At 36.3% G+C, this 72,089-nt stretch overlaps 1 pseudogene; it reads right to left on the bottom strand.

The window, feature by feature from the left end:
- Nucleotides 1–18,797: 18,797 nt before the first annotated feature.
- Nucleotides 18,798–39,105, bottom strand: LOC143410893 (high affinity choline transporter 1-like; annotated as a pseudogene).
- Between the last annotated feature and the right edge of the window lie 32,984 nt (nucleotides 39,106–72,089).

The following is a 72,089-nucleotide window of genomic DNA, read 5'->3' on the forward strand; positions in this document are numbered from 1 at the left end:
ATATCAAAAAGATTGTGCACCATGATCAAGTAGGATTCATCCCTGGGATGCAAGGCTGGTTCAATATACGGAAATCAATAAACGATATTCACCACATCAATAGACTTAAAGATAAGAACCATATGATCATCTCGGTGGATGCAGAAAAAGCATTCGACAAAGTACAGCATCCCTTTATGTTCAAAACATTAGAAAAACTAGGGATAACAGGAACTTACCTCAAAATTATAAAAGCTATATATGCTAAGCCTCAGGCTAGCATCATTCTAAATGGAAAAAAACTGAAGGCATTCCCTCTAAAATCTGGAACAAGACAGGGATGCCCTCTCTCACCACTTCTATTCAATATAGTGCTCGAAACACTGGCCAGAGCAATTAGACAGACGAAAGAAATTAAAGGCATAAAAATAGGAAAAGAAGAACTTAAATTATCACTATTTGCGGATGATATGATCCTATACCTAGAAGACACAAAAGGGTCTACAAAGAAACTACTAGAGCTAATAAATGAATTCACCAAAGTGGCTGGATATAAAATCAACACGCATAAATCAAAGGCATTCCTGTATATCAGCGACAAATCTTCAGAACTGGAAATGAGGACATCCACCCCATTCACAATATCCTCAAAAAAAATAAAATACTTGGGAATCAACCTAACAAAAGAGGTGAAAGATTTATACAATGAAAACTACAGAACCCTAAAGAGAGAAATAGAAGAAGAACTCAGAAGATGGAAAAATATACCCTGTTCATGGATAGGCAGAACTAACATCATCAAAATGGCAATATTACCAAAAGTTCTCTATAGGTTCAATGCAATGCCAATCAAAATCCCAAAGGCATTTCTTGAAAAAAATAGATAAAGCAATCATGAAATTCATATGGAAAAATAAAAGACCCAGAATAGCAAAAGCAATTCTAAGCAGGAAGTGTGAATCAGGAGGTGTAGCGATACCAGATTTCAAACTGTACTACAAAGCAATAGTAACAAAAACAGCATGGTACTGGTACCAAAACAGGCGGGTGGACCAATGGTATAGAATAGAGGACACAGAAACCAATCCACAAAATTACAACTATCTTATATTCGATAAAGGGGCTAAAAGCATGCAATGGAGGAAGGATAGCATCTTCAACAAATGGTGCTGGGAAAACTGGAAATCCATATGCAATAAAATGAAACTGAATCCCCTCCTCTCGCCATGCACAAAAGTTAACTCAAAATGGATCAAGGACCTTGATATCAAATCAGAGACTATGCGTCTGATAGATGAAAAGGTTGGCTCCGATCTACATATTGTGGGGTCGGGCTCCAAATTCCTTAATAGGACACCCATAGCACAAGAGTTAAAAACAAGAATCAACAAATGGGACTTACTTAAACTAAAAAGTTTTTTCTCAGCAAGAGAAACAATAAGAGAGGTAAATAGGGAGCCTACATCATGGGAACAAATTTTTACTCCTCACACTTCAGATAGAGCCCTAATATCCAGAATATACAAAGAACTCAAAAAATTAAACAATAAGAAAACAAATAACCCAATCAACAAATGGGCCAAAGACCTGAACAGACACTTCTCAGAGGAGGACATACAATCAATCAACAAGTACATGAAAAAATGCTCACCATCTCTAGCAGTCAGAGAAATGCAAATCAAAACCACCCTAAGATACCATCTCACTCCAGTAAGATTGGCAGCCATTATGAAGTCGAACAATAACAAGTGCTGGCGAGGATGTGGGGAAAAGGGTACTCTTATACATTGCTGGTGGGACTGCAAAATGGTGAGGCCAATATGGAAAGCAGTATGGAGATTCCTGGGAAAGCTGGGAATGGAACCACCATTTGACCCAGCTATTGCCCTTCTCGGACTATTCCCTGAAGACCTCAAAAGAGCGTACTACAGGGATACTGCCACATCGATGTTCATAGCAGCACAATCCACAATAGCTAGACTGTGGAACCAACACCGATGCCCCTCAATAGATGAATGGATAAAAAAAATGTGGCATTTATACACAATGGAGTACTACGCAGCACTAAGAAATGACAAAATCATGGAATTTGCAGGGAAATGGATGGCACTAGAGCAGATTATGCTAAGTGAAACTAGCCAATCCCTAAAAAAAAATGCCAAATGTCTTCTTTGATATAATGAGAGCAACCAAGAACAGAGCAGGGAGGAAGAGCAGGAGGAAAAGATTAACATTAAGCAGAGTCATGAAGTGGGAGGGAAAGGGAGAGAAAAGGGAAATTGCTTGGAAATGGAAGGAGACCCTCATTGTTAAACAAAATTACATATAAGAGTTTGTGAGGGGAATGGGAAAAAAATAAGGAGAGAAATGAATTACAGTAGATGGGGTAGAGAGAGGAGATGGGAGGGGAGGGGAGGGGGGATAGTAGAGGATAGGAAAGGTAGCAGAACAACAGTTACTAGTATGGTATTATGTAAAAATGTGGATGTGTAACCGATGTGATTCTGAAATCTTTGTAATGTTTTGAATAACCAATAAAAACATAAAATTAACAACAAAAAAAAAAATAAACCCAGGATTAAGAACCAGTGTTCTAGGTAAAAGACTCATTCATTCCATAAGCCTAGAATCTAAACTTTTAATCTTTATTAAATTATTTATTCATATTTTTTTGTCTTTAGTAAATTATTTATTCATTCTAATTTGTTATACATGGTGGCAGGATGCAATTCATTTCATATTAAACATATAGAGCACAATTTTTCACGACACTGGTTGTAGACAAAGTATGTTCACGCCATTCGTGTCTTCATACATGTACTTACCCCTTGCCCTCTCCCTGTGTCTCCCTCCCTTTTGCCCTATTTGAGTTCCTCCATTTCTCCCATGCTCCCTCTGCCTATCACCATTATGCCATTATGAGTCAGCATCCTCATATCAAAGAGTCCATTCAGCCTTTGGTTTAGGGGGATTGGCTGACTTCACTTAGCATTATATTCTCCAACTCCATCCACTTACCTGCAAATGCCACGATTTTATTCTCTTTTAAGGCTGAGTAATGTTCCCTTGTGTATATATACCAAAGTTTCCCTATCTATTCATCTATTGAAGGGCATCTGGGTTGGTTCCACAATTTAGCTATTGTGAACTGTGCTGCTATAAACATTGATATGGCTGTGTCCCTGTAATGTTCTGTTTTTAAGTCCTTTGTGTATATTCCATTACGCAGAATTTGTATAAACAGCCGAAATTGAATACAGTTAGCTGTCCTATCTGCCAATTCCACAAGCATGAATTCAACCAACTATGCAGAAAAAATTGTGTCTGTGCTAAACATGTACAGAATTTTTCATGTTATTATTCCATAAACAACACAGTATAACAACTATTTCCACAGCAATTACATTGCAACTAAGCAGGAAATGATTTAAATCATAAGGGAGGATGTGTGTATGTGTATGCTATATGTAAATACCATGCCATTATATATAAAGAACTGGAGCATCATGGTCTTGGTATGCATAGGGTAGTGGGGGAGGGGGTGCTGGAACCAATCCCCACATGGATACTGAGGCAAAACTGTATGTAGGGAAGTAATTAATCACTCTCCCATACAAGCTCCTCCTGGCTTTCTCTTACACATTATTGTGCTCACACCCTAATAGGTTTAAATCTTTGGAGTTTGCCTGCTGAAGCTTCTAGAGAATCTGTTGCTTCTCTCTCCAATTCATTCTATCCTGTACATGCTGATGGCCACTGCCCTAGTTCAGTCCTTGTTCTGTCCTTTAGTCTATTTTTATAGTTGTTTCCCAACCAGTATCCTGCTTTCATTTTCTTGCTCTTTACTCAGTTCTGTATTTCCATACATTCAATTTCATACATTTTCTCAACTTTCTCCACCTGGTGTTTGAAACATCCAAGACTAAGATGTCAGTATGACAGAAGAAAAGGGAAGATAAAGAAAATCTTGGGAGGATGCTATATGTTGATTATAATCAGAGGTTCAATTTAGAAAGATTGGGATAAGGTATGGGACTCAAACTACAGTAAGAAGCTTGTCAGAATATACATGTATTCAGAATCCAGGGATCCACCCCCAGATGGCAGCACACTGGTAAAGAGGAACAATAGTTTGGAATGACTTTCCATTTTCCCTCTGAGGGATGGTCCTCTTCCTATTCTCCCACCTGATCCATCCTTCTCTACACTTGCAGACTGTCTCTGTTCATTCAAATTTCATTGTAAGCCAGTTCTTTCTGAGGTCTACTATGCTTGCACGATTTAAAGTGCCCTTCCTCCTCCATCTCTCCAGCCATTACACCCTATTTGTTCTCTTCATTTGTGAGTTACCTTGTTACTCTTTCTCCCCTTAGAACTCATTCCCGCTCCAAAGTGTAATGCAAACTGCTTAAACAAAAGGACCTTGACATTTTTACTGATATGTGTATCTTCAAGTTCTAAAACAGCATATGGCAGGAGTACAATAAAAAATTGTTGAATAATAAACAAATGGAGGAAACACATATAGAAAATAACACAGTATTTCAAGGGTTTATGGATTTTAGACAATTCAACATAGGCTGAGAGGCAGATGTTCTAGAGTGGGCTCAGATAGGTCAAAAGTGTCAAGGGGGGGCTGGGGATGTGGCTCAAGTGGTACCTCGCTCGCCTGGCATGTATGCGGCCCGGGTTCAATCCTCAGCACCACATACAAAACAAAGATGTTGTGTCTGCCGAAAACTAAAAAATAAATATTAAAAATATTCTCTCTCTCTCTCTCTCTCTCTCTCTCTCTCTCTCTCTCACTCTCTCACTCTCTCTTTAAAAAAAAAAAGTTTCAAGGGGCACTTGTTGGGGATTTTGGATTTGTCCCATGCCTGATATTTTTGCCAAGTAGCTAGATAAGGTGAGAAGTTTATTTATAGCAAGTCTTAACTGTATATTGTTATCATCACGAGATAGTCTGAACACACAAATACAGGTAAATTATCCATCTCAGATGATAAGAAAGTGGGATTTGGAGCGGGTGGATGACTTGTTATTTATCTAATTATAAAAATGCATCCCAATTTATCTCTTAGGAGGAGAAAGTGGATAGTTACCTAAGGGAGGTGGTATCAGTACTCACCTGGGAATGCCAATGGTATGAGTGTGGGAATACTTCAAGTTGCAATGAGCACTAAATTTGAGACCTTGAAATAATTCAATTTGTTCTGGTAGGAGTAATGAAATGTGTCTGGAGTGACCTGGAGGGCAGATGTGAGCAATGCAGGTGTTAAGTTTCAAACCAGAGAGCTGCCTTAAAGATCATTTACAGAAGTTTGTATAATTTACAGAGAATGATTTGAGACCAAGAAACATTCATTAACTCACTCAAGATCGAACAAGAGAGAGAAACCAGGACTGAATGCAGCATCTTCCCAAACCTAAGGAGTAAGCCAGGGGACTCTCCACAGTTCACTCTGAAGGGACATCAGTGTGAATGCTGAAAACTTGCTATTACCTAAGATTTCATTTTGTAAAACTTTTAAAATTTTGTTTATTTTCAGTGTTGTTTTTCTATTTTTAGCCACACTTCTAAGAAACTAATATCAGAATGTTTATATATAAGAGGTCTAAAAAATTAGGAGGTGGAAAAGTGTTTTTATTTATGTTACATTTTATATCTTAATTTCAAAAACCTACTTTCTAGGTATTTGCGGTTTTCTCTGAAAAAAATGAAATATGGAAAGTATTTGCTAAATATATTTTTATTTAATGGAAATTTTGTTGTCTAAAATGAAATGAAAAGGGAATTGGTATAAAATAGAAGCCCATGTAGGTTAGATTTTTTTTTAAGGGCTAAATTTGGACTTGATGTTGACTCACAAAAAGCAGATCATTCAATGTCCATTGTGTGTGTTTGAGCTCTGTGAACACAAACAAATGTGTTTGGTGGTGCAGTGGCTTTTCATGGTTCATTCCACATTGTTCCCTGCACTTAAGTAATAGCTTACGTTCTATGCCGATGGCCATCAATGCCTGGGACATTTTAACCTATATAGAGTAATATGGTTTGCAATACTTCTTGACCTTCGTGTTTTGAATTTCATATAAATCTTGATTGGCTCAGTACTGATTTCCCACCCAACCCAGAACACACAGCTTTATGAACTTTAAAGGACCATTTGGCTAGTTTTCAAATTTAGAAAATTACTCTTGCAATCTCTTGTTATTTTTATACCTTTTTAAAAATTTTTTTGAATTATTTTATGTTTTTTAAGGAAAAGATCAGAAATACACATGACAACTAAAGAAATTTTCACTGACTTTTCTAAACTTGCAAATCTCCAATGGATTTCCTCTATTTCTCACTCTTATCCCAAAGAACTCTTAGAAGGTGGTATTGCTCTAAAATCCAATGTAAATTAAGATGTAAACTTTGCCTAAGTCACTATGGAACACAAATTGGGTGCACATATAGCATGAGAATTCTGTTAAATCATGTCCTAAAAAAAAACAATTAAAGGGCTAGGATTGTGGCTCAGTGATATAACATTTGCCTAGCATATGTGAGGCACTGGGTTCGATCCTCAGGACCACATACCAAGAAATAAAATAAAATAATTTATTAACAACTAATAAAAATGTTTAAAAAAACAAGTAAAACAAATATGATCTCTCCATTAATTTGCTTTAAAAAGTTACTCCATTTTCTTCCTGTTTAATGTAAATCTAGGCTGATAAATAGTTGGATAAAAGACAAGGATCAAAGTCAAAATGATTTCCCAAATAGCTACATATGTTTTTTTCCACAATTTTCCCAGTTGGAGAGCTGTATTTATTATTCCACATCCCTACACATTTTAAGCGTTTTCTACCACATTACTTTGAATGCCTCATATAACTTAACTAATGACAGGTACTTGCCCTTCCTGTATGGTCATGTGACTTAGCTAAGAGCATACATCTATGGAGGCCATATGTGTCTTTCTTTATAGCTCTATTCTTGACTACTGTTATAAAATTGTGCTGCAATTCTTTGAATGGCTTCCAAATAAGAAGATAATCAAAATCTGAAAATATGAGAGACTTTGACAGTCTAATCAGAAGCCTTAAAGATAAAAGTGGTATCCTGAGTATTTCAATTATTCTCCCAGGAACCTCCCTCCATATTAAGGCTCAGATTCCTTGGTCATCTTTTGGTGTTTGCCTGCTCCAGATGCCTTCACAGGGCATTGGGGGCTGTTCACCATGATCCCTTTCAAGACCACCTACTGTTCTTCCATTAGATTTAAATTCTACCTGGCTTGTGTGCTCCGTTTAACTGCTTCTAAATCATAAATTGATAAGTCAACACTGTTTTGCTTCCAAAAATACATCATGCAGTACCTCTTCCAAAAATTTGACTATAATTTACCAACCAAAATTCAAAACAAAATTACCTTATACTCCTTGATTTTAGAGAACTTAAATAATCCAACATGACTATTTTCAGTGTTTGGGGGTTTTCCCTCAGATAGTTGTATTTTAAATGCTATAAATCATCATTGTTTTTCATCATAATTTTAATGGAAAAATCATCATCATTTATCTGGGGCTCCCTGGGTCTCTTTCAAGAACGTCTATCTTAGGAAAGTGCTAATGATCAAATTCAAACTCTCTCCCATGATGTTTAACATACACTATCTCTAGTGTTGATACTGATACTTTCTCTTTCCTGTGTCCTAATAATTCCCCCTATAGCATAGATTTGTGATAAAGCAAAAATGCATGCTTGGGATCCAACATGGCGGCCGGCGAGGAAGCTGCACTTACAATATCTCCACATTAACGGGATCAGAAACACCAATTAAAACAGCTACATTCTACCTACTGAGGATCTTCTAGCAAAATTCCGTTGAAAGGAGACCTGCCGAGAATTAGTAAGTTTATTAGACGTGACAGTTTGCCCCAGACAAGTGAAACTTGACCGGCAGCGCGGGCTCAGAGTCCAATCCCGCGGCCACCCGCCGCTTCTGCAAGCGGCAGGCGGCCCAGAGCAGCGCGGCAGAAGGGTCCCTGCCCAGCCAGCAGACAGCTCCCGCCATCCCGATTACCCTGGTGGCCCTGCTTTCGCTCGGCGAACAGCCACCCCACCCGGCTAGTTCTTAGCCACGCCGCTGCAGTCACCCGGCTTTACAAGCGCCCCCGGCGACCCTGCTCGGCGAGAAGGGTCCCCGCCCTGCCGGCAGACAGCTCCCGCCATTCCGCTCTTGTTCTGCAAACAGCCACCCCACCCGCTTGGTTATTAGCCACGAGGCTGCAGCCACCCGGCTTTACAAGCGCCCCCGGCGACCCTGCTCGGCGAGAAGGGTCCCCGCCCTGCCGGCAGACAGCTCCCGCCATTCCGCTCTTGTTCTGCAAACAGCCACCCCGCCTGCTTGGTTCTTAGCCACGAGGCTGCAGCTGCCCGGCTTTACAAGCGCCCCCGGCGACCCTGCTCGGAGAGAAGGGTCCCCGCCCTGCCTGCAGACAGCTCCCGCCATTCCGCTCTTGTTCTGCAAACAGCCACCCCGCCCGCTTGGTTCTTAGCCACGAGGCTGCAGCCGCCCGGCTTTACAAGCGCCCCCGGCGGCCCTGCTCGGCGAGAAGGGTCCCCGCCCTGCCGGCAGACAGCTCCCGCCATTCCGCTCTCGTTCTGCAAACAGCCACCCCGCCCGCCTGGGTCTTAGCCACGAGGCTGCAGCCGCCCGGCTTTACAAGCGCCCCCGGCGACCCTGCTCGGCGAGAAGGGTCCCTGCCCGGCCGACACACAGCTTCCGCCATACCGGCTACCCTGGCGGTCCCGCTCTTGCCCTGCAAACAGCCACCCCGCCCGCCTGGGTCTTAGCCACGCGGCTGCAGCCACCCGGCTTTAAACAGCTGCTCCACGCGTGTGCAAGGTAGACGGAACCGTGACCACCGACAAAACAGGCCCAGTGGCCCGCCAGATACATCGCCACGGTCGGGGGAGGGGCAGAGCCGCCACCAGCGCCTTTTAGGTAGACAGATCTGCAACCGACAGACAGAACAGGCCTAGTGGCCAGCGGAGGGGCAAAGCCGCTGCTCACGCCTGCAAGGAAGGCGGACCTGTGACCACCGAAAGAACAGGCCCATCGAAAGTACAGGTACAGCGGCCTCCTGGCGTGGAAGGCACATTGCCTCAATTGGAGGAGGGGCAGAGCCACCGCCAAAGCCTGCGAGGGAGACTTTGCAGCTATACAAGAGCAATATAAATATATAGGGGGAAAAATCAATAACACAACAGTTTCACCAAGCAGAAAGAAACGCGATCAGTATGAAAAGACAAGGAAAGAAAGGACCACAAGCAATGCAGGTCAACTCAACTTTAGAAGAGGTAATATCTGCAGCAGATGGAATGTCAGATAAAGAATTCAGGATATACATGCTTCAGATGATCTGGAGTCTCAAGGAAGACATTAGACAGCAAAATCAGACAGTGAAAGACCACTTCGACCACTTCGACAATAAATTACACAAACAAATCCAAGAAGCAAAAGATCAATTATACAGGGAGATAGAGGTTATAAAAAACAAACAAACAGAAATACTGGAAATGCAGGAAACAATAAACCAACTTAAAAACTCAATTGAGAATACTACCAGCAGAGTAGAACACTTAGAAGATAGAACATCAGACAATGAAGACAAAGTATTTCAACTGGAGAAGAACATAGACAGCTCAGCAAAGCTGTTAAGAAACCATGAGCAGAACATTCAAGAAATATGGGATAACATAAAGAGACCCAACTTAAGGGTCATGGGGATACAGGAAGGTATTGAGGTCCAAACCAAAGGAATGAGCAATCTATTCAACGAAATAATACGAGAAAACTTCCCAGACTTGAAGAATGAGACAGAATCCCAAATCCTAGAAGCCTACAGGACGCCGAATGTGCAAAATCATAAGAGAGCCACACCTAGACACATTATAATGAAGATGCCCAACATACAGAATAAGGAGAGAATTTTAAAAGCTACAAGAGAAAGGAAGCAGATTACATTTAGGGGTAAACCAATCAGGATAACAGCTGATCTTTCAACACAGACTCTGAAAGCTAGAAGATCCTGGAATAACATATTTCAAACACTGAAAGAAAAGGGGTTCCAACCAAGAATTGTGTATCCCGCGAAATTAAGCTTCAGGATGGAAGATGAAATTAAAACCTTCCATGATAAACAAAAGTTAAAAGAATTTGCAGCTAGAAAACCAGCTCTTCAAAACATCCTCGGCAAAATATTACAGGAAGAGGAAATGGAAAATATCAATGAAAACCAACAGCGGGAGGTAGTACAGTAAAGGTGGGGGGGAATAATCAAAGAGGAAAACAAACCATGTTTAGTAACATAAATAAACAAATATGGCTGGAAGAACAAACCATATCTCAATAATAACTCTAAATGTTAATGGCTTAAACTCACCAATTAAGAGACACAGGCTAGCAGAATGGATCACTAAACAAGACCCAACAATATGCTGCCTTCAGGAGACGCATCTGATAGGAAAAGACATACATAGACTGAAGGTGAAAGGTTGGGAAAAATCATATCACTCATATGGACTTCGCAAACAAGCAGGAGTGTCCATACTCATTTCAAATAAAATAGATTTCAAGCCAAAGTTAATCAAAAGGGATGAAGAGGGACACTACATACTTCTCAAGGGAACCATACACCAACAAGACATAACAATCATAAATATATATGCCCCAAACAATGGTGCAGCTATGTTCATCAAACAAACTCTTCTCAAGTTCAAGAGTCTAATAGACCACCATACAATAATCATGGGAGACTTCAACACACCTCTCTCACCACTGGACAGATCTTCCAAACAAAAGTTGAATAAGGAAACTATAGAGCTCAATAACACAATTAATAACCTAGACTTAATTGACATATATAGAATATACCACCCAACATCAAGCAGTTACACTTTTTTCTCAGCAGCACATGGATCCTTCTCAAAAATAGATCATATATTATGTCACAGGGCAACTACTAGACAATATAAAGGAGTAGAGATAATACCATGCATATTATCTGATCATAATGGAATGAAATTGAAAATCAACAATAAAAGAAGTAAGGAAAAATCATGCATCACTTGGAGAATGAACAATAGGTTACTGAATGATCAATGGGTTATAGAAGACATCAAGGAGGAAATTAAAAAATTCTTAGAGATAAATGAAAACACAGACACAACATATCGGAATCTATGGGACACATTGAAAGCAGTTCTAAGAGGAAAATTTATTGCTTGGAGTTCATTCCTTAAAAAAAGAAAAAACCAACAAATAAATGATCTAATACTTCAACTCAAAATCCTAGAAAAAGAAGAGCAAAACAACAGCAAAAGAAGTAGAAGACAAGAAATAATTAAAATCAGAGCTGAAATTAATGAAATCGAAACGAAAGAAACAATTGAAAAAATTGACAAAACTAAAAGTTGGTTCTTTGAAAAAATAAATAAAATCGACAGACCCTTAGCCACGCTAACAAAGAGAAGAAGAGAGAGAACTCAAATTACCAGCATACAGGATGAAAAAGGCAATATCACAACAGACACTTCAGAAATACAGACGATTATCAGAAATTATTTTGAATCCTTATACTCCAATAAAATAGAAGATAGTGAAGGCATCGATAAATTTCTTAAGTCATATGATTTGCCCAGATTGAGTCAGGAGGATATTGACAACCTAAACAGACCAATATCAATTGAGGAAATAGAAGATACCATCAAAAGACTACCAACTAAGAAAAGCCCAGGACCGGATGGGTATACAGCAGAGTTTTTCAAAACCTTTAAAGAGGAATTAACACCAATACTTTTCAAGCTATTTCAGGAAATAGAAAAAGAGGGAGAACTTCCAAATTCATTCTATGAGGCCAACATCACTCTGATTCCTAAACCAGACAAAGACACTTCAAAGAAAGAAAACTACAGACCAATATCTCTAATGAACCTAGATGCAAAAATCCTCAATAAACTTCTGGCGAACCGGATACAAAAACATATCAAAAAAATTGTGCACCATGATCAGGTAGGATTTATCCCTGGGATGCAAGGTTGGTTCAATATACGGAAATCAATAAATGTTATTCACCACATCAACAGGCTTAAAAATAAGAACCATATGGTCATCTCGATAGATGCGGAAAAAGCATTCGACAAAGTACAGCATCCCTTTATGTTCAAAACTCTAGAAAAACTAGGGATAACAGGAACATACCTCAACATTGTAAAAGCAATCTATGCTAAGCCTCAGGCTAGCATCATTCTGAATGGAGAAAAACTGAAGGCGTTCCCTCTAAAATCTGGAACAAGACAGGGATGCCCTCTCTCACCACTTCTGTTCAACATAGTTCTCGAATCACTGGCCAGAGCAATTAGACAGACGAAAGAAATTAAAGGCATAAAAATAGGAAAAGAAGAACTCAAATTATCACTATTTGCAGATGACATGATTCTATACCTAGCAGACCCAAAAGGGTCTACAAAGAAACTATTAGAGCTAATAAATGAATTCAGCAAAGTGGCATGCTATAAAATCAACACGCATAAATCAAAGGCATTCCTGTATATCAGCAACAAATCCCCTGAAATGGAAATGAGGACAACCACCCCATTCACAATATCCTCAAAGAAAATAAAATACTTGGGAATCAACCTAACAAAAGAGGTGAAAGACTTATACAATGAAAACTACAGAACCCTAAAGAGAGAAATAGAAGAAGATCTTAGAAGATGGAAAAATATACCCTGTTCATGGATAGGTAGAAGTAACATCATCAAAATGGCGATATTACCAAAAGTTCTCTATAGGTTTAATGCAATGCCAATCAAAATCCCAACGGCATTTCTTGTAGAAATAGAGAAAGCAATCATGAAATTCATATGGAAAAATAAAAGACCCAGAATAGCAAAAACAATTCTAAGCAGGAAATGTGAATCAGGCGGTATAGCTATACCAGACTTCAAACTATACTACAGAGCAATAGTAACAAAAACAGCATGGTACTGGTACCAAAACAGGCAGGTGGACCAATGGTACAGAATAGAGGACACAGAAACCAATCCACAAAACTACAACTATCTTATATTTGATAAAGGGGCTAAAAGCATGAAATGGAAGAAGGATAGCATCTTCAACAAATAGTGTTGGGAAAACTGGAAATCCATATGCAACAAAATGAAACTGAATCCCTTTCTCTCGCCATGCACAAAAGTTAACTCAAAATGGATCAAGGAACTTGATATCAAATCAGAGACATGGCGTCTGATAGAAGAAAAAGTTGGCTATGATCTACATACTGTAGGGTCAGGCTCCAAATTCCTCAATAGGACACCCATAGCACAACAGTTAATAACTAGAATCAACAAATGGGACTTACTAAAACTAAAAAGTTTTTTCTCAGCAAAAGAAACAATAAGAGAGGTGAATAGGGAGCCTACGTCCTGGGAACAAATCTTTACTCCTCACACTTCAGACAGAGCCCTAATATCCAGAATATACAAAGAACTAAAAAAATTAGACAATGAGATAACGAATAACCCAATCAACAAATGGGCCAAGGACCTGAACAGAAATTTCTCAGAGGAGGACATACAATCAATCAACAAGTATATGAAAAAATGCTCACCATCTCTAGCAGTCAGAGAAATGCAAATCAAAACCACCCTAAGATACCATCTCACTCCAGTAAGATTGGCAGCCATTAGGAAGTCAAACAGCAACAAGTGCTGGCGAGGATGTGGAGAAAAGGGTACTCTTGTACATTGCTGGTGGGACTGCAAATTGGTGCGGCCAATTTGGAAAGCAGTATGGAGATTTCTTGGAAAGCTCGGAATGGAACCACCATTTGATCCAGCTATTCCACTACTCGGTCTATTCCCTAAAGACCTAAAAAGAGCACACTATAGGGACACTGCTACATCCATGTTCATAGCAGCACAATTCACAATAGCAAGACTGTGGAACCAACCTAGATGCCCTTCAATAGACGAATGGATAAAAAAAATGTGGCATTTATACACAATGGAATATTACTCGGCATTAAGAAATGACAAAATCATAGAATTTGGAGGGAAATGGATGGCATTAGAGCAGATTATGCTAAGTGAAGCTAGCCAATCCCTTAAAAACAAATGCCAAATGTCTTCTTTGATATAAGGAGAGTTACTAAGAACAGAGTAGGGAAGAAGAGCATGAGAAGAAGATTAACATTAAATAGGGATGAGAGGTGGGAGGGAAAGGGAGAGAGAAGGGAAATTGCATGTAAATGGAAGGAGACCCTCAGGGGTATACAAAATTACATACAAGAGGAAGTGAGGGGAAAGGAGAGAAAATATAAGGGGGAGAAATGAATTACAGTAGAGGGGGTAGAGAGAGAAGAGGGGAGGGGAGGGGGGAGGGGGGATAGTGGAGGATGGGAAAGGCAGCAGAATACAACAGACTCCAGAATGGCAATATGTAAATCAATGTGCAACTGATGTGATTCTGCAATCTGTATATGGGGTAAAAATGGGAGTTCATATCCCACTTGAATCAAAGTGTGAATTATGATATATCAAGAACTATGTAATGTTTTGAACAACCTACAATAAAAATTAATTAAAAAAAATGCATGCTTACTCTGGACACCTGGAAGAATGTCCACAATGACAGACAAGTGAGTGTGATGTTTCCCTCCTGTAACTACTTATTCTTTCCTTTGGTCCTCCTTAAGCTTATTCTGGTCCTTCCACCCAAAGACACTAATGGTTTTGATAAAGGCATAAGACTTTGAAGTTCTCTTGAGAGTATATATGATTTCATTTTTAAAGACCCCCTTGAAGTTTTATATAAGAGATATGCAATGCATATTTATAGCATAATTAGGAACAGTTCATCACTTTATGTACTATATCCACAACTATCAGACAGCTATTTGGTTTTTAAGATTTACATCTTCTTTTTGTTAATACAATAGTTATTTTGTGTGCCAATTTCTTTGATTCAAAGAAAGTTGTGCATAGTGGTAGAACAGCTTTTGAAAGAAAGAAAATTTACATCTTGTTAGGAGATATGATACTGTATGTTGCCTAAGATCTATGCAAGGTGTGCTATTTCCATTTAGCATTTGCTTATCCTCAGAAATGAGGTGGTTCATTTCAATTTCATTACATGACTATCTTCAAGCACCATTTATATTTATTTTAAGAGAGGTCCCCAAAAAGTCAAAATTGGACAAGGATATTCTGAATTGCACCAGCACAATTTAATACAATACGTTTACATTTAAAACTTTTACATGTATAGTTCTAAATCTTATTTCAAGCATAACTTGATATAATATTTTGACAGACAAAAATATATGATTTAGGACCATTATATGCATCTGTCTGTTCAGTAGCAAACTTATAATAAATTATACATTATAGCAAACATAATAAATTATATATTATACCAGAGTAAATATTTTGAAAGCTAAAAAGGAAAAATTCATAATTCATGTTTAAAATATATTGCTAATTCATTATGTTCAAATAAAAAAGCCAATAGACATTACATCAAATTTAATTATTTCAAGCTTACATTCATTTGATATTCACATAAAATTCATGACTTGTAAGTGTACCAATGAAGTTTAATTTTTGACACTGAGTATTTGAATGCTTGTTTTTTATATATCAGTCCAGCAACAAGCTTGATGTTTTGAATGTGGGTTGGGGAAAAAAAAGCATTAAAATTACCCAAGAAACATGTTACAATCAGTGCAAAATATGAAAATGTGTTTTATTCTAATGCTTTAGCCACAGGTATTGCCTCCAAAGGTTAATATAGTCAGTGTCTAAAATGTTCTGGGTAATTTATTTTCATTGAGGATGAAGTTTGAAGGTACATTGAATGAGGCTGGAAAAATTCAACACCATCTACATTACCCATGATGACAAAACAGAGCCGGTCTCCTCCATCTTCCTTGGAAATTGAAGGGGAGTTTATGCCTGAATGTGAAGATAAATAAAGATCTTGAGATTGTTTCATTCCTTTTGACATTTTGGCACTTTAAAAATCACTTGCTAATATTTAGTGCATTTATAAATCTGAAAATACATTAGTTTTTTATATACCTAGGTTGAGAACAGATGAGAAATAATGGATTAAATGAAAGTCCATTATCTTTTAACTTAAATTATTTAACTGGTTTTAATAGTTGGATAGGTTAAACCTTGTATTTCCCTGTTCCTTTCTATTTTTACAAAATGAATTAAATGGGAAGAAATTTTACTATCAATATTAATTATTTTTTCACAGAATTTTAATAAGGTTGTTAGAACAATTGTTACTCAAGAAAATTGTTAAAAGCAATGTCTGTGGAGAGTATGCCCCACTGTTGAAGGCTACAGTGTAGATGATGTGCTTCCTGATGCTAATAGTGTATACCTGTGCCTCAATGAGATGAGACGAATATTACAGGATGGAATGGACAGAGTTGCTATTTGGTTGCATGGTACATGTGGAATATCAGTTTTCCAGGAACTGTAGTCCCCATTAGTCAATAATTTTACATGTCATATGTTTTTATCTGTTTTTTTTTTCTAATCAACTTCCTTTCCCTGGCTCTCTTCTCAATCATGTCTCAGTATCTTGGATTCCTGTACTCAGTTTCCAAAAGCATACCCCTCACAAGTACTCCACAGTACTAAGTAGATCCTCAAAAAATATATGAATAAAAAATTATCTTCATTTAGGTATATATGGTTTTCAATAAAAATTTTTAACGCATTGTCATATTTATCATCATGTTTCAATAAAGCACTGTAAATATATAGGACATGACAATATGTAAAATGATTTCATTTCACATTTAACAAACTACTTTGGGAATTTAATTTATTTTTATAATGAAGAAAATATTTGTTTTGAGATAATTCTAGTTGAAACCTAAAAAAAAAAAAAATTCTATTCTATTCATTGTATAGACTAATGCCAGACATGGAGTTAACAGCATTTTGCTTATGAATCACAAAAAGGAATATTTTTTGAAAAAAGTGCTTCTGTTTCAAAATTCAGACTAGCTTTCTTTATTGAATAGAATTCCCAGAATATTTTTCAGCTCATAAATTTACTCTGATTTTGTCAATACAGCTCCAGTTATTTCAATAATGTATGATTGGTGGTCAAAGAATTTATAATTCTATAATGGATAAAACCCATTATATATATATATATATATATATATATATATATATATATATATATATATATATAGATAGATAGATATAGATAGATAGATAGATATAGATAGATAGATAGATAGATAGATAGATAGATAGATATAGATATAGATATAGATATAGATATATATGTATTTTAACTCCAGACAAGGAGTAAAATAATAATGACTGACCTCATGAAAACTATGTACACTTCAAGTGTTAAAATTGATGGCTTCTTCCTTTTAGAACTTATTTTTACTTTCCAGTTTTGGTCACATTTTAAAATTCAATATAAAATTTCTGTCCAATATCTAAACCTGGTTTATGCAAAAAAGTGCCACAGAGCAGATCCCTTAATACTAGGTCACTTCATTAATGAATATAAAACAATAAGTGTGATTTGTTTTTCCAATTTTACTATTAGGAGGTGCTTTGGGAACTTCTGTTAATACATGTTAATCTAGTAGTCTGTCTCTCATCAACCATAATGGTATTGCATAGCTACTGCTCCTTACCCATGGCCCATCTTCACTTCCAATCCGGATTTGAATAGTTACCCAAAATACTATTTCTTTTATCATGCAACAAAACTGTATATACTTCAGTTGAAGATAAAAATGTGTCTTTTATCTCTTCATATCACTTTTTGTTTAATGTCCTTCTTGATTTATTGCTGTAAAAACGCCTAATAATTTTGCTATGCTCCAGGTATTATTATCTACACACATGTTAGTTATGGATGTACTCAAAGGATCCCAGTGTTCTTTTTCCAAAATTATCTCTCTTTTCCATCATCTTGCACATAAAAAAAGTGCCACTATGAAATAATTTTTGTGTGTTTGCTTAGCCTGTGCTAAGAAAAATACATGCCATTACTCAAAGAATGACAGATTACAGGGCTGGGTGTGTAGTTTAGCAGCAGAGAACTTGTCTAGATGCTCAAGACATTGGGTTGGATCCCCTGCGCTAGAGGTGGGGAGTGGAGATTGCATATTCAGCAAATGTTTCAGTTCAGACCACGAAAGAAGGGGTTAATCATCATATCAAGAAAAATCAACTGATTAACTCATTACATCATTCATCAGAGTAGCTGTGAGTTATTCTCAGAGCCTCAGTCTGACAATCTGACTCACCAGTGCATTAACACTGGTAATTAAAAAGTGCATTAACAAAGTTTGGATCAAAATCATCCAATTTCCTTTCTTAGGCTCTTTCATCTGCACACTATTTTTCCATAAAAATGATAAATAATTGGGCCATCTTTTCTTTGGGGTATTTTTATTTTTATATTCCTAACAAAACTATCTAGTGTCAAAATAGAAACTACTATGGATAAGAAATAAAATGAAATCAAAAAATAGAATAAAATTCATAGCTGCTTCCTTCTAGTTTAGTCTGTATTTGTGCAATTGCACATTACTTTTCCTGAATCCCTCCTTTAGTACATATTCATATTTTTTGCAAGGATTTTGTTCTCTTAAACGTTGTTTATAATTTTAATATGTATTATATGTGCCATGAACCATCTTTCCAGGAGTATCCTACTATAGTGCTCTGTTTGCAAAAGCAGCATTTTATTTAGATGGTGTCATTGTAAATTATCTTCAGTCCCAGAGCCTTCTGGACTGGAATTGATGTCAAGAAGGGCCTCTTTATTGGTGAAAGTTGAGCTGAGAGTTATGCTCTGTCGAGGCTTCACAGGTGCAAGTTCATTTAATTTAATATTTTCATTTTTGACCAGAATTGTCTTATCCATGTTTTCTTCATTGTGCCTTGCAACAACAGCATCAAATACATCTAATTTGGGTGGCAAGGTTCCACTTTCAAATAGGTATTTGGTTAGATAAGAGATACCAAGGTTAGCTAGGAATGAGGTGACCATGGCAAGTGTTTTAAATGGGAATCTCTGGTTATAGGTACCGTTCTTATCAGAGTAATAACCAGGGTAGAAGATCAAGGGCTGTAGGTACAAGTACGGCTCCCCCCAAGTGATTCTCAGGAAAAGCCCAGAAATGTAACCTGCCCCGGCCCCGTACGTGTTGGTCCCCTTGACAAAGAGAACACAGAGCAGCTGTGGGAAGATGATGATGTAGACAAGGTTGGAGCTCAGGTACCAGAGCCCATACACGGTCTTCATCAGCAAGGCCATGGCTGTTGCAGATGCTCCAAACACAAACACGGTGATCTGCATGACCCAGACAATTTCTTTGTCTGATGCCTGTAAGAAATTGATGAGGGTCAGCATTGCACCAATATGTGGACTCATGTGGGTGAAGACCAGGATGCATCTTTTTTACCCTTTACAACTTGTCTAAGGAATCCCCCAGGGTAAATGATCTCTGTGGGCAAACCCAACCTAACCTACAACACCTGAAGCTACAATCTTGATGACCTCCCAGGTGGTTGGTGGAGTGGGGCTTCTGAGTGCCATATGCATGAAGCTAGATCACCACATCCTTTGCCTGAAGGCACAGGGGAAGAAGATGAGCTAATGTGGTATCATCCAGGGACCATGGGGCAAGGGAGAATTTTGCTTATATATATTCATGAATAGTCTTCATGTGGCACGGAGAGAGCTGTGACTGTCCTCACTTCCTCTCTTTGTAGGAGTACTACTGTCTTTAAGACTGACCACCTCTGGTGCCACACAAAAGGGCTTTTCCATGACTTTTCCTTGTTAAAACCACTGGGACTACTCTGTAACATGACCTAAAAACACAGAGACCAAGCTCAGTAGGGAAGAAAGGCTCTCCAGAGGTGTTCTGGGTCCCTCCGGACTACAAAAGCCTTGTCTTCTGCAACCACTTGATTCAGTAAAGAAAATTAAATCAAGGGGATATTTCATGACAAAGGTAGACTTGGGAGTCTGAATGAAGAGCAGTTCAGAGTTTACACAAATATGCATAACATAACCTAGAGTGTCCTGCTTCTGCCAGTGTTTCCTGTCTCCCACTGGGCTTAATCAGACCAGATTAAGATATTGCTAAGATATTTTAAGATGCAGTAATCTTTTGTAAAAAGACAAGAAATTTAATTACGGCAACATGATGAAATATCTTGGAAAATAGTTGTATTGATTTGTTCCTTTAAGTATAACATGAATGATAGGGCTGGGGTTGTGGCTCAGCGGTAGAGCACTCGTCTAGCACATGTGAAGCCCTGGGCTCGATCCTCAGCACCACATAAAAATAAATAAACAAAATAAAGGTGTTTTGTACAACTAAGAAATAAATATTTAGAAAAAACATGAATGATAAAATGTATTGTTAATATGCATTTTCAGCACATGTAAACTGAGTGTCATTTAAACTAGTATGCCTAATCAAAGTTTACAGAATATAGAATTACAGAAAATGGAATTAATATAGGATATGAACACATATATACAGATTAAACATTCCTTAGCTAAAATGCCTAGTATTAGCAATGGATTTCATATATTTTTGGATTTTGGAATATCCACTTATATAATGAAAGATCTTTGGGATGGGGTCCAAGTTTAAAAAAGAAATTAATTTAGGTTTCATATACACCTTATGTACATAGACTGACATGCAGAATTTTTAATAATTTTGTGTATAAAAGTTTCATAGTGTGAAATTCCTGCTTGTAACAACATATTAGTTATCAAAATGTTTCGGATTCTGGAGCATTTCAAATTTCACATTTTGGATTAGGGATGCTGAATCTGAACTTGATAGGGTAAGATAAGTTGAAGTTCAGGTTTGTCTTAGAATATGTAGCTTTTTTACTGCTTGGTTACAGCACAGGGTGAATATAAGGAATCTATAAGCATACATATTCTACAAACATTAAGTACAATGACATCAGAAATAGCAACAATAATCGTAAATTACAAATTAAAAAAAAAAAAAAAGCGTTCTTACATTTTGTCTGAAGGAAAGCTGGTAGATGTTCCGAGCAAACATTGAACTTGCTGACAAGGTGGAAGAATCAGCTGAAGACATAACAGCAGCAGACACAGCACCAAGGCCAAAGAAAGAAATGTACACAGGGCAGAGGTACTGCAGAACAATTGGTAAAATCATGTCTGCTTCTTCATTCGCCTTGGGATCTGGAAGCCCATATGCAGTCTGGTTCCAGTCTGTTGAGTAGAAACCACAAGCGTAACAACCAGGAGGCATATCTTCTCTACCCATCTGGGTCATGCTGTTTACTAGGTAGTTTTGAAACCAACTGAGCATCACATACGTTAGCCTGCTTAAGTGGAAAGTTCATGTGATGGCCATGTGGAAATGTCTCACATCTTCTGACCTCCAAAGGGTATTGATTACCATCAGTCTCATTCATGACATCTGCTTAGAATATGATGATGACATACATACTCCTTTTCTGCCTTATATTACATAGAATCATAGAAAACAAATGCTCTTAGACTGAACCACAGAATTTTCTCTGGACCACTTCCTTAGGCCTAGTTATCTGTGTGCAAGAGACTACAGCATGGCTGTTGTTACCTCTCATTTTTCCTGTTTATAAGCTTGATTTAGGAGCTATCTTGGCATAATTTTTCTAATTTCATTTAATCTTGTGTAGAATTTTACTTACAAGAAGCAGGAGACTTGCTAGATTAAGAACTGAACCATCTTTACTGAATAAAAATTATACTCATAAAACTGAGATTTTTCAGAAGGATTTTGATTAAAGGTTTTTGAATTAAGGTAAGAGGACTGAAGCATATGTTTATCTTAGAATATGTAGCTTCTTTATTGCTTCCTGTGTTGAAGAACACAAGGAACCTGTAAACACATATTAAAATAATTCCTTTTATTTGCTGAACTTCCTTAATGTCAGAATGATAGGGTGGTTTCCTTTGGATTCTGCTACTTTTCCTTTCCCCATTTTCCATTATGATCAACATTAAAGCCATGCTGCAACATTGCCAACTCTTAAGCCTTAACAGAGATGACATGATACCAGAAATAACTGCTAAGTTACACTCAGTCCAGAAAAAAAAATGCCTTTATGCTGTTTTAATCAGTCTGTTTTCCTACCACCCTCCAAATAATCTCCAGATCTGTCTTCTGCTTGTGAAATAAAACTTGTATTTTTTTAAAATTTTCACCCCCCAAAAGGCAGACACTGCACATCTTTTTTATCTTTTTGAATGTTCATTTATGTCATGAACCAACAACTGGAATGAAAAGAGTATTCTCTGAACCATGACTGCTCTTTCAAAAACTAAAAGATCCAATAAATAGCTCCTGAGTTAAATGTCAGAACCACCATGTGAGCATCACCCTGGGTCATCTTTAAAAAGTACAATGAGGTAAAAGAAAAATTGTTTTTTAACTGTTTTATTTTTCTCTACTTAGGTTACTCTTTTGAATTTCGTTAATGTGATGTGTTTTAAATGCTCTTAAGAGTTGCATTGCAATCACATTTAGAATAGTCAGAAGTCTGACTCTAAAAAATGGAAAACACTGAACATGCCAAAAATTTCCATCACCATCATTATGTTAGTCAAGGTCTGAAGTTTATGCCCTCCTAGTTTATTTCATTTCTAATCCCAAAGAGTTGAGATTAGGTATTACAGGACCTTGACCGAAGACTGGGTCATGAAGGCAGAGCCTTCCTGCATGTGATCAATGTGCTTACGAAAGAGGCCCAAAGGAGCTTGTTTTTCTCTTCCACCATATAGGGAACATAGGATGAGGAGCGATTAAGTTCAAATTAAAGGTGAGAGTCTAAAGTGTTTCACATAAAGGATAACAGGGAAAAAAAAAACATTTCTCATTGTGTTCTATCGCTTTCTCTCTCCCTTTCTCTTTTACCATTTAGTTTCGTAGCTTATCTTAATCCATACACATACTCACTTATTTCTCCAAGGGGGAAATAAAAACCTTGAACAAACTATTGAAATCATAGAGGTAGACTCTGAAGTTCAGAGTGGTCTGTGGGTAGTCATGATGAAGACAGGTGAATTTTTCTTAAGCTGGTGCCTCTCAACTTTGGCTTAGCTTTGACTCACGGGGGGGGAGCTGTTAAACACACACACACAGACACACACACACACACACAGACACACAGACACACACACACTAGTGTTTGGCTCTATCTTTGATTATTAAACACCCTGTGGAGTAGGCCAGGGGTAGATGTTTTGTAGAAAGTCCCTCTCCACTCCTCAGGTGGGGTCACTGTGCACCATGGTTGAGAACCACTGGGGATGGAAGTGGATACAATTGATAATATAGCAAAATTGTGGAGGAGGTGTACTTATGAATGTTTGTCAATGGAGTAAGCAATCAAAAAACGTGGAGATCGCTGAACTGCAATGCAATTTGCTGAATGCTATACGAGGCACATAAGGAACCATGAATGAAGAGGCATTCACTATGTGGGGGTAAGAGGGCAGAAAAACAGGGAAGGCAACCGGTGGTGGAACTGGCAAATTAAGTGACGACTATGGTGAAGCTCCCAGAGATTTATTTACCTGTTGATGCGCCAATGGCCCCAATGAGTATGGCTGGCACAGTCATCACCAGGCACTCAAAAGCTGCCAAGAAGGACAGCACTTGAGCGTAGGTGGCTGAGGATGAAGAGAGAACTCTCTGGAAGTATGCCTGCCACGAAATTCCACCCAGAATCTGCATGAGAACCCCAAAGATTCAGAGTGAATTGAAGGAATTTCACATTTATTAATATTTTTAAACAAGACATTTATAACAATTGCATCTAGAATAGTCAGAAGTAGGGCCAGAAATCTCAGCTGCTGTGATTATGTTTGTTGTGATATGAAGTTTGTTATTGTCCATGTGTCTATTGAAATTCTAATCTCCAAGGTGATGAAATCAGGTTTTAGACAGGGATTTAGTCATAGGTAAAGCCTTGGGAATTGAATAGATCATAGGTAAAGCCCTCATGAATTTCTTCTACTATGTGAGAACACAACAACAAGTTTTCTGAAAGTACGGTCTTCATCAGACACTAAATTGGCCAGCCCTTTGATCTTGCAATTGCCAGCCTCCAGAACTTTGAGAAACACATTTCTGTTGTTTCTAAGCCACTCACTTTATGATAATTGATCATAGTAGCCCAAGAGAACCAAGACAACATTATTGCGTATTTTTCATTGAGGAAAATTTCTTTAATTTGTTTTTCTTAGTAACTAGACAAGACGATTCTTTAATTTGTTTTCCTTAGTAACTAGACAAGACGATCCTTGTTTTCCCTAAATTTTTAAGTTGCCTTAAAACTATGCAGAAGACCTCAGCTGGTTCTCACCCCAAATTTGAACCATAAAAAATTCTATCAAAAAATGATTGAGATTCTGAAAGTATGAAATGAAATCTGAATCAATACAACCCAATAAATATTATAGACTCTGACCCTGCACCAGACATGTAGTGGTCGTATGACACAAACTTGAAAAGGGTATGGTTCCTGCTTCGTAATTTCAATCCTACTGGAAGAGTCAATGCATTGCATTGTTTTGCAAAGTGCCCAAGAACATGAAGAATATAGCGGAATGTCAGAGAGAATGTCAGAATTTTGTTTATACTCGTTTTTACCTGACAGCTAAATGTGATATTGGGCTTTAATTAAATGGCATAACACATCTTTGCTTATGGTGTGTATGAGCAATCTGTGAATGCACTTTGGAGATGAGCTCAGAAATGGCCATGATGGAGCTTTAGTGGTAAAATCAGTATGTGGTACTTATACAGAAAAGGCCATGAGCCAGCAGGTAAATATTTAAGGATAAATATGAAAATCTTGAAAATGCCTTTGATTGACAATTAGACGACCTTCCTCAGGTCACAGCATCACTTACCAACAACAGAAAACTATCAAGCCACGTGTAGATTTCATAGGACTCAATGGTCCCCAGCCAGGGCTCCTGGTATTTGGCGTGTACAGCAGTAAACCCAATGTCAGAGACCGTAGGATGTGACAGGGCAAAGGGGACACTGATCCACTGGAACAAAGAGCAACGTTGGAGTCTTAGTCTATGATTTTAAACTTGATTAACATATTGCAAAATTGATACATCTGGTTTATTTTTCTTGTACATGGCATGGATCAGTAGTTCCCCTATTCAAAGAACATGAAAGTATGTTCTCTGTGGGACATCATGGAATACAGATTTAGTAAACCTAAAATAACACATTATCTACTTCTGCTTGATTATGCCATATCATATAAACTATAGGAGCAGTCACCTGAAAACTTTGAGAAGAAAATACTACATTTAAGACATACAGACACACACACACACACACACACACACACACTCACACACACTTTTATGTTTTGTGTGAATTAGGGAAAGATATCCACCCATTAAGGTGGCACGGAAAGGTTTAAATGAGAAATTTGTTGGTAAAACAAGTGTTGAAGAATGGGCCCAATACTAATAGGTAAAAGAAAAAGAAATCAAAGGGGGAGACCATCTGGAGGAAGCAAAGCAAAGAGTGGAAGAAAACGTACACTTCTGGACTTACCCCGGGATCACACAACAACAAACACATCATAAGCTGAAAAAGTTGCAAAGCTGCATTGAATCCACCCAACCTACCAAGCACCATAGCTTAGCCACATTGTGCACTGTGGAGTGTCAGTTGTTTCCCCATATGATTATGTAACTGACCAGGAGCAATGGCTACTGCCACTAGAGAAAAGAGTGCACTTGCTGTGCCTAGGTAGCCCAGGAAAAGATCCAAAATCAAAATAAAAATTGTGGCTTTTACTGAACATGCTTCATTTTTGCACCATAATAAAGTAAAACAAAAACAAAACAAAAACACAAGTTTCCAAGTTGAGCCATTGGAAGTAGAAGACTAACAGTACAAGTTTTATGTTTTGTGTATGTGTGCATATGCCCACATCTGTTGCGTGACAAAGTTTGCTGGCATGGAAGTAGCTTAGGGAAATGGGAGCAGTAAAGATAGACGTGGAAAGAACCTTGAATTGCAAGCCAAAATATTGATATTTTGCTTTGTATGCAAGTGGAAGCTCAAGGAATTTGCATGCATTCTATGTGGTACCAAGAATTTAACCCAGGGGCCCAGCATGGTGTCTGCATGACTGTATTACCAGAGGCTCAGGAGGCTGAGACAAGAAGATTGCGAGTTCAAATCAGACTCAGCAAGTTAGCAAGCCACTAAGCAACTTAGTGAGATTGTCTCTAGATAAAATACCTTTCAAAAAAAGCTGGGTATGTGGCTCAGTGGTTGAGTACTCACCCCTAAGTTCACCCTGGCACCCACCACCCCGAAAAGTTAATCTAAGGGTGCTCTACCTCTGAACTACATCTCCAACCCTGTTTTCTTTTTTTTTTTAATTTTATTTTGAGACAGAGAGTCACACTACGTTGCTGAAGATGGCCTCAAATTTGCAATGGTCCCACCTCACCCCTGGTCACTGCGATTATAGACATGTGCCATGTGCCTGGCTAGAAGAATTTCTTTGGAGTTTTTTTTTTTAAAGTCAGTGAAATTTACTCTAAAATTTTAACACCATAAATATTAAAAATAAATTTAGAAGAATATAGTAGTATGGAAGGGCCATAGATGGTTTCAGTGGCCCCTGGATAAAGCAGTGACATTAGGAATGGGAAGATACTGACACTGAACAGGAAAATGAAGAGAGTCAACAGAGAAAGGTCAGAAGGAGGTCATCAGGGAGGTCAGAGGAATCTGAAAAGGAAATCTAAAATTTGCTGGGAGCCATCAGCCAAGTAGGTATGACAATTTCCTTGCCAGCGTACTCCCATGCTGTCTAGTGGAAGGACTCCTGAAAGGTGACCTTGCTCAAGGACCAGGGCGGATCCGTGTTTAGGGTGTCCCTGGTTTAGCATAATAGGAGATTAGGGTCTTCCCCATTTAGAATAGGGCGTATCCTGCTGCCTGAGTTCCTCTTGAGTTCTTAGGGTCAGACAGTATATTTGGGAGAGAGAAGCCCAGTGGAGGTGTGGATTTGGGCAGAGAACATGGATTTCCCCAGAATGTGTTTGTAGACGGCTGGTGTGAGTTCGGGAATAAAGAATTGCTATTTGAATCTACAAGCTGTGTGGAGGCTCACGATTTGTGCCCAGCCAGAGACTGTGGCAAAAATTTATAACTTTGGAGCTGCCAGAGTGATGATAAAGTCCAAAGAATTGGAGAAACTGGGAAGAAAAGATGGTTTGAGTTATAAGTTGATTAATTAATTACATATGCATGAACAGTAATTAAAGCTTATTTAGTCTTATTTAGCTAATTCAATAGTGATTTCTTAACAATTCCTATCTTAATTTCTTATCAATTTAATTTTGTAGTAAAAAAAACATTCTAACATATATCCCTACATATATTTGACCTACCATCTTTACACCTGCTTACTTGATTTATGTACCTGTGTATTTTAAGTTCTGGTATCATGCAATGTAATGAGAAATCACATACATCACTGATGAATAGACTTATCCCCTGGGGCTGTGTCTCTTGGAATAACAAGTGCATCAGTTATGAGAGCTGCCATTGTCAAAGGAACCTCGCTTCCTACACAGTGAAAGAAGATTTACTTCTGTTTTCTCTGTTTCATAAAGTTTATGATGATGTTAAGTACAAATCAGAATTTCTGCACTGTCAACTTGATACTGGCAATTTAAAAATAAAAAAAGTGGAAGTTATTGAATAAATTAAATACTCTCAAATTCAATTAAAATATGACTGAATTACATTCCGCGAAATGCAAATAAAATGTCCAGGAGAAAAAGAGGAAATATAATCTTTGCTAGGGTATATAAATTTAGGGTTAAACTGTAAATCTAATTTTAGTTAATTCTTTTAAATTTTCCTCTAGGATATTATTACAAATGCTAGAAAATTGAAAAAAATAGGAATGGGATTCATTCTTCATCTCTAAGTGTCTAGAGTAGAAAGTAAAATAGAGCGAAAAGCTTTTTATTATAAGAAAAATAAAGAAAGCTGAGGAGAATGAAGAGTGCTTTGACTCTCTTTCAGACAATGATTCATCTTCGGCATTGGCTGGCTCTGTCTGTGGCCATTGACCAGGGCTCTGTCCCTGCAGAGTCTGTGGCTGACATAATGTATGTGTTTGATGAGATCATGTATGTGAACCCACAGTGACACCTAGAAGAGTGGCCACACCATTTCCTTTATTTTTCTTTTGACATGTCTTAGGTGATGGATATTGTTATATGCATAATTATAATCTCCCTGTTTTAAGATGTGAGTTTGCAAGGAATCAACATTGACTAGAATGCATCTAAGATGTGCAGAGATGCTTTTAATATAAGACGCATAGTATTTGTATTTCATAATTATATAGTACTCTTTCTTAATGCACCAAACCTATATTACCTAATTTAATCCATGACATAAGAACAATAGATAATACAGATAATTCCTTATATAATTAAGCCCTTTCTTTGACCCCAGATATTAACCATTATAATTTGAAATCTACAGTTTTTTCAATGGGATATTTTTCTAACAAAATAAGTTTTCAGTAGAATTTCCATGTCCTATGAAGAGTTTAATTGATAAACAGTCTCATAGATAAATGAACACAAGGATAGGAGAGAAACTTGTGTGGGGGTACTATCAAAGTTTTAGTTTTCTTAACTGTGGAGAAAGTATGATATCATCAGTTCTCAAAGGGTGTCACACAAAAGTTTCCATGAAATCTTGACATGAAGAAAACAAAGACCTAGATATTTCTAAGAATTAGTCATAGCACACATTTTTCTGTCAACCTCTAACGAAATATCTACAGTTTCAATCTAATCAATTCATAGAAAAATACAAAATTTCAAATAGTATACAACTTACTATGTATTACTCATTATGGAAAACATTAATTCCTTTGCTGAGTTGGTATATAACACCACATGATCTTTTGTTAAGAAAGAGAAAGAGGAGGAGGAGGAAGACCAGGAGGCAAATCTGAGGAAGGCTCCTCTTACCAGTCCTACAAAAATGCAAAAGAGCTGAACAACGTCTGTGTAGGCCACAGAGCAGAGACCACCCACCAGGGTGTACAGAGTGGCAATGAGGGCCGACACAATGACAGAAGCATGTACATCAACGTCAATGTTCACGCTGATGGTGGCTCCTGTGGGGACAAAAAAAGAAGTGAGAGTCCCGGTCATGGTCTGGGGTGAGTTCTGGCAAGGGCATCCTGTGGGTTCTGTTACAGCAGCTATATTTCCCTGTGTCGTACACACTGTACTGCATGACCTTGGCTAAAGTGAATATTTATATTGAGACCTTTGTATGTTATCAAACTGACTGTATATCTCTTTTTATATATATTCAGATACACGAGAGACACCCAAAACTTACTATCATTGAACACCCTGCACAACTGAGACATTCAGTTCCATTCCATGAATTCACAATTTCACCCTCTGAAATTCTGACTTAATTATATGCAATGTATTTACTCACATCCATAAGGAAAATAAGCCTTTCTGAGCAATTTGATCAGTCATTTCCAGTTTTACAATGATTATTCATTGGCTCTTTTGCATTTAGTTTGCCCTCCGCTTTCCTGTTATAGCTGGCGAACCCTCCGAGGTGCCAACAATTAAGACAAATTTGTAGAAGAAAATTATATAATTGTTAAAAATTATCTTTCAACTTTTTCTCCCTCAAAGTCATGAAGGATCATTTTATTTTATTTTGCTGGTGGGATATACAAGTTCTACTCCTAAGATATCAATATAATGAAGAACACTAATGATGAATATCATATTTTTAGGTCATTTCCATTATCAAATTTTATATTCTTAAAATTCAAATTTATGTTTCTTTTACTTTACAGGTTGTTTATTATGTTTGTCAATGCCTATGTTTCCAGTGACAATTTAATGGTGTAGGTTTGGCCCATTTCTTGGACTAATGGCTTCTTAACTCACTTGCTGCTTCATAACTCATTAATTGCTTTTCCATTTTTTTCAAAACTATATAGTTTATATTTCATCTTATTATAAATGGCAATTATAGGTTTACTAGCAGATATAAAAGAAATCTGTGATTTTTTTACACCATCAATTGTAGACAGATGCCTCACAATCTCCTTCTTCTGCTCCTCCTCCTTAATTGGCATAACAATATTTACAATCTACATGGATGAAAATCCATCATCCTAAAGAATAATTCAAAGTATTTTGACCCAAGAGATCAATACAAAATATTTTTTGTGTGTATTTTGACCATGATAATAATATAACATTATCCTCCTGGATAAAAAAATCAATTAAAAGAAACTTCTACTATGGAGTTGTAGAATGAAAGACAGAGGAGAGTGGTTAATTATTTACAAGTGACTTTAGGTAATTATCTGAGTTATGACTGTATAGATATTTAAGAGGTTATTTCCCCCTCAAATCCTATTCTTGATAGTTGCCACTCTTTGACATTCCTCTTTGGGTGTGGTTCTCCACTTTAATAACATGTATGTTATCACCCCATAATATGAGAGGTTCAATTACAGAATAAAAATCACTGGACTGAGATTTACAGTCCTATAGATGTCATCATTTGGTTGTAAGTTAGTGATCTGAGAGAAGTTACCTTCCTGTTTATTACTGTTAAGATTGGGTTAAGTTTTTTATCTAAAATATTTTCTGAAAAATTATATCAGTGGTAGTGAATAAAACAAAGTTATTCTAATAGATCTACTGAGAAATATAGTCTACTTATGTAGATAAGAAAATAAATACACTGTGAATCAAGTTATGAAAAAAATCTCTTAATTTGAGCCATCTGCAGAAGTATACATTTAAAAGGTATAAGGTGTTGACCATTTATACCAAACATAGTTGGTGTAACTTTGCTCTCAGGTCAAGATGGCAAGTATGCCTATCCTATCAGCATTAGGCCAGTAGCTGCATAGTAATCAAAACTGGCATGAGATTTCTGCAGGATTCATGAAGCCAACTCAATAAACTGCAGGATTTATCAATGTGGGATGATATATCAGGATAAAGATGTCTTAGGCTTCCTGAGAACCTTTATGATGACAGGGTGTTTCAGGTTAATAGGGCAGTGAACTTGGCCATGAGACCTTGAATCTTGCCTCAAGAGCAAGGGACAAAATACAAGAAGGATAAATTCTAACTTGAACCAAATCCAAAAGAGGTTATTCAGGGGGAAGAAGAAAAAGAGAGACAGGGAAGAATAGGCAAAGATAAAATCACATAGTTGACATCTGTGAATGCAGTTGTCTTCAAAGTATTTTCATGAAATTGGTTATACTTGAAACATACAATTTAAAAATTATTTGGTCTGCAGAAGCCTATCTTTACATAAGTGTTCATTGTAATCATTAAAAAAAAAGATTCTCCTATATTTCCGCAGTAAACCATGCATATGCACAGTGAGGTGATCATAAATCTTACACTTGTCTATTCTTAAGTATCCCAAGTTTTTTCTTATAAACACTAGCTCTGAATTACTCAAGCTATTATTTTTGAAGAATATGGGTGATAATTTAAAAGTACATATTCTGCCACAACACAGATTTCAAGCAAAAGCAATAATATATATTATTTCATATAGGCATGTGTTAACACGAAAAAGAAGCATGCTTTACTGAATATACTGAAATACATACACAGACACATATATCCAACAGAAACTAATTGTAATAAAGTTCTGAGTTTTGCCACTATGCTTTCTATTTCTAAAATACTTTGGAAATATTAGCTCATTAATTCTTTTCCTCTTTCAGGACTGTTATATAAATTGATCCTTATTCAGTTAGAGTGAACATGTTGTATTCTGTTAGATATTTAGCCCACTCCTTTTTTAATACCCAGCAGGTAGTTTGTTCTTAAAACCAAAATTTTCTAGTATTGAAACCAATGACAAATAAACTCCGATTGCTTCTCAGCTAATGAGAGCAAGGTGGGAAGAGAGGTATATTTTTACACATAATTTCATTAGAGTATAAGCTTAGCAATGATTGGGGAGTGTTATTATCTTGCACCAGGGCAGTATGACATTTTCCCATGAGTTATTACTGTGTATTATAACCATCAAATTCTCTTCTTTCCACAACAAGTAACTTTGTTTCTACAGAGACCAAGAAAATAATGTTAATGTGTGTTCGGGAGAAAGGGAGAGAAAGAAGGCCATATGGAATCATAATAATAAAAACTAGAAAGTGGATTTATATTCTAGAACATACAAAATAGGAGGAAATTTATCTTACTTTTGTTCTAACCCCTTAAAGTTTGGTGGTATTTCCATTTGTAAGAAAAGATGGGAAATTACATCTAGATGAATGTATGCCCAGAAGGCAAACACTGATGTAGTCCATTGAAGAAAGCTGAGGACCTTCCAACTCTGCTGATTGGCAAGAAGGACCTCAGCACTCAGTGGGATGGTACACATTTGCTCTTGATCAAATGAGCCTGAAGATCTCCCATGGTTCCTCTGAAATTCCTTATTTTCTAAATCTCACAAGGAAACTGAAAATTCAAAGGCCAAGTACAAGTTCTTAGCATTAGTTGATCTTGGGTCGTAAGTTAGACTCTACTGAGTCTAAACTCAGTATCTACCTCCCTAAATGTGTACACAACCCAATAATTTAAGACATAATGGAATTACACTGGGGAGGGGGGAAAAAGCAATATTCATCTTCTTTTGTCAAAAAAGTAGAGCTTCAAACTATTTATTAATTTATTATAGTTATTCAAGGGACACGATTCTTGCCCTAAAGAAATTTATAATCCATCATGTACAGTAAAAATTTGGGCATGAAGTGAACAGGCAAATTATCATACAAAGGGAGGTGATGAGCCCAATGAGGAAAAATTGCAGCTGCCTACGAAAGCCTGCAGGAAAGGCTCCTAGCAAGTTTGGAGCACTGCTCCCTGTAAGTGCCAGGGTGGTTGGTAATTAGGGAGGCAAATGGTGAGAGAGGAAAAAAAGAGGAGAAAGGAATCCAAATCAGGGACACCTGTGCTTGCACCGTGTCAGTAAGAAGCAATAGAAAACCACAATTCAGACAGAAGAAAGACGGCAAGTGGGGTGCAGGGGATAATCAGAGGAGAGAAGACCCAGGTCATAGTTAAGGTCCCTGTTCAAAAGTTTGGTTTTAAGCAAGAAAGGGGACATGATGAGATTAGAATATGAGGTTAGAATTTAGAAGGATGAGTCTGGCTGCCATGTGGCACCCACAGTAGGGCAGACCTGCAAACATGGAGATGACTGCATTACACACAGGTAAGGGAGGCTGGGAGTGGCCTGGCTTATGGCAGGGAAGAGGCAGAGGTGGATGGAGGTAGGGGTTGAGTGGGGGGTGGTTGATGGAGGAACCAGGTAGGAGTGCAAGCAATTAAGGATGAGTCTTAGAGCTGAGATGTATAGCCTGCAGAATGAAGGTAGGTCTGCAGCAGGTGAGGTTTGTGTACCTTAATGTGGGCACTACATCTCCTAGCTGCTTCAGCAGCTTCAGTCTGCTCAATCATGATCAATTGGCCCAGTTGGTACCCCTGTAGGTCTTTGAAGGTGAAGAGGAAGTCAAGGGTGGGGAAACTTTTCATTATTCATTAAAAAGACATTTTACCTAGCAGGCAAGTCCAAGCTGCACTCTACCACACTTAAATTTTTCCACTAATAAACCATAGCATTGTGCTTTTTACAAATATCATTTTATTAAAATATCTCAAGTTAGGCGATTGTGCTTACATTACTTGTCATCATGAGAAGGTGGACAATATTTCTTTGGGAGTATTATTTACAGTCGAGACTCACACTTGTTTTTATATTTGTTTTTGATTAGGTATATTTTATGCAAAAAGTCAATATCTCTAGAAATATTAATACTTTAAAAATGATGTGGTACTACTCTTTGAGGAATTTAGATAGTTTTGCCTATGCTTTATATCAATTAACAAGGCAGTTATCAGAAGGAAAAAACAGGAAAGATTAAAAAGTTCTCAGTTCACATAAATGAGACTTCTAGAAAAAATGAAAATGGAAATCAACTGATTTAAATGTATTCATCAAAAGAATTCTCCGTAAACCTGGCTCATGGACAGTGGTTTTTTTTTTTCTTTCTCTTTTGTACCACTTAGCCACTGAGACCTATTCTCAGTGCCCCCGCCCTTATTTTAAAACTTTTTTATTTTGCGACAGGATCTCACTAACTTACATAGGGCCTTGATAAATTGCTGAAGCTAGCTTTTAACTTGCGCTCCTCCTGCCTCATCCTCCCAAACCACTGGGAGTATAGGAAGGCACCATGGCACCCAGTAAATATTCTTTTAGATAAACTGCACTTTTGTTTCTGGTGGTGCTAGGGCTTGAACTCAACCCTAAATAGCACTCTTAGTTTTACTTAATTAATGACGTTTTGTTAAAAATCATATAAAACTTACAAAAGCAACCCTGAATCCCTATAAAGTAACTCATGGTTATTGTTCTAATTATATAATTCAAGTTAAAAACAAATGCACTGGAGATTGAACTTAATCTATACAACAGTATTGCAAGTAAATGTAGAATTTCAGTTGTTTGTAAATATAAATATGACTTAGGATATGGTTTTAATAATTTCTAAGACACCAAGACTGAAGAAAGTAAGGTTATTGATCTGATGTTCAGGAAACTGGAAATGAAGGTAGAACAATGCTCCATTGGTGCTTACCTAGTGCAGAGAAAATTGCTGCAGCCCAGAACATTTCTCCCATTAGCGCAGGGATGAATAGGAGCCCACCCATGCGCTTTTCATAGATCTGCTGAAATGGGTCTAGCATGGTCACATATCCCTTGGAATGCATGGGTTTTGCAAAGAACAGACCACCTAAAAAAATTACATGAGTGTTTATGAGAACATTAAAATTCATAATATAATAGTCTTTGCCAGCTTTTTACTATGCTATAATTTCTTAAGGGAAATAACTTTTTTAAAACACTGTATATATTGAGGAACTAGTCTGAAATATACTGTGAGTGCATTACCAAGAAGCATTCAGCAACCTAATATAAATTCCTTAGTGCATTTAATAGATGTATCCAATGGACAACAAAATGTTATAATTGAGGCATATGAAATTTAGATATATGGAGTAGGATAGTGTTCATTGAGATGGCTTGGTGCATTTGTATCACTCAGTACATTTAGATATTTGAAAAAGCACAAGGTCCAACAGAACAATTTGAGGGGGAAAAATAAGAAAAAAAATAAAAGAGGAATCATTTTATATAATATTCTTGGTCTTTTATAAGTTTAATTTACAAAAAAAGTCAGGTACAATAAAGTTGATGCATTTTTAATGATATGTCCATAATATTTTTGAAAGAATAAAATATGATTATGCTAAGAAATTCACTGTTTTAAAAGTTATAAGATCAAAGGTTTGTTTGTTGTTGTTGTTATTTACATGTTCCATAATCAAGAGATTACCTAAGCATTATTATTCTGTTGCATATCAATTTCTTGTAACACCTACTTAGAACTATCTGGAGATATTTTTTCACAATAGTTATTCACACTGTTTGATTTGCTAACCCACTTGTTATTTAGACTTTTATTCTTTTGGCTTTACTGAATGAGTCAAGGAGATTTAACTTTCCACTTACCTAAAACCAGACTAAGTGAATATCCAATTGGTGCCTGAGCCCAAGCTAGACCATAATCTGGTACATAAACTGCTTCAGCTGTCCCATTGATATACCCTCCTCCAACCCACGTGGCTGAAATAGAATGAAAAGAGAGGTCATGACATATGACATTATCTTACATGTCATAACTCTAGGTCTGATTGTCCAACACCATGCCGCTAGTCCCATGAGGTCATTCAATAAGGCTACTCCAGACTGAGGAATTCTGTGACACATGTTTTCTTCAGATATATGAAATTTCTATAGAATAATAGCTGAAAGAGGGAGGTCAAGGAACCAAAGAAAGCAAGTTTTTGTTAAAATGAGTTTGGGCCAATAATGATCTACAAACTACTGCTTTCTTTAAAAAAGATAATGAAGTATTTGATCCTTGTTGAAAAACTGAGGTTAAAGGGACTCTACATTTCTGCAGCTTATATTCTTCAAAAAAAAAGTCAAAATATTCAAAATGCTATTTATGTAAAATGTATATAAAGTTCTGAGTGTCAAAGGCTGTTAAAAAGCTTATCAGATATGACACTGAATTTTAGGCTGAATCATCACATAGAAAATAAAATTTGACTTTAAGGAATTTTCTAAACTCTCATAGAGTATAAGTAAAATAATTACGTGTATTTGATACATAAGTACTTGACAGATAAGTTCTTCTGTTGCTTTCATGCCAGAATTTATCTGGCTTTTAATCTAACACAAAGCAGAGATTGTGTCTTGGGGTTAAACTGCTATTTAAAAGATTAATATGAAAAGACTTTCCTGCAGAGTAATTTTAAGTACATTTAAAAGAAAATTTACATACAAAATCTTGATGTGGACAAGATTTGTATTTAGCAAACACTCCCATCTTCAGAGTAGTTTTTATATTTGGTGTTAATAAGTAGCAAACACCATCATTTGCTTTTCTCATTCTAAATCCTCCTGAAATTCTAGAAAGAGTCCCCACCTGATACACACACACTGAGTATGGAAAAAGGGCAGAAGAAAGAATTCTCACAGGCACAGAACCTGAGACTTGGTCTTCCTGCTAGGTACCTGGAGCTGCTAACACACCAGCACTATTTTACTGCATAAAATTAATAATCAGATGGTCTTACAAGCACAAAGCTAATTCATGGTTATTTTTTATTGTGTAGCTCTCCTGTCCTTTGTCCAAAAAAAAAATGGTGTTGAACAATTGTCCCTATTATAATATAGAAGTGAAGACTCCATTACTTACTATGATTAAACTAATTCCCTTCATTTTTTTTATCAATCTTGTCATTTCTATGCTATAATTTATTGTCCATGCCTGTATATTTTATATTAAATTCATGAGTGAGGACTTGAACATTTTAAAACTGTATTTTTAAAGAATCAACATTTTTTGAAATATATAAGTAAATGAAATATATATAAGTAAATGAATCTGATAAGGGTTAAATAACATGGTTCGTATCTTAAGTGAATTATAATATTCATTAAGAATCTTCTGACACAAAAAAGAGAGAGTGAGAGAGAGAGAGAGAGAGAGAGAGAGAGAGAACTTCACAAACCAAGCTAGACCATGACACTTCATAAGAAATAGTGTTATTTGAATATATTCTATATAGTTTCATAAAGTATTACACTGAAAAAAATATTCTATATGGTAAAGAAACAAATCCTGAAATTTCTTTATGACCATATTAGATAGAATATTAAACTAGTGTAATAGGACAGTATTATTATTATTGCAAATAACAATATGCAATGAGTAAAACACTTTGATATACAGCAGTTCGTGTATTACTTTAGTGGGATTTGCAAAATAAGCAGCTTTATAAAGAAATAGAGTGAGGTCAGTTAATGAGCTCATGTGGTATAGTACCAAGAGCCTGGGGCGTGGCCATCAGAAGACGTGGGTTTGGGCCTGGCCTTGGTCTTGGTTAACAATGTAACCTGGATCTTCACTTAACCCCACAGCCCTTTCACAAGGCTATTACAAAAAACAAATGAATCCATCTATAGTTGGTGAAGATTTAAACAAAGAGACTGTAAATGCCTGGAAGGTAAAATCTAGTGTGTGTATATAGAACATTGTAGATTACAAATGGACAAAATTAAGACTTTCAGAATGCAGATGCTGTCTTTACAGTGCTTTGGTAAACAATTTGATATACAGGGTGAATCATTTCTAAATTGCACTTCAGGATTGAAACTAGACATCATTCAGATATGATTTCCAATGGGTTATTTTTCTAATGAGAACTGAGAGTTCCTGTTAATATAGATTATATTGCTAATATTTAAATGTTTACTAAGACTCACATAAGATGTGTTATCAGTGAAAGTGTAATTTTAAGTTGTTGTTTTTCAGAATTATTTTCAACAACTAAGATGACTATAAAAAAGAAAGAAATTGCCCCACATACAAAACCACCTCTGGGCAAAGCAAAGACAGAATACCAGCCCCTCCTAATACAAAGAAGTTTTGAAAGGGAGACAGCTACAGATAGTGGCTAGGGGATTCCAGAAAGGACACTTTTCCCCTTTTTATCAAGTTTCCTGGAAATTCCTTTTTCATTGTTGTGGAGTCATAATATTGTCTTCCTTTAAGGAAACTAATTACTAAATAGGAAAATTCGGTTTCCAAGCAAGGGATCAATCAGTTTGCTATTGTATTGCCTCCAAATGGATTTATTTAGGCTAAAAACCATCACTAGTTAGTATTCACTGACATTTGTCATTTAAGATAACTCAAAGTCACAACTTCCTGCATGCATTACTGGACACACGGAAACACTATCATATTAATTTACAAATGCATGACTTGCAAGACTAGGGCATGTTTTCATTCCTCCACTTCTTTGTCTTTACTGTTTCCACCCACTAAACAGAACAGAAAGCCCAGACTTTTTTCGTTGGTATTAGATTCATTGATTTATTATAAAATCATTTTATGCAAGAACTACTGAGTTGAAACCATTTTGTTTTCAAGCAGATATTCATTATTTTCAAAATATATAACCAGCAAACTTAAAGAATCCCCAAAGGACAAAGAGCAATGTTTGTAATGACACTCACTCTGAGACCACATGCTGTATATTCAGAGAAGCCGAGCAAGGGTGAAGTGCACCAAGCAAGCACTGGAACCTACCTGTCATGGTAAATCCACCGACTAACACCAATGTCTCGCCCACCAACTATTATGGCTTCGCTGCGTTCTTCTGCGCTGCCACTGTTTTTGGTCCTCCATGCAGCCCATATTCCAACCAGCAAAATGAGAAGGTAGAATATGATGATAGCTATCAGTCCTTCCACGTGGAAAGCCATTTTTAACTAAGGGTCCAGATTCTTCCGCAGTTGGCTACTTCATTAAGACTTGTGGAGAAAATACAGTAATGCATTAAGAAATAGCATCCCAGCACTGTGCCTACACAGGCACCCAGGAGAAGCCAGCTGGCTCGTGAGCAAACCTGTGCCACTTAAAGAAAGAGTACACTGAAGTCACGTGTGAAATTGGCCATGGCCAACAAGTGTCCACTATATTATCCTACCTCTATTTAACAGTTTAACAATGTCCTGACTTTTCAAGAAACAAAAATAAATAAATAAATAAATAAATAAAAAGGAAATATTGCTTAACAAATAGAACCATAAACACTTTGTGTTTCATGATTTTTTTCAATTTAACATTAACCTTGAATCTTAACTCAGTAATTCTGTCAAGAAATCATTTCCAAAAATTGTGATTGCATTTGCCTTTTTTTAAAAAAAAATATTTATTTATTTTTTTAGTTATCGGCAGACACAAAGTCTTTGTTGGTATGTGGTGTTGAGGATCGAACCCGGGCCGCATGCATGCCAGACGAGCGCACTACCGCTCAAGCCACATCCCCAGACCTACATTTGCCTTTTAAAACTAAGTTACTATACTAGAATTATTAGTATCATCAGTGTATCATCAAGCAATATACCAAGAATTTTTAAAAATTTGTTCATTCTCCTACTAGTTCTTTGAAAAGATTTCAGGAAATGCCTCCAAAAGTAATCTGACATGGGGAGGGGCGGGGGACAAACTTTAGGAAAATCTATTTAAAAATGCATCAACTTCACCTTTTCAACAAGTTCCTATGGGTCAAATTTATTGTGTCAACTAAATATGCACTTGTTGTTTAAAGGGTTCCGCCTCTTTACCTGGCATTGTTCTTCCTTCATTTCACACATCCCCATTAGTGGTATCCATAAGAAAATAGTTTAAAAATGTGTTGCCTAAAATCATAGCAGAGGGTCAAGGGTATTAAAACGCAAAACTCTTAAAAGACAGATGTCAAGTGCTAAATCCTTAGCGGCCTAGCATTCTTGTTCTCTATTATTCTGTTAGTCTCATAGCCTGGGCTATTACATGCACCCCGATTCGCACACAGAAGTTTCTGGTGGAAACTCAGATATCTGTGCACACAAGTGGCAGGTGGGTGATAAGACACCAGAACTACTAACCTCCCTGCAATCCCAAGGAGGCAAAGAACTCCGCGGACCGGGTGGGCTGCGCCATTGTGAGCAACCCAGGGGGCAAGTGCTTTCTCCAGCTGCCGTTTGGAGCTCCCCTGGCCCCTGCTCCCCTTTCTGGACCCCTCGGCTGGTATCCTGCACCCAGATCAGCAGCCCGCACCTGGAGAGCCACAAGTGCCTGGGAGCGGAGCTGCCCCGCATCTCCACCGAGGGGCCCAAGAGCCACCTCCCTTCTCTCTAAAACTGCGGGAGCCGGCGCTCGCAGGGTCCCCGAGGAGCAGCGCAGAGCTCGGGGAGGGACGCTGGCTGCGCTCCTACCTGGGGTCACCGTGGCGCCAGGAAGCGCTCCGCCGCCGCCGCTCTCCAGCCGCCCCCCCCGACCCCCAGCTGAGCGAGATGTGTGCGAGGGCGCAGCCAGGACTCGAGGGGACCGGTCCGGGTGCCTGCTGCGGGGCCGGGCCTGGCGCCCGGGGTCATTGGTGGAGGCTGTTCCTCACCGCGCGTCCCCAGGACCCTGGAGGCGCGCAGAGACGACAGGTGTGGGAGCTGGGAGGGCATGCCGCGCAGCGAGGTGGCTTCCGGTGGTTCCAGTACTGGGAGAGTTCCCTTGACAGGGCGGCGGGCGGGGACGACCTCAGGCCCCAGGCGGACGTCAGAGGGGAGTGTGCTGGGGCGTGCGCTGGGGGCCGTGCCCTCGCGCTGGACGGGGGTGCGCAGGGACTGGGGCCCCAGGGGCGGGGACCAAGCCTGGATTCGGCCGCCAGGGTTGGCTGTGGTCTCCCTGCCTCCAAGGCAAGCCACTGCCACTGCCCAAGAAAAGAGAGTGTGATTCCCTAAGATCCTTCCTGATTAACCTCCCCAAAGGTGACCTGAAGCTGAGCACGGACACGGAAAGAGGATCCAGAGGAGGCTCACATTCTGGGCTTCCCAAACCCCCAGGAGCCAGGAGCTGTTTCCTGAGGTTCCCTATGAAGGCCAACCCCCTCACTGCACTCCACACCTACCCCGCATCCCGCGCACACAACCCGATCTCTGGTGGGCCTCTGTGGAGGCTGATCACAACCTTCCTTCTGATGGAGTCCCTAAGTAGACACTTCAGAAAGATTTGGGAAGTGGTCCTTTTTTTTTTTTTTTAACATTCATACCCCTTCTCTTAAAAATAAAGTTACAATGAAAAACTCTAGGAGTTATTGATAAATAGGAAATTGCACACAAGCTGGACAGGATATCTCTCCTTAAGAGCCAGCTATGTGCTTGCCTGCTAAAACATCCTATTTACTGTATTGCTTTACAATATATCTCTCTATGTACCTGCATCTGTGTTTTTTACCTAGACTAGTTACATATTCACCAATATAAATGCATATCTATAGATGTATTCATATGTCTAGGTAGTTATGTATGTATATATATACATATATACATATATTTTATATATGTGTATATGTGTCTGTAAAAAATATATATTTATATGTATATGTGTGTGTAAAATATATATTTTTATATATGTGTATATGTGTGTAATATATATATTTTTAATATATGTGTTGTTCCCCACAAGCTCTTGTGTGAAACAATGCAAGAAATTTTAGGGGTAAAATTATTGGGTTGTGAGAGCCTTAATCTAATCAATGTGTTAATCCCTTGTTAGGGACTATCCGAGTGGTGGTGACTATAGGTAGCAGGGTGTAGGTGGAGGAGGTAGGTCATGGGGCAGGGTATATTTGGAGTTTCTATTTTGTTGGGATTTTGAGAGTTCTCTCTCTCTGCTTCCCCAATTTGATGTCCTGACCTGCTTTCCTACACTACACTCTTCCACTGTGATGTTCTACCCTCACGTCAGGCCTAGAACAATGGAGTCAGCCATCTATGAACTAAGATCTCTGAAATCATGAGCCTTCAAATAAACTTTTCTTCCTCTGAAGTTCTTGTCAGGTTTTCTGAGTAGAGCAGCAAAAAACAGCCCTCACTAAGTTGCTGAGGCTGGCCTCCAACTTGCAATCCTCCTGCCTCAGCCTCCCAAATTACTGGGATTACAGGTGTGTGCCACTCTGCCTGACCCTATGCTCAGTTTGTTATTTCTCTATTCCTAAATTGTACATAGTTTTTATTTAAAATCTTTATATCTTATATTACTTTTGCAATAATTATCATAAAAAGTTGAAGTAGAAAAAGCAAAGATGTAAATGAAAAGAAAATTGCTAAGGAAGATGGAGAAAAAATAGTTTAGGGATTAGAATTTTTAGGGGAGAAACTGTTTTGTTGTTGTTTTGGAAAAGAATCTGTTAATCTGTTACTCAGATCTGAATGTACTATACTAGACCTCCTGTTCTGACAATAACATTAGAATTATTAACTAGAATACAAATCATTTTGATTTAAATGCAATTGCCCAGCATATACTATTTTTTTCCTTCTATCTTTATGATGAATGGCATATGATGACTAAATCTTCAAACTTTTAAAACAAGCAGTTATACAGAAACTGTTCAGCTGTATACCCCCATTGAAATCTACAAAATTGTAACAGTGAAAAATAATGTATTTTATGTTCAATGATTTCTCTCCAGTGGTGGTATCATTACTATAGTTCTTGATAATTGTATGAATTATTTTTCCTTTTGGACATTTTTCTAACATTTGTTATGCAAATATTCAACCAAATATCAAGGTTGAAATGTATCAAAGCTCACACGTGTATACACACTACCTAGATTCAATCTTTCACATTTTTTTAAATCCCATAACCATCTGCCCATCTTTCATTCCATTTATTAATTAATTCATTTACTCAATTCGTTTCAGAGTAAATGGCATAAATACAATTCCCCCTAAATATTTCAGCAAGTATATAATTAGCTAAAGTTCTTATACATGCATGGTATTTTTCTGTTAAATCAGAATTTTTATTAAAAAATCAGGAATCTTAAGATGAAGATATTACATGAATTGATAAATGCAAACATCAGAGTAACTCAAACCCTGACCAAAATATAAAACATTACTCTTGCCCCAGAACTTTCCTTATATTCTGAGTCAATCCTCACCTTTATTCCCTCAAAAAAAATGGTGTTTGGATTTTTATTTCATTAATTTTGCTTGTGCTCAAACCCCATGAAATGGAATGATACAGTACATATTTGCACTTAGCATAATAATTTTGAGAATTTTCCAGGTTGTTAAGTGCGTAGATAATTGTTCCTTTTTGCTGTCATATTTCATTGTGTGAATATACCATTTGGTTATTGAAGCTCCCACTAATGGGCTCTTGGGTTCTTTTCAGATTTAAATGATTATGCATAAAGCTGCTGTGAACAAGTATTTTTTGTGGACACAGGTAATGACTTCTATGTGTTTCTTCCAGCTCTTGGTGTTATCATTCTTGTTTTAAAATTATATATGTATATATAATTCTGGTATTTAGAATAGAATATATATGCTATTCTCATAATATCACAATGAAATATATCATTAAGAATTCAATTTGGATTTTCTTGACTCCTTTTTCCATATTCTTGATGATTTTTGAGTTTATATTTATATTTTAAATCTTTTATATTTATTGTTTTTTAACTGGGTAATTTTTACTGATCTATCTTTGAATTCACTCTTTTTTTCTGTCATCACTATTTTTTTCTACAACCCCATTCAATGAAAATTTTGTATTTATGGGTTATGGAATTTGTATCTTTTCTTTACAAAATGTTCTCTCTGCTAAATTCTCCATTTTTTCAGTCAGCCTGACATTTTTTCTCACATAATCAAGAATATTTAATGCTTTAATATCCTTGTCTACCCATAATGCCAACTGTGTCAAATTCCTTGTTATTATATTCTCAATTGGGAATTGGTCACGCTTTTCTGTTGGTTCATTATTGAGTCATTTGTCTTGGACAATGGGAACGCTTGGTGTCAGATCCTGTTATATTCTTCCAAAGACTTATTTCATTTATCTACTCTTTTATATTTGAATAATGGCTTTGTTGCCCTAAAACTAATTTCATGGGGTAAAAAATCACAGAACATAAAATTAACCACTATAAAGTGAGCAATCAGTGGTATCTAGTGCATCTACCTGTTGTGTGGCAACCACTTGTATTTATGTCCGAAATATTCTGAAGTGAACCTCCTCCACAACAGGCACTTCTCTTCACCCCGCATTCTTCTCAGCCCTTGGCAACCACCAATCAGAGGAGCGATCTTTTATTTAATCTGATCTAACAATCTCTGCCCTTTTTGTTTGGATACTTTAATCAATTTACCTTTAAAGTAATCACTAATAGAAAAGGATTTGCTTCTGACATTTTGCCCCTTGTTTTCTATATTCTTGTCATTTTCCCTTCATTTCCTCCTTTACTGCCCTGTATTCTCTAGTGGACTTTTCTGTGGTACAGTGTTTCCTACCCGCCTCCCCCCGCCCCCATTCAGATGTTAAAGATCTGACTTCCAATGTAACTCTGGAGGTAGTCATTACACAGGTAAGGTTGAATGAGGCCACACTGGTGGCACCCATTTCTAGTAGGACTAGGGAAAGAAACACCAGAACTCCCCTCCCCTCCACTCTCCCACCCATATACACAGAGAGAAGACCCTAGGGGGCACAGTGAAAAGGCAGCTGCATGCAAACCAGGAAGAGAGGCCTCACTCAGAACCAAACCTCTGACACCTGATCTTGGATTTCCAGCCTTCAGAACTGAGGAAAACTGATGTTTATTGTCTAAAGTCATTTAGTCTATGGTTCTTTTTTTGTAGCACAGTCTGAATAATACAGATTTCTGGACTAGCATGTGAGTTTCTGGTGTAACAGTGAGCTGAAAATATTGAAATAGTGGTGGAAGTATAAAATAGGTAAACTCAGGAAGAATTTAGAGATGTATCTAGAAATATTATATATTGCCTCAGTGAGTTTGGGTAGAAACATGGACATTAAAACTAATTCTGGAAAGAACTTCATTAAAAGAAAAGTAGTAGAAAAGGATTCTTTTAGTTTTGAGAATGCATCTGTCATCAAATAATAAAATGTTGACAGACATATGAAAATTAAAAGTGCTTCTAAGCCGGGCACAGTGGCACATGCCTGTAATCCCAGCGGCTCAGGAGGCTGAGGCAGGAGTTCAAAGCCAGCCTTAGCAAAATTGAGGCTCTAAGCAACTCAGTGAAACCTTGTCTCTAAAAAAATACAAAATAGGGCTGGGGATGTGGCTCAGTGGTAGAGTGCCCCTGAGTTCAATCCTTGGTACCCAAAGAATAAATAAAAAACAAATAGAATAAAAGTGCTTCCGGTGAAGCACCTCTGGCCATGGGAGCAAATGTGGCCACTCCTAAAGGGTTCAACATCAAATCAAAGGGGATTATTTGTAATCCTTAGAACTAGTGAAATTGACCTTGCTAGATTTTGAATTTGCTTGGGACCCATTACCCTCTCCTCATTCCAATTTCTTCTTTTTGAAATGGAAATGCCTACCCTCTGTTTGTCCTACCATTGTATTTTAAAATGCATATGTTGTTTGTTTTCACAGTTCTGCAACTGGAAAGGAATTTTTTGAGATGCATTATACTGCAAGTCCTGCTTATACCTGATCACATCATTACTAATAAGACTTTGGATTTAAAATTAAGGTTGGCAAGCATAAAGTCTTTGGGAGTATTGGACTGGGAAGAATGTGAGAAAGGCATGCATTTGCATGGGTTGGAGCACAGAATGGAATGTTATGGATTGAATTGTGCCCATCTTTAGATGAAGCCCCAACAACCAATGTAACTGTACTTGGAAACAGAACTGTTATGGTGGTAATTAAAATTAAATAAAGTCATACAGTGGGATCCTATTATGTCAGGTCCATTGTTCTTATGAAGAAAAGTAGGAGGAACCAGAACTGTCTGTCTCTCTGAATACACACAGAGAAAAAGATGGGAGAGCAAAGTAAGAAAGCAAACATGTGCAATACAGAGAGAGACCCACCAGAAATCAAAATGACTGGCATTCGAATTTCGATATTCAGAACTGTGAAAAGAAATATAACTCTGTTGTTTAAGCCAGCCAGTCTGTGGTATTTTGCTATGCCTTCCTGATCAGACTAATAGATGTTATTCACTTTGTGATTATCTTAGGAATAACACAATATCCTTAAGTCCTAATTATCTAATTTTAATTGGTAACAACTTCAGTTGGTACCAATGAGCTTTTCTTTCTCATTTATGTTACTATCTCGCAAATTAAATGATCACACATTGTACGCGCAATAACAAAGATCTGTAACTATTTTTATATATTTGTCCTTTAAAAACTGTAGAACACAAAAAGGGGAGCTATAAAACCAAATCACAGTAAGGTATCTATTTACCAATGTGGTTGTTATTGACAGAGATCTTTATATCTTTAAATTCTAGCCTCTATTGTTTCTTCAGGATGTCTGCAGGCATCTCTTTGTAGTGGATTTCTTTGGCTTTGGTTTACCTAGGAATACTTTAATTTTTCTATCATTGCTCAAGATGATTTGCAGGATATAGAATGATCATTTTTTTCTTTCAGCACTTTAAACATATCGTTGAAATGCTTGCTAGTCTCCACATTTTTAGCTGAGAAATCAACAAATAAACTAAATGTGGTTCCCTTGTACCTGATGAGCTGTTGCTTCTTGTTGCTTTCAAGATTTTGTCTTTGGTTTTCAACAGAGTTATTTATAGTATGTCTTGGTGTTGGTCTCTCAGAGTTTAAACTATTCGGTGTCCATTGAGACTCTTTAATCAGTATATTTTTGTTTAATCATCAAATTTGAGATGTTTTGGGCAGTATTTATTCCAGTGATTTTTCTGGTTCTTTGCCTCTCTCTTCCTCTTCTGGGATTTACACAGTGCATATGTTAGTTCACTTGGTGGTGTCAGGTTCCTTAAGCTCTTTTTACTTTTATTAATTATTTTTATATGTATTTTTTCAGACTTTGTAATTTAATTTTCATCTTCAAATTTGTTGATTCTTCTATTTAAATCTGCTATTGAACCTCTCTAGTGAATTTTTATTTTAATTATAATACTTTTCACCTTCATATTTTAGTTTAGTTCCTTTTTTATAAAGAAACTAAACTAAAATAAAATAAAATAAAATGCACCTGATGGTATTTTCATTTTTGCTGAATATAATTTTTCCAGTTTCCTTTCATTCTTTGTCTCTGTTTTCCATTAACTCTGAGATCATTTAAGACAGCTTTTAAAAACCCTTGCCTAGTAGTGCAGATATCACAAATTCTTCAAGGGCATTTTCTATCAATTTGTGTTTTTTTTTTCAAATAAAGCACAATTTCCTGTTTCATTGTATGCATATGACCTGTTGTCAAAAATTGGGTAATTGAAATTGGGAATGGAACCACCATTTAACCCAGCTATCCTGCTCCTTTCTCTATACCCAAAGGACTTGAAAATAGCATACTACAAGGACACAGCCACATCAATGTTTAGAGCAGCACAATTCACAAGAGCTAAACTGTGGAACCAACTTGAATGCCCTTCAGTAGATCAATGAATAAAAAAAAAATGTGGCATATATACACAATGGAATATTACTCAGCAATAAGAGAATAAAATCATGGCATTTGCAGGTAAATGGATGGAGTTAGAGAAGATAATGCTTAAGTGAAGTTAGCCAATCCCAAATAACCAAATGCTGAATGTTTTCTCTGATACAAGGAGGCTGACTCTTAGTGGGTTAGGGAGCAGGAGCATGGGAGGAGTAGATGAACTCTAGATAGGGCAGAGGGGTTGGAGGTGAAGGAAGGGGGTGTGGGGTTATAAATGATGGTGGAATGTGATGATCATTATTATCCAAAGTACATGTATGAAGACACGAATTGGTGTGAATATACTATGTATACAACCAGAGGTATGAAAAATTGTGCTCTATATGTGTAATAAGAATTGTAATGCATTCTGCTGTCATATATAAATTTTAAAAATTGGACAGTTGATGATGATTAGAATGTGACAAACCTGGAAATTAGAGTTTCTCTCTTCCAACCTATTTTTCAACACTATGATTCATTATGGATGTTTCTGTAACTATTTTCAGGTAATGTTTTGTCAGAGATTTATTTGAATGTTAAAAGCTGAAGCAAGCAATCAAATGAAAATCAACAAAGGTATAGGAGAGAGAGAGAGAGAGAGAGAGAGAGAGAGAGAGAGAGAGAGAGAGAGAGAGAGACACTAGCTCTTGAGAACAATGTGTGTTCTGCTGTTGTTTGGTGGAAGTTCTACATAGTCTTTCTGGTCAGATTTGTATATGATGGTGTTTAAGTTCTCTCTGTTAATCTTACTTTTGTACTTATTGAGAAAGGGCTACTGAAGTCTACATTGTTTCATTTCTCCCTTCTGTTGCATTGATGTTTTCTTTATATAATTCGAAATGCTGTTTTTTGGCTTGTATGTGCTTGTTACCCTTCTGTTTTCTATTTTTTATTGTTGTTATTTTTTATTTTGAGACAAGGCCTTGCTAAGCTTCTTAGGTCCTCCTTAAGTTGCTGAGGCTAGCCTTGAACTTCTGATCCTCCTGCCTCAGCCTCTGGAGTCACTGGGATTACAGGCATGCACCACTGTGCCCAGATACATGCTAATAACTTTTATATTTTCTTGGCAACTGACAATATTTTAAGTCCTTCTGACCCTTATACTAGTTTTTGATTTAAGGTCTATTTTGTGTGACAGTGTACCCATCCCCCATCTCTCCTTTATTCCCATATGCATGGTTACAACAACTTCTTCCATCCTTTGTTTGTTTGTTTATTTGTTGTGGTGGTGCTTTTAAGCATTTTTAGTTGTAGATGGGCACAATTCTTTCATTTTTTTTAATTTATGTGTTGCTGAGGATCCAACCCAGTGCCTCACACATGGGAGACAAGTGCTCTACCATGAGCCACAACTTGAGCCCTTCTTCCATCCTTTATCTTTCAAACTACTTGTGACATTGGATATCAATTGTGTCTGCTATAGATAGCATATTATTGGATTATGCTTTCAAAAAGTCCATTCTGCTAATCTCTGTATTTTAATTGAGTTGAATCTATTTATGTGTTAAATATAAGGCATGAGGAAGACTCACCTTTGTCCTTTTGTAAAAGAGTAAAGGTCCCTTATCTGAAGAGTTTAGGAGTAGAGGTGTTTTGAATTTTGATTTTTTTCTTTCAGATTTTGGAATATTTTCACATACATAATGAGACATCTTGGGAATGGAACCTAAGACTAAACACGAAATTATTTATATATCATATACACTCCCCCCCCCCCAAATAGCCTCAAGATAATTGTATATGGTATTTCAATAATTTCATTTGTAAAACGAAATTTTGTGGTGTGGAATTTTCCACTTGGGCATTATGTTGGCACTCAAAAAGTTTTAGTTTTTTGACAACTTTGAACTTTGGACTTTTGGATTACAGATGCCCAACCTGTACTTATTTTTCATTTAAGTCTTGTTTCTTCCTCAGTTTCTCGATACCTGCTTTCTTTTTTCTTTACTTTTTCTAGGTTAGCATTTTGACTCCTCTTTCTGTATATATATTTTAGTTATTTTCTTGGTGGTTTTCTGGGAATAACAATTAACATCCTAAATTTATAACAATCTAGCTTGAAATAATATAGCTTGTCTTCCATAGCATGTAAAAGTTGTGCTACTATATAATAAATAATAAAAAAGTGGATACTACAAAAAAATCAAAATTGCAAATATTTCTCTATACAGCATGTACCTGGTTATTGTTAGCTTTTGTTTTCTAGAGTTCTGATAATTTTTTTCTGATAATTTCTTCTTGTTTTTGAAGTAGTATGTGCCATGACAGGAATTTGAAATTACCTATTTCATTATTTTGCCAACATCTTTTCTTTTCCTATATTTTTTTCTCTAGTATACATTAAAATGTCTAATATACAACTGAAAAATCTCTGGAAATTTTTATTATGCATATAAGAAAATCTCCAAGATACAAATAGTTCTTAGATTTGACATCAAAACATGGACCACAGTAGGTAAGTTGGGCTTCACCAAATGAGAACAAATAATTTTTTTTCTCCCATGGAAGACTGTGTTATAGGGTGAGAAGTCAACCTACAGACCGGGAGAGAATACTTGCAAATCATATCCCTCTAACGACCAGTTTGTCGAATGTATTAAAAACAAAGCTCAATACTAAAAATACAAAGAATATAATTGGGAGGAGGCCAAAAGCATGAAGGACATTTCATTGAAAGGATATGTGCTTGCAAGTAGGCACATGAAAAGATGTTCAGCATCACTTTCCATTAGGGAAATGCAAATTCAGACCACACAGCCAATAGAATATCTAAAAAATACTGCTACAACAAATCCTCACACACTATCATAAAATGGCCAAACAATAAAATGTAAAATTTCCAAATTTGTTGTGAAATGTTAGATTCACCTTGGAAAATAGATGGCAGTCTCATGTAAGATTCATATGTGATTATTTTACATCCACGCATTTGAACTCTTGGTATCTATTGCACAGAAAACTTTTATATGAAACCTAGACAAGAATTTTCATACTAGCTATGTATAATAACTCTAAACTATAAATACCCCATATTTCTTTCAATAGCCAAACGTATAAACAGACTGAGGCACATTAATACCATAATGAGGTAGTACTCAATAATGAAAAACAAAACAAAAAAAAATCACTAAAATATGCAATAGATTGCATGAATTATTGGGAAATTACATGTAGGAAACATCCAGACTATGGGTTAAAGTATTATTTAACTCTATCACATTTTCCATGACAATGTTTTCAAAATAGAGAGAAGAGTAGATGTTTCCAGAGACTGGGGTTGGGATTTGTAGGCCGAGGAAAGGTGGGTATAGTTAAAAAGGTAACTTGAGGAGTCCTTGGGTGTAAGGAACCTGTCTTCTATTGTCTTGGTTCTGCTGGTAAATGCACACAAGTGAGTACAAGTTGGAGTAGATAAATCTGAAATCTGATTAAGATTAGTAGATTCTGTCAAAGTCAATGTCCTACGAGGTACTATCATAGAAATAAGCTCGAAAATTGTGACATAGATTTCCCTGTATTGTTTCTTATAACTGCATGTGATTCTACAGTTGTTTCACTAAAATTTCAATGAATAAATATTTTTTTAATTGGCAAATTGGCAAAATACTTCAAGAAAAATTTCATCAAAGAAAAACGAAGGGGGCTGGGGATGTGGCTCAAGCTGTAGTGTACTCACCTGGCATGTACAGGTCACTGGGTTGGATCCTCAGCACCACATAAAAATAAAAGAAAGATCTTGTGTCTGCCGAGAGCTAAAAAATAAATATTAAAAAAAAGAAAAACTAGGAATGCAAATATAATAATATCATGAAAGATGCTTTGCTTAACTTATCATTTGAGGAATACAAACTAAAACTTCAATGAGATACCACTATGCCATTACTAGAGTGGAATTGCAAATACCACAAAATGTTAATTTTAAAATGTAATGAGTTCTTTCAATTTATCTATATCTTTAAATTTTCTAATAATAAATAGTTGGGTAAAACAACCAAATACTTAAGTATTCTTTTTTTTTAACCTATGTTTTAGTTGTCAACGGACCTTTATTTTATTTATTTATATGCAGTGTTGAGAATTAACCCCAGTGCCTCATACATGCTAGGCAAGTGCTCTAACACTGAGCCACAATCCTAGCCCAGTATTCTTTTAATTCATCTGTATCTTTGAATGTTCTTAGAACAAAATGTAGGTGAAACAGAATCTAACAGGCATGTTCCCACCAATAATAATTGGTAGTGTGTCAGGTGATTGTGTTTAAGATGTGTGTCTTAACATATTTGATGAATTGCAGGGATGCTGCCATTTGTGAAATGGAGCCATTTTTAAATTTTTACAAACTCCTTGATATCACCCAATATTTTGTGCAATGCTTTTACTTAAACCATTAAGAAGTTATTATTGCTACTGAATGTCCATAGTTTCAGATAAATTATGAAAAGATAACTATGTAAGTAGCAAATGATGTGAAGGCCTACTGGATGAAATTTCAAAATGTTCTACTTGATTTTAATTTTATGCTTCAGTGTTTCTGGTTTATATAATTTAACTAAAGGCAGATATGATACCTGGAACAAGTATTTTGTGGATTACTCTTTATTTTTTTTTACCTTTTAAAGTCATTGTCCAATACAAAAGAAATCTGTCATGTAATTATTAAAAAATGCCCAAATTGTATACTTCATTTTATAGTAAAGCTTAAGCATCTAAGATCTTTTCTTTTTTAAACCATTTCTAGCCTTCTTATAAAAAATGTATTTTAATAAATTTCAATGCTGTTGGTAAGTTATAATTACATTTCATTCCACTTCTTTAAGGTTCTTTTACAAGAAGAGTGCTCTATTCTTTTTCAGTTAAAACGTCAGAATATAAAGATTTCTGCTATACTTAACAGAAATATTGATTTCTATTCATGTGTGTACATGTGAAGCTAATTTTTATTGTACTGTGTATTACTTTAAAGGCAGAAGAACTTTATTTTTCAAAAGTTTTTTTTGAAAAAGTTATTTTTCATTTTTCTTCAATGTATTTGTGAACTTTTCCCATTAAATTTAAATCAGGCTCTTCTAAGAGCCTAGCGTTACATGTGCCTTTTTATTGATTGCAGAAGGTCTTAATTACAGAGCACATGGATTTTCATGATATATAATGGATGGACTGTCAAATGAATTAAATAAGCTCTTACTAAAGCAACTTCAGAATGAGTCAATGAGTTGCCTGAGCACATTTGGCAAGGACTGGCTTCAGATGGCAATAGAAACACTGGATTTTTTGAAACATCTTATTTTTTTAGAGTAATTTAAGGTACACAGCAAAATTGGGTAGAAGGTACAGAATTTTCCCACATACCTCCTACCTTACACACTCACAGCTTCATTTTCAACAACTCCTACTAGGGTGGCATTTTTCTTACAATTGGTGATACTACATGAGCACATTGTTCTCACCCCAAAGTTGTGAATTTACATTGGGGTTCACTGTTGGTGTTGCACATTATACAGGCTTGATCAAACATATTATGACTTGTATTCATGATTATAGTCTCATATAGAGTAATTTCACTATCTTTAAATCCCCTGTAATTGATCCATTCACCCTTCCTTCCCCTAGAACCTCTCACAATCATTTTTAATGTTACCATAAACTTTGTCTTCCCCCAAATATCAGATAGTTGCAATCATATAATACATAGCATTTTTTGACTGACTACTATCACCTAGTAATATGAATCTAAGTTTCCTGTATGTCTTTTCATGGCTTGTCATCTCATTTCACTCTACCATGTTGGTTACCATAACTTTATACTTAAAGTCTTGAAGTTGGTAATGATAGTCCGCCAATTTTGTTCTCCTTCAAATATTGAATTGTCCATTCTGGGTCTTTTCCCTCCCCATAAAAACTTTAAAGTCATTGTGTTGATTTCCACAAGCTAAATTTATAATTTTTATTGAAATCTCATTAAATCAGTTAATCAAGTGAGGGAAGAATTAGCATTTTAATAATATTGAGTCTTCTTATTATGAACATGAAATATATCTGCATTTTTAAATTTCTTCATTGATTTATTTTGTCACATTTTGGTAGTTTTTCTCACATAAATTTTAGAATATGCACCTGTTATTTATATTTCCTGGATGTTGTGTTAATCAGCTTTCATCACTGGGACTAAAATATCTGACAAGAACAACATGAAGGAGAAAAAAGTTTATTTTGTCTTATGGTTTCAGAAGTGTCATTCATGGTCAGCTGGCTGCATTTGATTGGACCTGAGGCCAGGCAGAATATCGTGGCTGTCAGGCATGATGGCACATGACAGTAATCCCAATAGCTCAGGAGGCTGAGGCTGGAGTATTTCAGGTTTGAAGCCAGCCTCAGCAACTTAATGAGACCTTATCTCAAAAAATGAAAAGGGCTGAGGGGATGTGTCTCGGTGGTTAAGTGCCCTTGAATTCAATCCCTGTTATGGAAGGGAGGGGGTAACAGGGAGGGAAAGAAAGGAAGGAGGGAGGGAAGGTGTAATGAAAACAAAAAAGAGCAGAACATCATGGCAGAAGGGTGTGGCGATGGAAGACTGCTCAGTTTGTGCCAACCAAGCACGGGTGAAGGGGCCAGATACCATGATCAGTCCTTCCAGGGCAGGCCCCCCAGTGACTGACTCTCCAACTAGATCCCACCTCCCACTAGTTCATTCATCTATTAATGAATTAATTCACTGATGAAGTCACAGCCCTCATGATCCAATCACTGTCTAAGGCTCCAACTCTACGACTTGCTCCATTATCCACCAGGCTTCTCAATGCATTAGCTTTTAGGAGCCATTCTGTATCCTAGCCCCACCAGACATTATTTAAATTCAGCCTAAATCTCCATACTTTAAATTCTTACATAGTGAACTGCAACCAAACATAGGCTGTAAACAAGTTGCAATCTAGTTAGTAATACATTCTGTAACACATAGCTGAGTCTCTCAACCATAGCAGTCAAGTTTCAGCCCATCACAGTTAGAAAATTGACCAGACTATGTCTGTATAAGGCAAATTACTTCAATCTTTACCCAAATACTGTAAATGCTGCAACCAATCACATAGTTTCTGTAATTTTTTTTAGTGACAATATCTTTATTTTGTTTATTTAGATTTTCATGTGTGCTAGGCAAACAGCCTACTACTGAGTCACAACCCCTGCCCACGTCTATGAATTCTGTCTGACTACTTTTCTGGGTGGACCTCTCTAAACCTCTACTGATTATGTTGTCCAATTCATGGATCATTCTTTGCTTGAGTAAATTCTACTAAATTTAATTTGTCTACAGTTTTAACACTTCGTTTCTGATCTTCATGGAAAAGTTTTGAGTTTCTGATCATTGAGTATGATGTTAGCAGAAAGTTTTTTATAATAGTTTTCTATCAGATTGAGAAAGTTCTATTCCTAGGTTTTTAAAGTTTGGATGAGTCAGTTTTTCTCAAGTGCTTTTTTCTATTGATATAATCATGATCATGTAAGTTACATTAGTTGATTTTTAAGTGTTGAACTCGCATAACTGTGATAAAACCAGCTTGGTTGTCATGAAATACTCTTTTATATATATTATTGGGTTCAATTTTCTGTTTTTTAAAAATGTTTTTGTATCTGTATCATAAAAGATAATGATCTTTAGTTTTTTGTTTGTTTGTTTGTTTCCCCATGAAATATCTCTATTTGATTTTGGCATTAGGGAAATACTGGTCTCATAGAATGAGTTAGGAAGTATTCATTCTGCTTCTGATTTTTGAAAAGAGATTGTGGAGAGTTGATATAATTTCTTTCTTATACATTTGGTAGAATTTACTAGTAAATCTATCTTGGTTTCGTGTTTTCTGTTATGGAAACTTATTCTTTATTGATTTAATTTCTTTAAACATATAGACCTATGTAGAGCATTTATTTTTCTGTGTGAATTCCAGTGGGTTATATCTTCAAGGAATTTGATTGTTTTCATCAAGGCTAATAAATTTGTGAGCATATAGTTATTAATAGTTTTATTTTGTTATTCTTTTATTTCTATTGAACTCTATACTGATACCCTGTCTTCTATATCTCACATTAGCAATTTTGTTCTCTTTCCTATTCTCTCAGTTAACCTGATTAGAAGGTTATTGATTTTGTTGACCATTATTTTAAAATTCCAGCTTTGATTTTTTAATTTTTCTCTATCAATTTTCTATTGTCAATTATCATTGATTTCTGCTTTAATTTTTATTATTTCTTTCCTTTTGCTTACTTTACATTCAACTCACTCTCTTTTTTTTTAGTTTCTTAAGTTCTTTCTTATTTTTAAGTTATGCTTTTAATTCCATAACTTTCTAAGTACTGTTTTTGCAGAATTTCATAAATATTTATTAAGTTGAACTTTCATTTTGATCTCTCAAAATATTTAAAAATTTCTCAGTTTTCTTCTTTAACACAGAAATGTGTCAATTAATTTCTCAAGTCCATACCTTATTTCAGACTTTCTTGTTTTTTACTCAGTGTTCTTTTCTTCTCCAGGATAACTCCTTCTAGGATATCACATCACATTGAATCGTCATATTCCCTTCAGCTCCTATAATCTGTGATAGTGTGTCAGATTTTCCTTGTTTTTGATTGAGTTGATAATCGTAATGAATAACGATGAGGTATCTTTTAACTATTCCCAATTGCTTTATACACACACACACACACACACACACACACACACACACACAAACACATACACTCTTTTCTCATGTTTACATTTTAATTAGGGGTTTGGGGGAAGAAAAATGCTTTAATCATGTAGATAAAATGCCATTCTCAATACATGATGTCATAGGTACCTGTTATCAATATGACTTACCACTTTTGATATTGACTTGATTACATGACAGAGGTAGAGTTTTTCAGGTTTCTGTGATTAAAAGTTACTCTCCTCATCTTGCTTTTCATACTGTACTCTTCGGAAGGAAGCCTCTATTATCGATCCACATTTTAAGGGGTTGGGGGCTTTGCTCCACTTTTTTAAAAGAGAGTATCTTTCAGGTTTTAATCCAACATTACATTATTTATTGGGTTGTTTGAATTATTACAGAGTTAGAACTAGGAGATTTTATATTTGGCCTCTGTGCATCTTTAACCATCATTGTAGCTATTATTTGTTTGGTTGATTTTTAAGCATTTTGTGAAAGCCTTAATCCAATTAGTGAATCTCCTAATGAGATTAACTGAGTGGTAACTGGAGGCAGGTGGATTGTGGCTGGAGGAGTTGGGTCTTTGGGGGTGTTGCTTCAGAGTATATATTTGTATTTGGCAAGCAGATCTCTCTCTCTCTCTCTCTCTCTCTCTCTCTCTCTCTCTCTCTCTCTCTCTCCTTCCTGATTCTCATGTGAGCTGCTCCCTCTACCACACAGTTGTGCCTCACCTGGAGCCCCAGGGAATGGAGCCAGCTGTGCTCTATATATGTAATAAGAATTGTAATGCACTCTGCTGTCATATATAAGTAAAAAAAATTACATAAAAAGATGATTGAATCTAGATTTTTAGAGCACAAATATTATAAACATTGGAAACAAAAGATATACCATGTTCTCTTTATTTTTGCTGTCAATTATCATTGTGTTTTAGAGGTTAATGTCTATTAACCTACATTTAATTCAATTTTTACAAAACTCCTATGCATGTGACTATAATGAACCATTTGGTAAAACTGGTAACAGTAAGTGATATTAATCATTCCTTAGTCATACTGGGAATCACCTGGATTAGCCAACATATTCTGCATATTGTAATTGATGATTATAATCTTTTTACTCCATTCATATGAATACATTCTGTTAGTGAATGTTTCTGACAGTAACCACTGATGCTCAGTATGGAACAATATTGAAAATTAACATTACCTTTACCATTATTTGACCAGTGATTCAAAATTTATTGGTATGGATTTTCAGAATATATTTGAGATAAAATATATTTCCTCTTACCAAGCATTGCATGGTAATCTCCTGGACTAGAGCTGAATTTCTCCACTCACTAGTTATTAATACAAAATATATTAACTTTTTGATGGAGGTAGCAATCAACACTCCCAAATTCAAAGGTTATCTATCTCCATTTAAGTCTTCAAAAAGTTCTAATTATTAATGGTGTACATTTGTAATACCTTAATTACTGACTTGTTAAGGAGAATACTTAATAAATACCTTAATTACTGATTTGTTAAGGAGAATACAATTATTTCTATGGAGGAAAAAATAATTCCTGGTAAGAATTGTGGGATAATACCTAGAGGAAAGAAAAGAATCCCACCAGAGAAATGAGATCAATTAATCTACTGTTACTCAAATATCCATCATAGCCAATGTGTTACCACTAATGAATTTACAATATTATAAAGGAGAGAATATTTTTAAACATCCAAACATCTATCTTCTCAAAATAGGCTTTTCCATTACTAACTTTCAACTATTTCATTATACACACCAGGGGTTCACAAAAGATGAGTTTCTATTTCTTAATCCAGCTGCCTGAAAGAGCCCACAGGACAGAAGTCAATTCATAAGTCACAGTGGCGCTGGCTTTTAGTTGTTGCTCTTATAATTTAAAGCCATAAGTGATAGCTCTGCAGAGAGCTCAGTAATCCTCAAGGTGACTGTGGATTGGTTGTTACACTATTAAAAAAAGAAGCCAGAGACTTTCCATTATAAGAAACAGAAGGGGGGCTGTGGATGTGGCTCAAGCGGTAGCATGCTTGCCAAGCATGCTCGAGGCGCTGGGTTCAATCCTCAGCACCACGTACAAATAAGATAAAGATGTTGTGTACACCAAAAACTGAAAAATAAATAAAAAAATTCTCTCTCTCTCTCTTTAAGGAAAAAAAAGAAAAAGAAAAAAAAAACAAGAAACAGAAGGGGCTAAGGAAAAATTCCATAGCTTAATTTGGAGATTAGCAGTTGGATAACAACAGCAGAAGTTAGAAAAATGATCAGGAAAGCCAGCACAAATGTGCCTTCTCTGCAACATGGCTGTATTTTCTTTCTGTTTCTCTTTAAACTATTCCTGCTTGAAAATGAACAAGTGTAACAATGTCAGATCAGGTGAGAAAAGCCAACATTTTAATTCAATAGCCTTTAGAAGAAACCAGTCCTGTGACTAAGTTGCTTTTTACTACTGACAGCTGTTTTCTCATTAGAACACAGATCGTGTTAATACTTTTTAAAAGTTCGGATTGAAATATCATGTCTCATGTATACAGTTGGAAAACATTAAGAATCATGTAAAGGTTTCATCATCTGTTCTATAAAATCTTTTTTTTCCTCAACTGCTTTTAACCACACTGGGAAATGGTTTCTTCCCACTTGTCTTAAAACAAATTATTTTGCAAGTAATTTTCCTTTATCTTGGTCTCATCTATAAATTATCTTCCTTTCACAGTGACATTAATTAAGTCATTAGATTTCTGGGTAATGAGCTCAAGTATCACCTGAAGAAAATCTTGTATTAAAATCTTGTATTCACAGCTACTCCAAAAATCCTCCTTAACCAATTTATTCTTCCCTCCCTGAGTAGTATTACAAAACCCTTTGTAGGTTCAACACACTTGCAATCTGTTTCACAATCATTGGAACTGGATTGGACAATTGTCTGACTTCTCAAGTGATCTGAGCTAGGACATGTCTTGAACTCATCGTTATTCAATGTTCTATGTTAGGGGGAAAGGGAGTAAAGGAACAAGAAGGAAAGAATTTACAATGAATTGGTTGGTTTATCTTCATTCACTTATTTTTTTTATCTATCCAAAGCACTGTGAGGTGGTATCATTCTTCTCCTTCTTCAGATGAGACAACCAAGACCTTCTTGAAATAATGATTTGCAGTTAAATGCTCTACAAAGTACATGTATGAAGACTTGAGTTGGGTGTCAACATACTTTATATACAAACAGAGATATGAAAAATTGTGGTATATGTGTATTAAGAATTGTAATGCAAAAAACAAAGACAAAAGTACATGTATAAAGGCATAAATTGGCATGAACATACTTTATATACAGACATGAAAAACTGTGCTCTATATGTCTAATAAGAATTGTAATGCATTCCACTACTGTTAGAGTCTATAAATAAGTCTGGATGGCGCCTGGCAAAATGCCAGAGGCAGTGGTTTGTGAAGTAATGCCAGCGAGAGCCATTAAGTGTGAAGATTCCTTATTGGTTGACTGCTGTATCTAGTTTATGCTAATTAAGATAAGCTGTGTGGAATGTATATATACCCCTCCTGTCCTACAATAAAGGGCTCCCAGTCCTGCTGTATCAAAGTACACAAGTTGCTCTTCACCCCCGGTTATTTTGCTGCAGACGGACTGCGGCACACTACTGTTGTGTATTTAAAAAATTTAAAAATCAATAAAGATTAAAAAAAAGAAATAATGATCTGCCTGAAATCACACAGCTAGTCAGTGATGGGTGGAAACAGGATTTAAATGTGATTCTCCATGACATCAAAGTGCATTGTTTTTCTCTGTGCTTCTGGTGTATTTGAGTGCCCAGCATGGATTCTATTCTTTATTCCTTGGATCAGATGTAATAATTATATTCCATTTCTTGGATCAGATTTGATTTCTTCCTGGATCGCTCTTTATTCAAAAAACGGGTTCTAAGATGCATAATATGTGAGTGACTATCATGCTAGCTCCTTGACTACTCTGCAAACATCATATTCAGGGTTTTATTCACATCTCCAGGACAGGACACTCTGGACAGCCTCACAGCACATCATTTGGAACATAGTTGTACTGAGGACTCTAATAAAGCCCCATTTAATGTATAATAAATATAAGCAAAGGAAAAAGAGATAGTGACAGGTAAAAATTTTTTGGTGTGTTTTTAGTCATAGATGGACACAATACCTTTATTTTACTTTGTTTTATTTTTTTTTATTTTTATGTGGTGTCAGGGATTGAACCCAGTGCCTCACACCTGTTAGGTAAGTTCTCTACTACTGAGCCTCAACCCCAGCCCATCGAGTGTATTTCTTTAATGAATATCTGAAAACTCTTAATAAAGTAATTATGTGAAAAGACATTTCCAAAACAGTTGACAATGTAACATTATATATCAATTTTATTTAAACATTTTAAGAAATTCTTGTTTTCCAATCACTCCTCAGTAAACACTGGTTTATCTTAACAAATAGAATCTGTAAACATTTGTGTATCTTTTCCTTTGACCCACAGTATGTACTGTAGTTCCTCAGTATCACAACCTCTCCCTACTGTATTCCATTCGATTCTTCTACTCTTTATGACTCTGTTATGGTTCTGGTATGAGGTATCCCCCAAAGCCCCCATTTGGAGGAGAACTGTGAGAGCTGCAACCTAATTAGTTCATCTGCGTTTCAGTGGACTGACTGGCAAATGGGGCATGGATGGAGGGGTTCAGTCACTGGGGGCATGCCCTGGAGAGGATGCATATCTGCCCCATGGCCCCTGGCCCCTCTTCCCTTCCTTGATGTCATGAGGGGATGGGTTTCCCTCCATCACACTTTCCATGACATGCCACTTCACCTTGGGCCCAGAGCAGTGGAGCTGGCTATTTATGGACTGGGACTTTGATACTGGGAGTCAACACAAACTTCTCTTTCTCTAAGTTGTTCTTGTGTATTTTGGAGACACAGAAGCTGACACAGCTAACAGACTCTGTTCTGAAATGTGCTTATCACTTCTTACAAGAAGAACAGCTGTGGGCCTCAACTGAAATCTTATCTAATAAACTGCCTTTTGACTAATTGGAGAAGATTTCATCGTATTGGAGTGGCTCCAAAGCTGGCAATGAAACTGCTCCTCTTCACACATGTTCTTTGCATTCATATCTTCCCTCTAATCCCTGTTTTAGTGTGGTGTGGTTGGAGCTTGAGCCAGATTTACGTGACTGGTGTCAAAATGTTTTTACTTGTCGAGGAAGGATTGATTGTCAGGGACATAGGGTACCCTTGAAACTAAGACACTGAAGAAGCTATAATGCCTTCTCAGAACCATCTATCTTCTCAACAGACTTCTTTGACAATGGATAGAAGGACTTTTCTGCTGGTGAGAATAGAGTTTAACCTCAGAAACCTGGTCAATGTTAGAGACTGTCAGAAGTTAGCACAAACTCTTAACCTCTATCTTTTACCAAAATGCTGTGTTCAAAAAATTGTTTCACTTTTGGGCATGGTTCAAGATATTGGATATTGTTCTAGAAAGATAAATTTTCTTTGTTTCATGAGTTAAAAATGTTGTAGCATAAATTGTATAACTGCTTTAAAGTTTAAATTTATGTGCTGGCATATTTTAGAACTGGAATGACTATATAAGTTAGAGTCATAGAGCCAATTTTTCTGTAAGTTTTTAATCATATGTATTTCATCCATAAGGATCACCTTTAATTATCAATGTCTGAATAATTAACTAACTTGGAAATGACTATCTTAATAATTTATTCACATTATTATCTAAAGGGAGTCTCATATCAGAAATGAAGAACAAGAATATTTAATGGACAACAAAGATTTTCTCCTAGTGTATAGGCTGTCTTCTTATTCTTAATTGTTTCCTTTACTTTACAGAACCTGTGTAATATGAGGTCATTCCACTTATTAGTTCTTGGTTTTATTTCTTGAGCTTTAAGAGTCTTATTAAAGAAGACAATACCTGTGCCAATGTGTTGTGATGTTGACCCTGTTTTCTTCTATCAATTGGCATATTTCTGGTCTAATCAATAGGTCTTTAATCCACTTTGAGTAAGTATTTGTGAAGGATGAGAGAGATCTAGTTTCATTCATCTATATATGGATATCCAGTTTTCCTACCACCGTTTGTTAACAAGCTGTCTTTTCTCCAACTTTTGTTAAGGACCAGATGACTGAATCTATGAGGATTTGTCTGTGTCTCCTGTTCTCTTCAAACAGAAGAATAATATTCACAGTATATGAAGAAGTCAAACACTTAACATCAAAGAAACAAATAACCTAATCAATAAATGGGCAAATAAAGCAATGTTTATCATCCTTAGTTACCAGAGAAATGCAAATCAAAATTGTACTGAGATTTCATTTCACTCCATTTAGAATGTCAGTCATCAAGAATACAAATAATAATTGCTGGTGAGGATGTGTGGAAAATACGTACTCATACATTGTTGGCAGAGCTTCAAATTAGTATGACCACTTCACAAAGGCGTACAGAGATTCCTCAAAAGATTAACATTGGAACCATCGTATGACTCAGCTATCCCACTTCTTCTTTTATCTGAAAGAACTAAAATCAGCAAATTTTAGTGATACATTCACACCAATGTTTATAGCAGCACAATGCATAAGTGAAAAGTTATGGAGCAAGACTGGGTGTCCATCAACAAATAATAGATAGGTGTCCATCAAGAAATAGATAAAGAAAACGTGGTATATATGCACGATAGAGTTTTATTCAGTCATACAAAAGAATGAACTATATCATTTGTTGGTAAATGGATGGAACTGGAGAATATCATGCTAAGTGAAATAAGCCAGACTCAGATAGTCAAGAGTTCAATGTTTTTTCATATGCAGAAGGTAGAGAGAAATAAGGAACTTTGATAAAAAGGTTGTAGTGGTGAGGATGTCATGAAAACAGTAGGGAGAACAGTTAGGTAGACAAATGGAGGTTTATTGAGCTCACTGCTTTGGAGGCTGGAAAGTCTAATGGTACAGCACTGGCTGGTGCCCAGTCTCTGGTTGTGGCCTCATGCTGTGCCAGAAAATAGCGGAGGCTACCACATGACAAGACAGAGCATGTGTGCCTGCTCAGGTCCCTTTTCTTCTACAGAGTCAACCAGTGCCATCACGGGGCGCCATCTTCACTTACGACCAGATCTAATCCTAATTACCTACTGAGAGCACCATCTCCAAATGCCAATGGCAAACCAATTTAGGGTCACGTTGTTTACACATGAACTCCTGGTGGAAACACTTGAACACCAGCAAGGGCATGAGTCATAAGGCGAGATCTCACATCATCATTTCATTAAATGATCAACAAGCATCTCATCACAGTCTATGGCTTGTGTTTCTTTGTTTTCCCACTGATGGTGTCATTTTCAACTGACATTAAAAAGTTTTGATGAAGTCCAATGTGTACCTTCCCCCTCTGTCTTTGCACCAGGGATTAAACCCAGGGGCGAATAACTATCAAGCCATATCCCCAGTCCTCATTTATTTTTTATCTTTTTTTTCCTTTGGATGGCATATCTTTTATATTATTCAACTTTTCATTGCTAAAATGAAATATATGAGGAAGGTAATTTTATTAAGAAAATAGGTTTACTTAGCTCACGGTTTTGAAGTGGGAAGTTCAAACAACATTATGCAGGCTCTGGTGAGGACCCCCATAGTTTGCATTACATTATGGCAGGAATGTTTGTGTATCTCTCCATCTGTGAGGTCTCTTTCCCTCTCCTCATAAAGTTTCCAGGATTTATCAAGAGGACTTCATCCTAATGATTTTTTCGAATCTAATACTTTCCCAAGCAACCCACCTTCTTACTACCATTAAAATAGACTTTGGGGATTAAATTTCTGTATGATTTTGGGGACAACAATATTCAAACTACAGTATTTTTTGCTTGATCCAAGGACATAGAGTTTTTTTCCTTTTAATTTACATTTTATAATTTTTGCTCTTATAGTTAGGTCCCTGACTCATGTAAATTATTTTTTGCATCTGATACAAAGTAGGATCTAAATTTATGATTTTTCTTGCGACTAACTGACCCAGAACCATTTGCTGAAACGACTGTCTTCATAACTTGAAACTTTGATTTCCCCTATGTCCATTTGTTAAAGGCTTAGTTTCCAGGAAGGTGCTATTAGAAAGCATTGAAACCTTTAAGAGGCAGGGTCTAGTGGGAGGTCTTTAGGTCATGGGGGGGTGTTCCCTTGAGGGGAATTGTGGAACTCTGGCCTCCTTCTGCCTCTTTGCTGCTTCCTGACCATGAGGTGAGAGGTTTTTATCCACCTTACACTCTTGAATGATGTGCTGCCTTAATACAGGCACAAAGCAATGGAGCCAATTGATCATGAATCAATCATATCTGAAACTATAAGAAAAAAATAAACATTTTCTCCTTACAAGGTGATTATCTCAAGTATTTTGTTACAGCCATCAAAAACATACTAACATACTGTCCTTTCTCCTATTGAAATCCCTTGGAAAATTTGTTAAAAATCAAGTGACCAGAAATATAAGAATTTGTTTCAACATTCTCAATCTGTTTTATTGATCTGTATGTTTCCTTTTATGCCAGTACAAACATTATTCATTTTTTAAAAAATTTATTCGGGGTTTGCATTATCATATAAAATTCAAATACCAGCTTTAATATTGATAGAGAGAATTGCCATCTGGAAAATATTGAGTCTTCAAGTAGATAAAAATGGGACACTTCTTCATTAATTCAAAACATCATTGATTTGGGTATTGTTTTGTAGTTAGCAGTGTGCATATATCATACTTATTGTAAATTTATTTCTAAATATTTTTTTCTGATGCTATTAGAAATAAATCTGTTTTCTTAATTACATACTGATTCAATCCCTGTGTATGGGATACATTGTTTTTCTCTTTCCTCTCTCAAAATTTTTCTCTTTGCCTTTGATTTTTAAGAGTTTGATTATAATGTGTCTAAAGTTGGCTTCTTTATACAATTATCTATATGAACCTGCAAACCTCAAACATTCTATAAGTTTTCTTTATTATTTTTTTCTCTGTATTTTTTAGTTGGGTGGTTTCTGGTGACCTTTCTTTAAATAATTCTTTTCAGCATCTTGAATCTCCTAGTGAGTTCAATCTTTCCAGTAATATTTTAATATTGGTTGTTGTGCATTTTCCTTCTGGAATTTATACTTAGTTCACTTTAAAAAGTTCTTTCTTATAATATCTCTTTTTGAGACATTATCATCTTACTTTCATTCAGTTCTTTAAATGCAATTTTCTGTAGTTCTTTCCACATATGCACACACACACACACACACACAAACACACACACACACACACACACACTCTTAGCCACTGAAAGACAATATCAATTGATTTTATTTTCCTAAGAATATATCAATTTTTTTATTCTTTGAACATCTTGCAATTTTTTTATTGAAAATTCACCATTTTAGATAATATACTGTAGCAATTCTTGATTTTCTTTTCCCTTTGTGTGTATATATTTTTTGTCTGTTTTTCAGAAGGTAACTTACCTAGACAACATCTCCTATGGTATGCATGGAATTTTTTTTTTAGTTTTTTTTTATTTTTAAGCCTGTTTTTTTTTTTCAGAGCTTGCCCTTGTATCAACACAGCTTAATGATGATCCAAAGATTGGATATCTCAGCTTTTAAGATTTGGTATGCTGCTGATGGATGCGTGTAATCTGGAAGGTTCATAAATTTCAGACACTTTTTTCTATCTTTGTGTGTGCACAGATGATGTTACTCAATGATGTATGGTGAGCTTGGTCCTCCTCTGATCTCATACTTGCAAGCAACTTTGCAGAAGGTCCAGGATATGTATAGAACTCATTAAGTCCCATGGTGGCTCTCATTCCCTGAATCCCCCCTATGTGGTCCATTTGCTGAACTTTGTTTTCACGCCAACCAGAACTGCAACCCCAGGCTGGCTGAGTGCTTGCCATTCTCAGTTCTTAGAACATGGAAGTTGCTGCTGTAACCGACTGCTCTGCTCTGCTCCAAATTCATTGAACTCCTTTTAGCAGTAAATATTGTGATTTTATAGCTTATTTCTCCCCTGAAAAATCAGCAAATTGGCTAGTTTAGGAAGTAAGAGGGAATGTGGGTGCAGTCCTAGGCAGGAACATCCTTCTTTCCTTCTTTTCTTAATTTTAAATGATTAAGAACTTGTCAATCTGTTGTGTGACATGGGCGGATTTCTAGAGTGTTGCTATGATTATTTTGCGGGAAACTTTACTGGGAGAATTCTTTTTGTTTTCTTTTTTTTCATTATTTTTCGTGATGTGTTATAGTTGTATATAATGGTGGAATTTGGTGTTACATATTTATAAATTCATGCCATATAACAATATAATTTGACTAATGTCACTTTTTCTGCCATACCAGCAGTCTTGTCTCTGTGCCTTTATTATTATTATTATTATCAATAGTAGTATCAAGCTTTATAGTTACACATAATAATTGGGGCTATCCTGACAAACTCATGCATGTGTGGCCTCTGTGCTTGAAAAAACTGCTTTATTGAGATTTAATTCACATATAGTATAATCCATTCATTTAAAGTATTCAATTAAATGATGTTTCAAATATGTAAAGAGTTGTGCTACCATCACCAGTCAATTTTGGAATATTTTTGTCACCTCACGAAAATCCAATAAACAAAATCTCACACCCCATAGCTACCATCATTCCATTACTACTGCCGCTGTTCACTAAAAGCCCTAAATAGCTATTAATCTGCTTTCTGACCTCAGAGATTTCTTCATTCTGAATTTTCACATGAACAGACTCATATAGTAATGTGTTCTTTTGTGACTGACCCTTCTCTCTTAGCACGTTATTTCCAAGCTTCATCCATGCTGCTTTACGACTCAGCACATCATTCCTTTTTTATGACCAAGTAATATACTACTGTGTGGGTGTGCATATTTTGTTTATTCATTCATACAGTGAGGAACATTTTGATTTTTCCACAGTTGGGCTTTTATGAATATGTTGCTATACCTGTGTGTACAAGTGTTTGGGTTTTATTTACTCTACCTTTTGCCTGAACCTGAGGACCCATTGATCTTCTCTCTTTTGTAGCAGTGGGTCTCACTATCTTCTAATAATCTTTTGCCCTTTCAGTTTTAGGGGTGGTAAATTCCCCCTATCTTGACAGTTCTGTGGTGATTAACCATGCTCTGTTTTCCTTATCCCTGTTTCTTAAAAATAGGAAATAATCTTTACCTTAATCTTTCCTTGATTTTCACACTTTAGTATACCAACTATTTTCTGTGAAGACTCTGGTTGGTACAAGCTCTTGTTAGGCTTGACATAAAGGGGAAACCAATAGCTAATTTTCTCATATTGAATGAATCTGCAATTAAACCCCTTTGAGGACATGTTCTCAATGACCTAATGACCTCCCACTAGACCTTACTTCTTAAAGGGCCACACCATCTCCCATTACCAGCACCCTCAGGACAAAGTCTTTACCTGTGGAATTTTAAGGAACCCTTCATCCAAACCATAATGAAGGACATGCATTATTTTTTCTTTTAATTCATATTGTCAAGTTGTCTTCTAGGAAGAAACTTCACTAATTTAAAACTCCTTTGGTAACAGGCTGCTTCAATATCTTTATAAATAAAGACAATTATCTAGTTTTATATCTTTGTAAATTTGCAGGATAATAGTTTCATTTCCTTAGTATTATGATTTTTTAACGTATATTCATCATTCAATTTAAATTCTTCTTTTATGATTAGAATTTTTTTATAACAGGCAGAAGTTAATATTTTAGTGTACTTATATTTTCTTCTGATTTGTCATAGTATCTCTTTGCATATGAAAGCTATAACCATTTCTTTTCTGTCTGATTTATAGGAAAATACTTTTTCCAATATATTTTTGCATTATAATGTTTCCAATTCAGAGTTTTTCCATTGCATTTATGATTTGAAAGGTGTTTCTCAAAGTCTCATTAAACAGCCCACTAATTTTCTACCTAATTCTTTATGTTTCCCTTTTTACTATTAATTTCATTATTCAACTGTGTACTATAACTGAATATAGAAAAATATGTAATATCAGACAAACTTAAGAAAATAATTTTATTTTCCAAATATATGGCAAATATTAAAAATCAACATATATTGAGTAAATCATTCTTTCCCCATGAATTTTTGATGTAATCTCTCTGTATATTCTCCCTGCTATTCTATTTTACATCACCCAGTATATATTTTACTGTGTTCTTACTAATATGCCTATTATGTTCATTATCATTGAATACAGTGAATGCTTTTTTATTATTAGCTTTTTCCCCAAATTTTCTTATTTACTGCCTCAGGTAAGTTTTGGATTAATTAAAGCTAAATTTGAATTAAAAATTCTGGATTTAGGTAAGGGTGTGATAAATAAAGAAATATTGAAATCTCCATAATTTTACTGTTATCTATTCTACACTGATTTTATGTGTGTGTGTGTGTGTGTGTGTGTGTGTGTGTATTTATTTATTTCTCTCTCTCTTGAATTTCTATCTTTTAAGTTCATATAGGGTTAATCCTAGTGTTTCTTTTTTTTCTATTGTGAATAGAATTGAATATTATCTTCTCATATTGCATTACAGCACGATGATATATAGAAAACACTGTCTTAATTATGAAACTCAAAACCTAAAGTAATCATGACTTAATAAGATTTAGCATCTTCTCTGGAGAGTTTCATCGGTGTACTAAAGGCACACCAATTTTTTAATAATATAGTGTTTACTGGAAAGAACTCTATTATCTTTTCAGTTTTCCATCATCATAGAGCTAGAATGAGGGTCAGAAATGGTGAAAGGCATTTGTGACCCAATCTCTGTGTGTTTGTTTCAGGACAAAAGTTACCTGCTACAAACTGGCTCTTATACAGTTGTGGTGCTCCATATCTCGGCCTTATTAATTAGTTCTTCCTTTTACCTACTTGCTCTTTCTGTCAAACAAGATATTTGAAGTGTCCTTTATAATTTTCCAAGATTTCCTGTTGGCTTATTTTTGTTCACACAGCTCTCTTGTTCAAAATTCCCCTTTTGTCATTTTGTATCTAAATCCCAGTTATTTTTTAGGGATTAACTAAAATTACATTTTATGCATGGAATCTTGCTTAATGCTTTTAAATACAAATAACTCTCCTCTCACTTGTCAAAGCACTCTGAGTTCTTATTGTACCAATTTAGGTGTTAAGGTTGTGAGCAACAGAATGGCCTTCTACTTAGACCAAAGGGAAAAAACTTAAGGCAGCTCACAAATCAAAGGAAGGAACAGAGTCAGACTGTTCTGGAGAGGTAAAATATAGGAATAAAAGAAGAATTAAATCAGACAAGAGTCTCTCCTAGTTACAAAAATCATCTCAAAATGGATTAAGGACAGATGCAAACTTTAAACTGTGAAACTACAGGAGAAATGCTTCACAATATTGGACTGAGCAAAGATTTTTTGGACAAGACCTGAAAAGTACAGGAATAAAGGCAAAACTAAACAAATGGGCTTATATCACACTGTAAATGGGGTTGTATCAAACTATAAATCTTCTGCATAACAATGGAAACCATCAAGAGCACAGAGACAACCTACACAATGGGAGAAAATATTTGCAAATTAGTCATCTGTAAAGGAGTCAATGCCCTGAGTACACAAGGATCTGCAAAACTTCAGTGAGGAAAAGACAAATAATGCAATTTAAAAGTGGGCAATACAACTCAATAGACATCTCTCAAAAGAAGGATGGCTAACAAGTACATGAAAAAATTCTCAACATTGCAGGGAAAGGCAAATAAAAACTGCAATGAGATATCACCTCCCCGGAGTAAGAATAGCTATTATAAAAAAAGACTAAAAATATCAAATCCTGATCAGGATGTGGAGAAAAGAAAAGCCTTGCACACTGTTGACAGTAATGCATATTAGATCAGGCATTATGGAAAACAGTACAGTTCCTCAAAATATTAATAGCCTTGCCCTATAATCTAGGAATCCTAGGTATGTAACCAGAGAAAAATGAAATCAGTGCATTGAAAATACTTCTACAGCCCCATGTTGTTTGCAGCACTATTCACAATAGCCAAGAAATTGAAACAAACTTAATATCCATCAACTGATTTGCATAAAGGAGACATGTTACATATGTACAATGGAATGCTATTCAGCCATATGAAGTATGGCCTCCTTTCATTTGTAGCAACACAAATGGAACTGAAGATCAATATGATAAGTAAACTAAGCCAGGCACAGAATGACAAGTACCATGGGATCTCACTCATGTGGAATCTAAAAAAGTTGATCCCATAGAAATTGAGCATAGAATGATGGTTGCCAGAGCCCTGGGGGAGGTAGAGTTGGAGAAGTTGAAGAAAGGTTGATTGGTGTACTAACTGATAGATAGGAGTAAGAAGATCTGGTGAGAGATTGCAGAGCAGGGTGCCTAAATGACAATAACATGCTCTCCATTTCAAAAATCCAGAAGAAAGAATTTTGAAAGTTATCAGCATAAAGAAATGACCAAAGTTTGAGGAGACAAATATTAACCCAATTTAAACATGCAATGTATACGTGAATTCAAACAGTGCCCTGCTAATAGGTAGAATTTTCATGTTTTTCTGTATTGGTTAAAAATAAATTTAAAAATAATACTAGAAGAGGAGAAGAATAAAAGGTAAACTTCTTTAGGATACTCTTGGAAAGACTCAAGGCCAATCATTTTCCCTCCTTGTCAGTAAGTTAAAAATCTCTAAAAAATATCTGATTGTCCTTGCTGGGGTCAAGCACCCACACCCTGTGTAAAAAAAGACAGGCTATCCTGATGGATGGGCCCTCAAGAATGGAGTTCCACCAAAGCAATGGGAAGGAGGTGATTATTTCATGGACTGTAGGCCATTCAGTTAATGAAAAAAGGAGAATGAATGCTAAGAAATAAAAGAGAGAGAGAGAGAGAGAGAGAGAGAGAGAGAGAGAGAGAGAGAGGGAGGGAGGAGTTCTTTGGTACTCAATGTCTCTTAGCTTGCATATATATATTGGTAAGTGTCACTTTTTTATTTTTATACATTTTTTATTTTTATTTATTTATTTTTTATTAGTTGCTCATGACAATATAATGATTTTGACATATCATACATTTGATTCAAATGGTGTATGAATTCTCATTTTTCCACGTGTACAGTTTGCAGGATCACATTGGTCATACAGCCATGTGTATACGTACAGCAATCCTAGTGCCTATTTTATTCTGCTGCCCTCCTATCTCCCCCTCCCCTCCCCTCCCCTCCCATCACCTCTCTCTACCCAATCTACTGTGACACATTTCTTTCTCTTTTTTTTCTTCCCCCTCACATCATCATACATGTATCTTGTTTTATCTATCTTAGGATCTTTACCACATCAAGAATATCAATACACACACACACACACTCACAATTGCTTACTAAGCATAAAAATATATAAATCTGACTTGGTTTTTTTTAGAAGGGGAAACACTAAAA

The sequence above is a fragment of the Callospermophilus lateralis genome, chromosome 11 (genome assembly GCF_048772815.1).
Source record: "Callospermophilus lateralis isolate mCalLat2 chromosome 11, mCalLat2.hap1, whole genome shotgun sequence".
In the NCBI taxonomy this organism is placed as follows: Eukaryota; Metazoa; Chordata; class Mammalia; order Rodentia; family Sciuridae; genus Callospermophilus; species Callospermophilus lateralis.